This window comes from Scleropages formosus, chromosome 17 (genome assembly GCF_900964775.1).
Source record: "Scleropages formosus chromosome 17, fSclFor1.1, whole genome shotgun sequence".
In the NCBI taxonomy this organism is placed as follows: Eukaryota; Metazoa; Chordata; class Actinopteri; order Osteoglossiformes; family Osteoglossidae; genus Scleropages; species Scleropages formosus.
The window spans coordinates 8,553,550-8,605,035 of record NC_041822.1 but is presented as its reverse complement, the minus strand read 5'-3'; the positions used below and the strand labels follow the sequence as shown (position 1 = coordinate 8,605,035).

Below are 51,486 nucleotides of genomic sequence, written 5' to 3'. Positions count from 1 at the left end.
AACAGGCACAGGCCAAATCCACTGTACCACCACTGACACAATATGTTTTAATCCATCCATTCATTTTAAATTTTGTGCTTCTTTTGCTCTTATTATACTTGCATTTAGGTACATACTGTACTTTACAGCTGCTCATCAGAAATTGTTTTTCCAAACTGATGTATTATTTCCACATAACTTGTAACTTTGTTCCAGGTGCATAAATAGATCAGGAGCTTGTTTTTCTACAGCTGAGGTCCTACAGGACATGTTTTGTAGGCTGGCTGTCATGTGGCCTGTTTGGATGGCGCTCAAGAGTATTTCACCTGTCACTGTTCGAATGCTGTGCGTGAGCTTATTTTCCCACTTTCTGTTGTCAGGAATCCAGAGAATTCATGCAGTATGTTACTGTGACTGGCTTCAGTGGTGAATATTCAGCTCTCAGTTTTTTTTATTTTCTAAAATAATTTGAAAAGCTTGTAAACCTGGTTCTGTTACGGTGAACTTTTGTTTTTAAGTATGCTGTTTTGATGGGGGCTTTTGAGTACTTTCCACCTACACAGTGAGCAGTAAAACTGACACTCACTTTGTATGAGCAGAGGCATAATGACCCCTGTGCAGGCTGTGATCTCAATGAGTGTCCATGAGTCACCGCCGTGTGCTCATTTGGGGACCCTCTGCTTTTGGCGCTGCTCGCCGATCGCTGCTCGGAAGATACAGTGGGAGGTATTTTTGCGGTGCATAATGAACAGGAAAAAAAATCAGTACAGCAATATAAGAATTGAATAACTGGATGTGTGGCAGATGGGGTATTGACACTGGCAAGCTCGAAAACGGCAGGAAGTGCTCTTCACTCTGAACGACAAGAAGAGGGTTTGTGCATTGTTAAGCATGTGCACTACATGTCTGTCATGTTAAAATCATGAAATTTGCATTGACATTGTACATTTTTCAATGAATGATTTTAGGGAAATATCAGAACTCTTGACTCAATATGGAAAAAAATCCTGTAAGATGCAGAGCTGATTATTCCTCACCTTGGTCAGTAACGAAAGTCCTCTCTAGTCTACGACTGTCCTTAATCTGTGTCCAGAAATCAATCTTTTAAATTAAATAGCTACTGTAAATAAAATCAATATGAAAATTCTGAAATTCTTGAAACTGATGGTGCAGATGGGGAGCTGCAGTGGCGCAGTGGGTTGGACCACGATCCTTCTCTCCGGTGGGTCTGGGGTTCAAGTCCCGCTTGGGGTGCCTTGCGATGGACTGGCGTCCTGTCCTGGGTGTGTCCCCTCCCCCTCTGGCCTTACGCCCTGTGTTGCCGGGTAGGCTCCGGTTCCCCGCGACCCCGTATGGGACAAGCGGTTCTGAAAATGTGTGTGTGTGTGTGTGATGGCGCAGATTATCAAATGTGTCCATGATACCGTCATCGTTTGTTTCTTTTCCATATTGATCCTTGGTATATAACCGAATTTTGACCTTCACCCTTAGCGCAGAACAACTGATTATTGCAGACCTGTACATTTAGCAAAGACCTGTAATCTGTCCTGAGCAAGAGCTTGGTTAATTTTTAAAAACTATTTTATAGATAATAAAAACAATCAATAAAAGGAGAACGGTAAACAATGATAGATGGTTGATTGCCAGATGTTTGTAGCTCTCAGAAACTGTTCAGGACAACCATAAACAGCTTATCTACGGGTCTATGAAGCTGAAACACGGGAACAGCCACCACACCCTGTACACCAGCATTACCCCGACCCCATGCATGCCTTGAGTACAGCACTCTCATTCTGTCTGAAGCCATCTGACAAGCAGTGTTTGCCCTTGGACTGAGGCCCTCAAGGTAGCAGAAGCACAGGCATCAGCAGTATAGCCCTGTCACAGTGTGGCATTGCTGCTGCCACCTGGTCTCAAAGTACTGGGACAGCTGTTCCAAAAGCTGACCTGAGCAAGACACACTCAGTGTCTCTGTTTGCGCAGTTGGTATTTACCTCTCTTTGTCACATCGCACTGGCTGTTGCTGCTGCTCCAGCAGAGGCTGCATGTACAGTTTCATGCCAATGCACTGCAGCAATGATGCAAATGCAGCTCACTTGTTTCTGGCAGACGCTGCAGCTACGTGGGCCGGTTCCTTGCAAAATACAAGGGCTACCATCGGCAACATCGGGCAAAGGACGGCATACGTGTTTGCAAAATGATCTCATTAGTCATAATATTAATAGGAATAAATATGTACAGATTTTTAATGATATCTGTTAAATCTGGCAAGGTATTTTCTGTGGTTATACATTAACAAATGATCTACTGGCGGTATAGAAATTCTTATTTATGCACGGGTACTGGCGAGGCACGATGGAAACAATGTCAGTCAGACTTCACACATCCAGTTTATGAGATGCAACACCTGCGATGAATCGAAGTGCCATTCTCACTCATTGTTGCCAGTTACTGTGAGGACTGTCACCAGTTGTATTTGCATAGTTATAAAACTCCGTGCAGACAGTTAGTGTTTGTATTGTTATAAAACGGTCTTTTCTGGATGCAGATTAAGCCTGGTTACAGAATAAAAACAATTCTAATTGTACCGCTTCTATGGACTGTGCAACTTAAATTTAAACATTTTGAATCTTTGGTGTTTAAAAAAAAATGCTTTGTGATCAGTCATTTGTACATTTCTCTGTGTAGGAAAGCAGGCTGTGGAATGTCTTTCCCTGAAGCTTTACAATGTAATAATTATAAATATACAGTATATTACGCTTGTCAGCTGCTAAGATGGGCTCCAGTTTAATTAGGACTGGAGCATTAAATTTGTACGTCCCTGTAACAAGGTGGTGGTGCAGTGGGTTTGGCCTCTGCCTGCTCTGTGGTAGGTTTGGTGGTTCGAGTCCCGCTTGGGGTGCCTTGCGATGGACTGGCGTCCCGCTCTGGGTGTGTCCTCTCCCCCTCCAGGCTTACTCCCTGTGTTGCCATGACCCCACTTAGACCAAGTGGTTTCAGGCAATGTGCGTGTGAGAGATTGCTGTAACGCTACTATTATGTGTAATTCTACAAACTATTAAACAGTATTATACAATGTTCTGTTGCCCACATGCCCACAGCCCACACTGTTTGGTGTAGCTCTTCTCTGTGTCCTGAGGACTTTGTTAGCTGCTGTACACATGACAAGTACTGAAATATGTCTCTAATCCAGCGCTGCTTTTTGAGTAAGTGGTAGGGTGGATTGATAAGTGAGAGGAGGAGTAGGGGAATGTCAGAAAAGAGAGAGAGCTGAAAATAAACCATGATGGAGACCCTGAGCGTAGGGAGACCGTCACATCTCTCTGCCTCTCTCTGTTGCCAGGCAGCCTCCCAGTGCTCCTGGCCCATTCCAGGCACACAGAGATGTTCTTCTGCCTCCAACAGTGTGTCAGTTTGACAGACCCTGATGGGCGGTTGTATCCAGAACAGCTGATCTCATCCAAGTCTGGCACTGCATTCCTGGAGAGTACAATGCTGGTCAAATGTGCTTTTGTGCGAGCCAAACAATACACTACCAAACGTTTACCTAAAAAGACCTTTACAGACCTTCCGGAGCAAATGGCTAACTTTAATTAAAACTGGATTAATACAAATGCAGAATATTTGTTAGATGATGACATGACATGTGTAATGCTGCACTTTACTGAATTATGCTTTTCACGCCAGTCTCCAAGAGCTTTTCAAAGTGACTCGCTGGATTTTTCTATGATTGCATGCTGGGAAATTTGAAAGCTTGGAATTGTCATTTTCTGATTTAATCTGGTAGTAATCTTCAGATTCTGGGTCACATGGGCTGGCTGGAGCCCAGATCCTGTCCTGTGACTCCCTCCTACTCGCTCCTCATGCATCCTGACAGCTTGTTTGTTATCAGCATGTCTGGCTCACCAAACAGCAGGTTCCCACATAGCCTGAACACACTGACAAACAGGGATTTTTTTCGAACAAGGTCTTCAGACTCCTGCTGTATGAGACTTCAGATTAGAGGACAATCTCCTGTTTTAGTTTGTGCTCTATCTAATGCCATGCCTTGAAATAAAATTGTGTGAACATCTCTGGAATGTCGCTGTTATTAACCAATGTCCTTCAGTGTGAATAACCTAGCTCTATTAAATATTTAATTTAGAAGTACCTTTGGCAGCAGGCAGCATAGTGGTTAGAGTTGTTGGCTTAGAGTCTGGAAGTTGCTGGCTTGAATCCCTTTGAGGAAGGTACTTGCTGTTATAATTGCTCTCATAGAAGTTATTTAGCTGAATAAATGTCCAAATCATTGTAGGCACCTCAATATTGCAAGATGCTTCGGAGAAAAACATCATCTAAATGTTGAAGTTCCAGACACCAGTAATGCAGATACCCCCCTTAGATCACCAGCTGCAGCACAGCCCCCACTGCTTTCGTTTGCCTGGAATGAGAACTGTTTATCAGACGTACGGTGTAGATGCTGTTGGGAATAAGAATGTAAAATGGTTATTGTTCAAGAAATGAATTCTTGTAATGTCGGAACGAACAATTTTTCATTACATCCAAATATTCAAAATCTTGCATTACAAATTTGTGTCTATAACACTAAAAATGGTGTGCTGAAACATTAAGTCACAAAGGAATCTGAACAAGACTGGTTTGTCTATTTATATTACCTCTTAAAAATGTACATGTTTGTTTTTCTCCACCACTGGCAAGCTCCTGTATAAAAAATTATAATTGAATAAGGACAGGAGGGAGGTAAGGGGTTAAAAAAGATTTTATGGTAAAATATTAGCAGTTAAATCCCATAAACAGCTATTTAATTACACTCATTAACAAGACTATTCATATAGCTTGTACCGATAAAATGTACAGCTGAATGGACTGATACAATGTGAGCTATTTTTAAGTCACAGCTGTAGGTATGTTTCAGTAAAAGACTGTGCTGAGCATATACATCCTTTTGAGCAATTAAGTAGAGCATTAGAGGTGTAGTGGTTAGGTAATTGGATTTCTGACCAGAGGATTACAAGTTCACTGGAGGGAACTCAGTTGAAGATGCATGAATTGCTTCAGTGAAATGTCCATCATTGTTGTCTGGGCTAGGGGGTGCGGTGGCGCAGTGGGTTGAACCACAGTCCTGCTCTCCGGTGGGTCTGGGGTTCGAGTCCCGCTTGGGGTGCCTTGCGACGGACTGGCGTCCCGTCCTGGGTGTGTCCCCTCCCCCTCCGGCCTTATGCCCTGTGTTGCCGGGTAGGCTCCGGTTCCCCGTGACCCCGTGTGGGACGAGCGGTTCTGAAAATGTGTGTGTGTGTGTGTGTTGTCTGGGCTCTTAAGGTAAAGTTCTAAGTAGTTGAAATAACTGTATCCACTAATAAATTAAGCACCGATTCACTGTCTTATTTGTTATTCTCACTTTATTCTTGCATTGTCCCCTGGTGCAAAGAAACACAAGGTGTCTCTGGCTCTTAATTCTTAATGTTGATTTGTGCTGATATTTACTGGAACAGGAGAATATGCACAGTAAAGTGCTGTATCTAGCGTACAAAAACTGTGCGCTGTTCAAAGTGTCTCACTTGAAAAGAAAGGGAACAAAGCCAGACTTACACTACTGAGACAAAGGATCTCAGAATACATGTTTAATTGAAATAGACTGGAACCTTACTCTCATTTAGGAAATTCCCAAACTAAAACATGAATGTTGCTCAGTTCCCAGTATAAATAATAAGTATCATGTGTTGGATTTCATCATGAAATACCCCGGTCTGTTTAGCAAAGCTGATTTTTCAGTCGATTGTATTAGACCGTGACTATGTTTCCTTTATCTTTTTGCCACATATTTCTTGTGTTTAGGATTGTATATGGTTTGATACTGGTCATTTAATAAGACTGGAGTGATCAAATACGAGCGAGGGGTGCGGTGGCGCAGTGGGTGGGACCACAGTCCTGCTGTCCGGTGGGTCTGGGGTTCGAATCCTGCTTGGAGTACCTTGCGACGGACTGGCGTCCCGTCCTGGGTGTGTCCCCTCCCCCTCTGGCCTTACGCCCTGTGTTGCCGGGTAGGCTCCGGTTCCCCGTGACCCCGTATGGGACAAGCGGCTCTGAAGATGTGTGTGTGTGTGTGTGTGTGTGTGTGTGTGTGATCAAATATGAGAGTGGTTTATATTTGCATTAAGTTGTGCTCTTATCAGGGTACCTCTTGTGACAAAAGCAATTAAAAATCAGAATAGAAAGTTAGGTAAACAGGACAAATGTTTATTGTGCATTACATTTTCATATGTTCATTACTACAGCATACAGTAACACATACACAGAGCATTGCAAATGATTTCTGTCATCAACTTTTTCGAAGTTTCTATTTTTTCCATTGAGGAAGTCTGGTGGGACAGCGGGCTTGGCCAGGACCTGCTCTCTGGTAGGTCTGGGGTTCGAGTCCTGCTTGGGGTGCTTTGCAATGGACTGGCGTCCTGTCCGGGGTGTGTCCCCTCCCCCCTCAGCCTGGTGCCCTGTGTTGCTGGGTTAGGCTCTGGTTAACTGCAACCCTGCTTGGGACAAGCGGATGTAGACGTGTGTGTGTTTTTTAATTTGTCAACACAATTTCATTGCCAAAACTGCATGATTAAATTTCATTAACTTTTGAAATGTAGCGTTATTGTTACTCTTTATTTGCTTGTATTTTATTATTATTTTAATACTATGTTTAAATTGTGATGAAATTCTATTAGAAAAGAATCACCTGAATGCCAAAATGAAAAATCTTAATGAGGATTTTTTCTCTTAATACAGTGTATGTCCATCTTTCTAATGGAACAAAGCTTTTGTTAGTAACAACGTTTTTAGGACATAATGAATTTAATTCTAAATAACCTGCTGGAGACATGGAAGACGTGGAATTCTTAAGTGTTCGTCTTCATTCATGACATAGTCACCTGTAACACCTTTACTTTCAATAAACCATTGAGTATCTCAAAGTAAAAAAGTTCTGAAATATGTTTAGATTATATATGTTTCACTGGTTGTATCTGGATATTATACCTTATTATTTCTCAGCCCACTAAAGCAATTTGTCGTACCCACAACCCCCAATCACAGCACACATGCTATAAAAATTTTCTTGTTACTGTTTTATGCACTATTACTATGTACTAGCATTTCATTTCATAAGCTGTAAATACTTATCATTGCAAGATAATGTTATATAACACAACACTGTGGTGACTGCAATCCAGTTTTAGATTGATTTACCATCATTATTTATAGAAGCCTGGAGCACTTTTGTATTGTAGTAGTTAAACTGGTTTTATCTGCATGGTTTCACATCTTAGTGCACTTTACATCAACTGACTTCGGCTTTCCAGTGAATCCAGTTGCTTAATTGAGCTGTTCAGTGAATAGAATTACCCCCAATGGAGATATCCAAAGGTCTAAACATCTAATGGAGATCTACGCAGTAGTATAATGATGGAAAAACATTAGTGATCGTGATTAGCTATCTTTGGTTTCTTTTCAGTGTTTTGCCATGCTCCTTCTTCGGTGAAATCAGTCACTGAGGTAAGGAAACCATTCTGCAAATTTGTAAAATACAAAAGGTGTTCTTGGAAACAACTTGGCTGTCTATGTAGAGAATTGTGAGTTTTCCATTCAATCTACACACACACACACACACACACACACACACACTGTCTGAAACTGCTTGTCCCAAGCAGGGTTGCAGCGAACTGGAGTCCAACCCAGCAACACAGGGTGGAGGGCAAGGGGACACACCCAGGGTGGGATGCCAGTCCGCCACAAGGCACCCCAAGCAGGACTCGAACCCCAGAGCCATCACAGAGCAGGCTCTGGCCAAACCCACTGCACCACCGCACTCCCCCTCCATTCAATCTACTCAAATAACAAAACATCTTGAATTTCAAATTGTTTCAAGACATTGTGAACCTGTGTTCCCTCGTATTTTTTGACGTGGGGTTTCTGTAAAACTGAACATGTAATGTTGCCCCTCAGCAGGGACCAGAGGTATTAAACAGTGGCCACAATACTGATGACTGCTGTCCTACTGATGTACATAAGTCATTGGAGAGGGAGTGGGGGATGGGCTGGAAATACAACCATTGGGCACCATGGCAGGTCTTTAACCGTGAGCCTCTCAGCAGGCGGGAATCCGGGCCATTGCTGGACCGGCCAGCATGACTGCACATGCCATCTGTGGCAGTGCTGGTGTGTGAATGTGTTCTTTATAAATAAACTGGAAGCTGCACTGACGGATTTGCCAGCATACATTAAAACCTCTGCTGGATTTTATGTTACATAATGAATCTTTACCAAAAAAAATCATATATTGCTTTGGGCACAACGCTTGTTTATTCCATTAATGTAATCATTTGAACTTTTTTTCTTTCAGCCTTTTATGCTTCTTTTCTTCTGTAGGACTACAGACAATGTTTTTCTTTAATTGTTTAGGAGAGAGTGATTATGCCTACAAAGCTTTATTTTTCAGTTTATTGATTGCTTAGAGGCTTTAAAAATCCAAGGTTCGGTATTAAAATCGTTTTTTAAAAACCCATCTTAATCTTGGAGCCATGGATGCTTGTTTCCTTGGTAACCAGGGTCTAGTTGTGCTCCCTCTTATACCCCGGGCTCGATCATTGTGAAAACGTGGATCCCTGGAACTGAGCCCTCTATTTGTTTGCTCGGCGCTTTTGATGAACAGACCAACAGTTAAATATCGTTTTGCCTGAGATTTTGTACAATAAAAATATCATTTAGATTTACAATTCTCTAAATTCAACATAAAATAATTGCATCTTTATTTGTAAAACGTTAATTCATATACGGAACAAATAGCTGGTAAACGTCGATATCATAGACTAGAGTGTGTTTTTTGGCACTGGGATCTGCAGTTTGATTCAAACGAAAAAGTGCCGAGAACAATCGTAATAAATATTACTGCAGATTTATATATCTGATCTCTGCCATGATTTTTAGTAACGCCTCTTATTCAAAATTATGACAGCGATTCAGTCACACCGACAAGTGTCAAAATCACCTGTCTCACCTGAAACTGACCTTTTTAAAAACGAACGCTCGACGCGTCTCGCAACATCTGCGAGAGCGACATTCTGCGTTGTGACAGTAATGCGTCCGTTTCATTTCCATAGTCGCACTCTCATTCTCGCGAAACAGGGAAGCAATGCTGCGCGGAGTCGCGGGGGCACGAGCATCACTGCGCAGGTTGGGCTCTCAGCACCCTGGACAGCGGCTGTGAGCGAGCGGCAGGTCGGCCGGCGGCGCGCATCCCGACCGAGGACCGCAAAGACAGGGAGCGGAGCGGAGCGGAGCGCCGGCGACATGCTTTTCTCTAAGCACGCTATAAAAGTACGACGGGATCCACGGTGATCTGACTGCTACCACAAGGAGGACCTCTGCCCGCTCGTAACGGAAACAAGATGATAACGAAGGAGAAAATCTGAAAGGTATTAAAGGGTCACATCATGGTAATGTGTCACAGGCGACCCGGCACTTTTGTAAGAAAAGTGTAAGCATTCCTTCGCAGGTTTTTTTTTTCAAATCGATTTAAGCAAATTCCAGCAATAGCGCTGCTGAGGAGGTTGGGGAGGGAGGGGGGGGGGGGGCGGCTGGAAGGTGGTCAATGAGGATCAGGTGAAGCGCGCCCTCTAACACGGCAAGAAACGGAGCGACAGAAGCCGAGAGCACCGTGCCGTCTGGAGCTCTTCGAGATGCGTCTCTGTCTGCTGGCGGTGTTTCTGTGCTGCTCCTGCGCACGGGGCGGTTGTGAGCCCAAGGTAGTGAACATCGGCGCCGTCCTGAGTCAGAAGAGGTACGAGCAGGTGTTCAAGGACGCGGTCACTCAAGCCAACCACCTCTACGGGAAAGATAAGTTCAAGCTGAACGCCATCTCTGTCACCCACAAACCCAACGCCATCCAGATGGCTCTGTCGGTCTGCGAAGACCTCATCTCCAACCAGGTACCTCATCCCGACACTCTGGCGTCTGCTTTATCCTTCCAGCCAAAAAAGACTTTCTTAAAACCACATTCGCATCTTTCACACAGTAACCTGTTGTACGTCTTGTGAAAATACCTAACGACGCGATTTAAAAATGCTACGCTAAACTTGCCAGCAGAAATCGTTCATCCCACATTCATATAACAGTTTATTGCCAAAACTCTCGTTGTGTTTAATTACAACGGAGCGAGTTTCCCAGCAATTTTACAAGTGGGCTGCATGTGAAATTTTTGCCGGTTCACACGTGTTTCAGTAGTACTTGTACATTTACATTATTATAAAGAAGTAACGGTTAAATTAATACCACTGCACTGATGCTTAAACGACGGAAATTTCAAGAATCGAATGTCACTCCATCCAAGCATCTTATTATTCTGCCGATTAGTTATTTAGAGATGACACATCGGTCTATCTGTGAACCCCATTCATTTTCTGCCATAAATATTTTACTTGCATGAATTCGGCCCCCGGTGCCTGAAATCCATGTTGGTTATAAAAGCACTCATCTGTGCGCAGAGTTGTTAAAAATAAATGCACATTTAACATTTATATTTTCAGTATATGCCCAGCATTGGCGCAATCCAAGTTCTCATAATCTTATTTTAAATTGTTTTCTGCCTTTACACCAGACCAAATTTCTAATATTGATATTGCTCAGTTCTTTAGATTTTACTGTAATTTTCTGATGCTCTAATTTGATAAAACTGGAAGATGCGCGAGAGCATCATTATTTCAAAGCCCCCCGAAAACATATGTTTATAGAGTCATTATAACCATTCGCACACAGACAGTCCCCCCTGTCTGAATGCTCAGCCCAGGTTTTCTTCCACACTTTTCCTTCGCGCAAATTTTTATGCAACCAGTTGTAAAATACATCCTGCGGTCCCCATACATTTACTTAAAAATGAGCCATGATGCAGGAACTTTGTTGCTCTTACATAACGCGAGCTTTACCTTCTTCATGAACTGTAGTGCTGCTGAAAATGATGATGATGATGATGATGATGATGATAATGATGATGATGAGCAAATGATGACGCCTACCGCTTACACTAACACTCATCCTCAACATTTGGTCACTCAACTGTCCTGTCAACTTATTCCGCTGAATTCTTGCGTTATTAAAAATCGATGAAATAAAAATGTCAGTCAATCGTAGCATAAGATAAGTTACTGATGCTGGGCAGAAAGATGAACAGTTCTCTCTGTTCAGTGTTTGGGCGGGCATTTTTTTCTCTAATACGCGGTTTGGGTAATGACAGTCTGTTATCATTCAGTCACAACACTGAATGATAGGAGAAATTACGAAAACGAGCTGCAGTAAGCTCGTGAATACGGTACGTGCTCGATTTTCACCACGGTGAAACAAAGTAAATGCCGACGAAGCCACCAGGACGCGATGACGACGGAGCTTCGGCGCTGGAGCCTCTGGGTTCAACGAGACCGGAGAGTTCAGCGCTTGACGAGCTGCCTTAAACATCATGCCAAACCAACGAGATTACGGGCAGAAGACAATTAAAAGATCAATTCGACGTGTTTGTTTTAAAACACCGTGTGGGTGACGAGGGTTAGTGTAGGAATAAATATTGGAAAAGTGTTTATGGGCTGTGCCGGAGGGCTTTCTCACTTTGGTAAATTGAGGCCAAAATGGCGGCAAGAACCACGAACACCCGTTTTTTGGTGAATGGAGAGCAGTAGGAGCGCTTTTTTCAGCTTCATCCACCGTGATTAAAATAACCACGGCGGCACGGTGAATTATAGCACCTGTGCATTCGCGAGAATCACATTTTACGAATCAATAGTTAGACCTCGCTGTTGCTCTGTCAACCAGTGATCTAGTTCTTCCAGAACAAAAATGTTAGTTGCCAAGTTCCGACGAGATTAGTTCACAACTGACGTTGAAACCATTTTTATGTGCATTTAAAATGATTTTTTTTTCCCTCCACATCATCTAACAGGGACATTAAAGGAATGATATGAAAGAAAAACTTGCTTAATCATTATCGCATCAAGTTTTAGATTTAAAATTGCTGGAACTAGGGCTGTGTAAATGCAGTTTTCAATGGGAATCAAGGAACAAATGGGAATTTGTTGTCAGCTTTCCCTCTGTAATTACAGCTATGAGGAAAAAGGTAAGAGTTTTGCAGTTTGTCTTTTTTCTTGTGGAGCACCCAGGAATCTATGGCTGCCTACTCCAGTTAGAGGCAAGTCGGAGTTCTAAAGCGAACATTTGCCTCCGCAGGTGTACGCAATCCTCGTAAGTCACCCGCCCCAGTCCAACGACCACCTGACTCCCACACCCGTGTCCTACACAGCTGGGTTTTACCGCATTCCCGTGGTGGGGCTCACAACTCGCATGTCCATCTACTCAGACAAGGTGAGTCAAAACAGACTGCTGTGATTGAAAAACACATTTCTGGCAGCTCTCCAGGCATTGTCACAAGTCAAGATCTTTATTCCTTCAGTCATTCAATTTGTTGGACCGCAGAGGGAAGTAACTTCATCCTCTTGTCTTCTCTGCCTGAGAGCTTTTGTCCTGGACGGTTCATGGAAGTTACCGATGCTAGAAATGTAACTGACTGATAATGTGTATTAAAGAACTGCGCAGCGGTGACTGTGTGTTACAATGATGCGAGTAAACCACGGCAGGAAACTGTTTCCAAGACAAAATACAACTATCAAAATCTGTCAATTTTAAAACCTGGCACTTCAGGAAGAAGCATAATAATACAGTACATTCACAAGCCAGTTGGCTCATGTCATGCTGTATGGCTTAACTGTAGCGTTTACTCTTTTCTGCAGTGTAAAGAAAATGGTTCCTTTAACGCCATTTCTGCATAGCAACACAAGGCTATGGTATACCACCCTCCAAGGCTCACGTCCATCTGTTAATGCTGCATTATGATCTTCCGTCTGTACAACCTCTGAACAAAAGTTTGCGAATTTCTAAATAATGTCCCTTACTCTCTCCTTTTCAGACTAACTTTACCTCCATTAACAACATAAGACATTCTTTGCCTTTTGTCTTTGATGCATTGGCTAAATGTGCAAGAACAATTACAACCCGCCACCCCCAGCCTCTAACCAGAGGCCCAGCCTATTTAAATATACATGATGAGGAGACTGCCAAGAGGAGATTATGCATGTTTCACATGTATTAGCTTATGTCACATACCCAAGGATGCTGGAAGATTCTCCTCTTTATGGGCCCCAAGTAGCATCATATGTATGTGAATGTATCAGTATCTTAAAAGACAAGTACTTCTCAAGTCTGTTTTCTTTCTGTTTTAAAGAATTTATAGCCTGCCTTGTGTGGCCGTTTAGCACAACAGAGTTTTGCATTAGATCTTAAAAGATAAAAGGAAAATTTAGGTTGTTTCTCGCCCCGCAAATTACTTCATAATATTTCATGATGACGAAATGATTTTCAGCACAGGTCATCTCATTAAAAATATACATATTAAATAAACTAGATTTAAGTGAAAATTGGGAGCTTTAGATTTCTGATTAAACCCCTAAGGTTTGTGGTGTGAAAGACTTTGTTGACATGTCAACTTTCTTTACTTTAAGTCCTAAGTGTAAAAAATGTGTAGTAAAGCCTGCATTAATTTACAATGCAAAGTGCAATTATGCATTTACTTTACTAGTCTTACATTAACAATATTTATGTGTGTAATACCTGTCTATTCATTTAGCTGATGCTTTTCTCCAAAGCAACTTGAAATGTTATTCTACTTTCAATTATTTACCCATTTATACAACTGTGTAATTTTACCGGAGCAATTTTAGGGTAAGTACCCTGCTCAAGGGTACTACAGCTGGAAGTGAGATTCACACCTGCAATCTTTAGGTTCGAAGGAAGCAGCTGTAATCACTACGTGACCAGCTGCCCCATGGGAAGATTTACAGTATTAGTTTTTTGTATAGTCCAGTAGATATTTATGAAGCAATGTCATCTTGTTAGATCTTAGAGTAAATATTTGCTTTAACAAAGAGGAAGAAGATGAAATTCAAATTCTCTTTTCAAAATGTGATATGAATAACTTGCTGTGATTGACTGTTGCTTTTTAATGTGCTTTTAAGTCTATTTCTCTCAACTGCTGTGTCCTGATAATTGATCATTTCATGTAGGTAGTAGTTCCTATAGTAGGCATTTTTAAGTATGCTGTTGCTTGTGCGTAAGTGAAGAAGTGAGAAGATTTTCACGGCCCTAGCGTTTAATTGTTTTGTTGTAAATGTATATGTGAGGAAACTGTCTGAGGAGCCACATAATTCTGAGTCTCCACAGCTGTGCTACTTGAGGTATTTGCTGTGGGAACGTCTGTAATTAGCCGCTTTATGTCTTTCATGAGAGTTGCTACAGAAATGAAAAGGCACCAGTACTGCGGTTCTCTCCAAGATCTCTGCATGGCTTCGGTTTTGCAGCTGCTATTTCAAATATCCCATGACCAGAGTTGTAGCAATGGAGACATGGGGTACAAAGAATCTGAGGACTATTTTTTTCCAAACTGAAGCAAAACCTCCCATACCTGCACCTCCCTGAGATATATGCCGACATTAATCCTTGGACATTTTCCCTGGTTTCAGAGTATCCACCTGTCCTTCTTGCGAACAGTGCCACCCTACTCCCACCAAGCACACGTGTGGTTTGACTTGATGCGTGAGTTTCGATGGAACCATATCATCTTGATTGTGAGTGATGACCACGAGGGCCGTGCTGCGCAGAAGAGGCTGGAGACACTGCTGGAGGAGAGGGAGACCAAGGTGAGACACCTGGGGTCTGGATGCATGCCTGAATGTGTGTGAGTGTATGTGTGTGAGTGTATGTATGCATGTCTGTATGCGTTTATATGTAATTCGTATTTTAAAATCTTTTGTGTATATAACTGTTTTCTTTTATGTTATGTTAACACATCCCTCTTCATTTGTAACACTGGCAGACATTTCCTATGCTAAAGGCATCAACGGCATCATAAGTGGCTATCTTACAAGACTTTGTACTCTCTACCCATCTCACGTTCCGTTAGCCATTGTCAAATTCTCCTATGTGTCAATCCACAACGGGAGCAAAATGAAGGACTTAACCTGGGGCTGTGCAAAAAATCAATGAAATCATAATCAGACACATTTTTTACCCTCCTTTTACCTGGTGGTTTCTGTGCTTTTCAGTTATAATTGTCTGTTTAAAACATTATGGCTGGTTCTAGATTTGATCACGTTAACTTTTAAAGGATGCCTGTTTTGCTTTCAAAGTTACTTTTAAACTTACTGCATAAGTAAGGAAGATGGATGAAGATTTTCTGATCTTAAAGTTAATTCCTTGTTTTTTAAGTGCTTCAGTATTTTAATCAATTTCGAGTTACTTTGTGAACTGTTGCGGAGAAGGACCGTCAAGGATCTTATTAGATTTTATGCCTATAATTAATCATATATGCACAGCTTGGATATTAAATGTGAATGTAAATTAGTTTGTCATATAGCTTGGTTGCTATCTGCTTTAACAAAGAACATTAACTTGACAAGAATTAGCAGCACATTTACTACGTTATTTTTTTATACAAAGGAAGACCAGCTGAAAAACAATATATAAAGGAAAAGCATTGCTATTTTAAATATATATATTCTGGATCTTATTTCTGGTCACAAAATTAGCATAGAAACTGGGCAAGCTTCAGGAAAAAGTAAGAAATCCATAGCTTTGTTGTTTCATATATGTCAAATTATCATGGATTTGAGCATGCTCAGTGATTGTTTTCTGTATACATATTCTTATGCTGTGATTTGACAACATCTGTGCGGGGGAATGAAGGAAGATTCAAATGGGTCAGTATTATGCAATGAACTGTAAACAAATATAACGCTAATTGTGTGTCACATTTGCGGTAACTGTCGGTGGCATTTGTGTATTGGCGGTTAAGTTATGCTAAAGGTGACATGTTTTTCATTATTTTGTGGGTGGTAAATCATTAAACATTGCAACATAGTTATACCTGCAGATCGCAGTGGATGTGCAGAATTTACATTTGTATGAAACTGAGAACATTTACAAGGTATTTAAAAGTAATAACTTGTGTGTTTGATAAATGCAAGGACAGCAGAGGAAAGTATACAAACCTTCTACCATTAAACATGCTTTGGGTGTTCAGAAACACCTTCATATGTTTTTCATGCAGCTGTACCTCAAGCAATTCAAGCAGCTGCAATTAGAAACACTGATAACAGTAATATAATTTCCTGAGGTTCTTCTGAAGACAGCGACTAGGTTTAATGACTTATTGTACAATTGAACATCATTTTAAACCCTTACACGCACCATGTAAATACACACTTTTGCAATAGCCCCTTGCTTTGGATTTATACTCAAATCCATCTCAGTCTGTGTGTAATCTGCATGTTCTCCCCGTGTTCAATGTGGGTTTCCTAATGGTGGTCCTGTTTCCTCATAAAGTCCAAAGACATGTGTTTCAGGTGAACCGGTGACTCTAAATTGCCCATAGTGTGTGTATGTGTGAGTGAATGAGTGTGTGTAATTGCCCTGGAAAGCACTGGAGTCCTGCCCAGGGTGTATTCTGTCTCATGTCCTATGCTTCTGGGGTAGGCCCCGGACCACTGCAGCCCTGCACTGGACAAGCGGTTGTTGATAATGGTGGGGACGGATAATGGTGGGGACGGCTGAAATGATAGAAGAATGTAATGGAGGGTCAAAAGTATCATGCAAAAAAACTTTTTAACACTTGGAGTTTTTAAACGGCTGATTTTTTTTTTGTCCTGTTGTCTGTCTCATTTCTTGCTTGTGAACTGGTCCAAAACTGAGGATATGTTTATAAACACCGTAAACCATAAATGCAGGCAGTTTGCTGTGGGACATGTTCTGCTTCACAGTCCTTCAATGTCTGAGGTCCTTTAGCCTGTATGACATTGTCTCACACACTCTCTGCTTCCTTTACATGGAAATGGGATGTTTTATACCTACAAGTGATATTTGTTCTGTTGTGCCTTGTGCCGTCTGCTTACTGAAATGCTCTGCTTTTGAGTAAGAGCATTAGTGATCACCTGCACATGGCGCTCTCAGTGCAGTGTTCCAGGCTTGAGGGGAACTTCTCTCAGCATGTCAAGACAACCGCTTTGACATTGTTTCCTGTGCTGGAAGAACTCAGAGAAAATGCACAGCAAATGACGAGGTCTTTTGCCAGCTTGTTTTGCCAGCCTTTTGTAGATAACATTTCTGTTCCATTGTGCCTCTTTTTGACATCTTTTGCACGGGACATGATCTATGTCGTGCCCTCAACTTTAGAAGATTTTGTGTATGTAGAATTCAGCTTTTCAATCTCTGCCTTCACCTCTGCCTCCAGTTTGGAATTACTCAAAGCATCTATCATTTTAACATGTTATTTAAAAGTGGGCATGGTTTAACTGAGTGCACCCAGTTGAATTACCTGATGTCTCGTTGCAGGTGTTTCTCTTATTTTCCCTGTTTTTGATACTTAATATTATTTTAGCTTAAGGATTACATTTTTTTGTTTTGCATTCCCATTTACTGTGTATTCAGATGTTCCTTTAACAAGGTGAAGATCCACTGACAACACTTTTCTCTGTCCAAATTATTTTTATCAACTTTTCAGTGCAGAAAACCTTCCCTCTCTGTTGCCTAGCAACATGGAGCTCCCTCCCAGTTCTCAAGGTCACACACTCAGTCTGCTTCCTATGAGCCTTTCGGCTTCAACTAAATTACGTTTAGCTAAGTACCTCTCTTAAATTATTTCAGACACAGTGTGTTCCTGGACTGCTCTCCTCATCTTATGTTCTGGCTCACCAAGCTAAATTTTATTTATTAAGATAGATATCTTGAACAGCTTTTTCTCAGTGAAAGGATGCTTTTTTTTGGGAAGTATAAAGCGATACCTTATTGATGGCTTGCAGTCTGTCACCCTACGGCAAGAACATGTCCCTGATTTCTGGCTTGGGTTGTGGTTTATTGAGCTAAGGGCTGAAGGTAGATTAAGAAATGTGCTTTATCTTTCATAGTCTGCAAGAACATATCTTTGGGACTAGATATTGCTGTTTTTAAAATATTATCTATCTATACTATCTATTTCAAGTAGAGTCTTTGTCACTGAAAATGTCAAATGTACCAAAAAGAAGAAACACTGGGTTTGTTACCTGCCACTGATACAGTATGTGGGATGTGCTCTGTTAGAAAGGAATGGAAATCTGGTGGTCTACAGACTGCAGCTAGCCTTGTCAAAATCATTTATAGCCTCTATAAATTATAAAGACTTTCTAGATACAGACTTATGACATGTTGTTGATATATTTTTTTCTGTGGCTTGCTGGTTCTTCTGAAGAGTATTTTTGATGATCTTTGCCAGGAAAAATTCCAGTCTTTGGATGTTTTTCTTCTGGTTCATTATTAAATTATTTAATAATTCCAAAAGTGAATCAAAAATTGTGTCTCTTGGTGTGTCAGCTTCAAATTTAAAAATATTCGGATATTGCCATCTTTCAGCCCTGAAGTATTGGAATTGCAAGCACTTTCTGCTTTTACACTATGTTAGACTTAGATTTTCACGTTTTCAGTGATATTTAGATCCTGTGTCTGTTCTTGTCCTCTTTTTAGCTACTGTAAATATTCAGAGGTAAACTGGAGTTGAGAAATGTGTGAAACAAGAAGAGTTTGGAAAAAAACCAACCTGAAAGTGAAAAATTGCTTCACTTTCTGACAATTGCAATAAACTCAATTATAGCTTTTCAAGGAAGACTCGAAAAAGAATAAATTTTGTTACTCTAGTACTCATATAGTATATACATTTGTTGAAAATTAAAGTTTCATGTTGTTAACAGTAATTATCTGACATTGCCTCTCTACCTGAAATAAAAACACTTTCTCATGTATTTGGAAAAAATGATTACATGAAAAAAGTATAATGTTATTATCAGGAGCATGATACATTGTGTAATGGTGTGAAGTACTACAATATTTCTGGCCGCATGCAGCAACACTTCTACAGAGTGTGGGACACTTCTACATTAAGACTGTACAGCTCTACTGCAATGTGTGAGTTTCCAGGCCACAATTGTGACAGCTGGTGAAACTCACTTTATAACCTGATGGTATGCGACTCCACAAGGAGCAGACTGCCCGTCTTCGTGGAACATAGTGCCAATTTGGTCTTGTGGATCATTTTCAAGCTGCTCCAGCTGAAGAGGCAAAAGAGTGTTCTGCTGTTTGATAACCGTGAAGAGGAAAATGAAACAGTGCCTGTGTGAGTTAGTTTCTGAGTGCAGGCGTGCCATGCGGCAAGTCGAGGCCCTCTTTGATGTTTTTGCAAGCCCCAGTGTTAGGGATTCAAATTTGAAGCAGGGAAGTGGAGATTTGTTGGAATGCTTTACTGCACACCATTTTCAACTGTTTATAATATTCTTCTGTGTCTGCATATTTTCTCTGTGCACATTATTCATCAGAATAAAAACAGGAACTATGAAAACCTCGACCAACTGTCCTATGACAACAAGCGAGGACCCAAGGTATATTTTGCATGGTCAATGCACGCCGCCCACCAATTCTCTGAACGTAGAAATTAGAACCAGACAAACGGTCAGCAAAACGACCCCGAAATTCTTATCCTGATGGCACGTCTTTTTTATGTTCAAATTTTTTTTTTATGGTTTGAATCGAGAATGTTTTTAATGTTGAAAAATACATGATTTCAATAAAGAAATGCCCCACCTTTTTGTTTTTGTGAAGGAATGCATGCGATCAGAACAACAAGTTTGCAAGTCTATTCCTATGTGGAGATCTGGCCGTGTGGGGCAGGTACCACCCAGATACTACCTCCTACCTTTCTGCCGCATTTCTTACTTTGAAGTATTTTTCCTTTGGAAAAAAGCTACCCCTTCACCTGTTTTTGATTTCCGATTGCATCGATCTTCTTCTCCCTTCTACCTCTAACATGCACGCCCTTCTTTGGAGTCTTGATAACCTTCAGTTTGCATGAGAAAATGCAGAACTTTTTCCCCTGCCGAGCTTAAATTTTTTTGCTAAAGAGACCCTTCTGGAGCTCTTTCCGTTTTTCTACCCAAAAGCATAAAGATCCATGCCAAGCCAAAGCTAATCAGAGCATGGTGTGAGAAGGGTGTAAGCAGTGAACGTGACTGGTTTTTGTGCTCCACTCGCAGGCAGAGAAAGTCCTACTCTTCAACCAAGATACGAATCTTACGGCATTGCTAAAGGAGGCCAGGGAGCTGGAGGCCCGTGTCATCATCCTCTCTGCAAGGTGAGGAGCCTTCTATCACCTCACCAGCCCAGGTTAGTGAGAGTAAAGACAGGTCAGTGAGTCCCATGATTCACATTGCGCTTTCACGTTTGAAGATCTTCTTTTTATAACTTATATTTTTTTCTTTCATCCTTTATGTAGGCTCAGTAACCATGCGTACGCCGTAAGGAGAACCTCTTACCCAAAGTCATATTTCACTTCTCAGGCAAATGTGTTCATTGAAAATGGATGCTGAGATCCATCAGGCAGTGAAGGCCCAATGCAGGACTAAAACGATTTTTTTTTGCCTCCAGCGAGGAGGATGCAGCTGCAGTGTACAAGGCTGCACGGCAGCTCAACATGACTGGTTCTGGTTATGTGTGGCTGGTTGGAGAGAGGGAGATGTCAGGGAAGGCCCTGAGTGAAGCTCCAGATGGTATGTGCCCTCCAGTGCCCTGTGCTACTTCATAACTGGCTACAGAGAGCTTAACAAGTTGGCTTTCAGAGCTTTCGGGAAACGCAGTTACGCATTTGAACAATTAGGTGTTTCAGTATTAACTTTTGGATGGATCTAAGAAGTGATATTGCATATCATGAAGCAAAAAGTTAAGAGATTTTGACTGCTAATGAAACTCAGTTGTATCAGTTGTAATATTTCTTTCTTGCCTGACCATAAGGAATTAAAAAATTTTATTTAATGTGATCTCAGACAAAATTTTCTTGATTCTTGCTTACAGTCACTCTGTTTTTATCTATACATACTCAATTGAAGTTTGGTTATGGTTATCATATAACTGAAACACAGTTGAGAGCATAGTACTTGGACAATGTCGTCTTTGTAGGACTGATTGGCCTCCAGCTGATCAATGGCAAGAACGAGTCAGCACATATCAACGATGCAGTTGCTGTTGTGGCGCAGTCCATCCAGGAGCTCTTCGAGAAAGAGAATATCACAGAGCCACCACGAGGCTGTGTGGGCAACACCAATATTTGGAAGACGGGGCCTCTTTTCAAGCGGTCGGTTCACAGCAGAAGCATGACTGCTACATCATATAAGCACTTGTCAGAAGTCGCCATAACTGTAAAGAAAGGGCCTAAACTCATGCAGTATGTTTTTCGGGGAGACCTTGACATATCCTTACCAGACTAATGAATCATACAGACAGGAATGCATAGAAACATACACAAATACACTTATTGGTTTCTGTTGCATGGTGTAAAAAGTGAAATGTAGTTTCCAGATCTAATACATAAAGTGTTGTTGCATTGTTAGCACTTTTTGATGCAATACAAACCTGATATAATTAAAATGCTAAAACTATATTCATTTTTACTGTTTCTTACCCTTTAACAAAATATTTCAACATACCAATACTTGCTCCACTTCGACCTTCAGGGTACTGATGTCTTCCAAGTTTCCTGAGGGTCTCACAGGTCGTGTGGAATTCAATGATGATGGGGACAGGAAGTTTGCACACTACAGCATTCTGAACTACCAGAAGAGCAGACTTGTTCAAGTTGGAGTTTTCAATGGCACCCAGGTACAAGAGTCAGTAAATGGCCTTGTTTCTTCCAATGAAATCCATAGGCCGCTTTCTTTCAGCAAGTATTTCTTTATTTGGGGGGTGTCTCAGGTGCACTGGAAAACCTGGTCCATTGTTTTATACATAGAACTGAAGAAACAGGACAAAAAAACAGTCCTGAATAAAGTGTTCTATTGAAATGCCACCATGGTTTCAAAAGTGGCCTCAAGCTTTGAATTATGCAGCAAAATTTAATTATACAGCAAAATTATTTTTTTTGAGACTGATGTGGGAAAAGAAAATTCAAACATTGATGTTTTCACTGATAAATACTACTTGTGAAACATAATGACCTGTGTTGGGTACAGCACACCTCATGCATTTGAAGTCTGCTTAGTAGGCTAGAAGATAATGTGTGCCCACAGTGTTTTCAATTAATTAAGTAGGAAAAAATGAGCCAACCATGAGTCCTTGTTCCTAATTATTGTTTATGTTTCAAAGACAGTACTGGACTGTTAGCCATATGAGTACATTGTTCTGATTTTAGGTTGTATTAAACACTCAAAGAAAGATCATCTGGCCTGGAGGAGAGACAGAAAAGCCCAGAGGCTATCAGATGTCCACACGACTGAAGGTAAAACTTCACTCAAAGCCTAACATGATGTGCTTTGATCCTTATTTTCTTGGACTTGTTCTTCACCTTCCTATCTGAATTTGTTCTGTCATTCCAGCTGCTGTAATTCAGCTGACCAGCTTTGCTTAGAAGCAAGGGTCAGGCAAGCAACATAACCACTGCAGAGTAAACATCTTTTTCCTACTTTTTCTCCAGATTGTCACCATTCATCAGGAGCCCTTTGTGTATGTTAAACCCACTTTACCAGATGGTACCTGCAAAGAAGAATATACTGTCAATGGGGTCTTGATCAAGAAAGTGATCTGCACAGGCCCCAATGAAACCATCCCAGGTAACTGGACCAAATGGTTGAAGATGTCCCAGAGTGTTTAGTTACTTATTGCTAGATAGGCAGTAATTTATACCCAAAGGTATGTAGGTGCCTATACATGGGTACAGTGTATTGTGTATTTGAGTATATACGTACATTAAGTGTTTGTAATGGATGTCTTTAACACACACTTTTGAGCTTCCGTTGAACTTCTGTTTATGTCGATTGGATTTCAGGACGCCCAATTGTACCACAGTGTTGCTATGGCTTCTGCATTGACTTGCTAATCAAGCTGGCTATGACCATGAACTTCACGTATGAGGTGCATTTAGTGGGTGATGGGAAATTTGGGACACAAGAGCGGGTGAGTTCCTCTAGGCTACACAGGGCAGAGAGACTGGGTCTTTTAAACACAGCTCCATTAACCAAATATTGGCTTTTGTATTCTGTTGTTCTCCATTGTTGTTGTGCTGCATTTTCTATGTTTTTAAAGGAAAACAGGACAGCATGTCACTGCAGAGGAACAGAAAAGCAGCCTAATTTAAAAATGAAAATGATTAAGATACAGTTTTATTTAACAAAAATGCATTGAAGTCTAATATGCACTTTTCAAAAATGTATGACTCGGTGGGTTTGTGGCTTTATTTTTTTTCAGATAATTTACAGTAACTGTTCATAAGTGATAGGTTATTTGTTTGTTAAATTGTTGGTAATTCTTACTGCAATGCCGGTAAAGAAAGAATGTCATGTTCCACCTAAGACTGCCTAAACTGGAAAAATTAAAAGGCTTAAAAAAGGAGACATTAAATCATTCAATTAAGAATTACAATAAGGAACAATTTCCTCAACAAAATGGAACAAATTATTTAATTCACTCAGAAAATTCTGACTGTAGATATTTAATATAAGGAACTGATTTGTAGCTGTACTCATATCTTCAAGTTAAAATATACCGTGTACCAATACTGTATTTTAATACCCATTATGAAAATGTACATAAATTGGTTCCTGTTGGAACTCTTCCTTGGCCCAGGTGAACAACAGCAACAAGAAAGAGTGGAATGGCATGATGGGAGAGCTACTTGGGGGTCTGGCGGATATGATTGTGGCACCACTCACTATAAACAATGAGCGAGCCCAATACATAGAGTTCTCCAAGCCATTCAAATACCAAGGGCTCACCATCCTTGTGAAGAAGGTGATTGTCTTTCTCTAAGACATATTGATCTTCATCAGTATTGAGGAGTTTGTTTCAGAGAGACATGTGAACCAAACATCCCCTCATTCCCTCAGCTGTGTGAGACTGCTTTTAAATAGTGCATAACACAAGGATTTTACCTGACTAAACATTATATATTTATGGCTTGTGTCACAGGAAATCCCCCGGAGCACACTGGACTCATTCATGCAGCCTTTCCAGAGCACTCTGTGGCTCCTGGTGGGACTTTCAGTGCACGTGGTAGCAGTGATGCTCTACCTGCTGGATCGGTTCAGGTATGGAGGGATGATAGGAGTGGCACGTCAACTACTGCCTTAACAGTTTGCTCAGGCTTGTACTATTAGGTTGCTTTTCTGTGAAACACTGTATTTGTACTATAATTGTAGTGGGAAACCATAAACGAAGTCATTATGTGCATACAACTAATGCAATTACGCAACGACATTTAAGAACTGTAAAGTTGTTACAGCTGAACCATTGAAATGAGGTGGAGCATAACATTTGAAACATTGTTCGCTGTACTTAAACTGTCACAGCTGGCTTTTTGCTTTAATTCCTTTAAATTTTCTGTTTGGGTCTTGACCTTGATCTCCTATTGACATGATTTTGGTGTTGGTAAGGTGCTGATGTGTCAGTCTTTGCCTTATTCGGTTTCAGCACATCACAAGATTGTCTAAAATTGGTGTATAGTACTAGAGGTAGAAGGCTGAGGTGATGAACTCAAAGCCCAACAGAAGAAGACATATGTAACTTTCCAATGGGCTTAAATAAGAACTAAAAGAGGCAGCAGGTAACGTAGTGGTTAGAGCTGCTGCCTCTGGACTTGGTGGTCCCAGATTTAGATCACATATCCTGCTGTAGTACCCAAGCAACCAAGATTGCCTCAGTAAAAATTGCCCCACTGTATAAATGAGCAAATTGCTGTGACTAGCTTAACATTTTAAATTGCTTTTGAGAAGGGCATCAGCTAAGTGGATAAAGGTAAATGGAATGCTAGGGCTACATAGCTTGGGATGGCATTTTTTAAACCATGTCATAGAAATATCTGTTTGCCTTGCAGCCCTTTTGGAAGGTTCAAAGTGAATAGTGAAGAAGAAGAAGAAGATGCCCTCACCTTATCTTCAGCAATGTGGTTCTCCTGGGGAGTACTTCTGAACTCTGGAATTGGGGAGGGTAACCAGTTAGCTATGCATTTCTATTTCCCTTGCTGAGAGTGTATCATCTGCCTCTGCAGGGAGGCATTGTCACTGCAACAGACCATTGTGCATGACAAATCAGATGCAAGCAAGCACATAATCTGGTTCTGCTATGTTCCTTTGTGCGATTTTGTGCATATTTGTATCTCTGGGTTTAAATTCACTTGATGCTATGTGCTTAAGCCTGCACGTGCCATATCACTGACTTTCATGTGTACTTTTCAGTGCCTGTTTATCAGTCCACAGTTTACCTTTGTGGGGTGTGTGTGCTTCTAGGTGCACCACGCAGCTTCTCGGCAAGGATCTTGGGGATGGTGTGGGCTGGTTTTGCCATGATCATTGTGGCATCTTACACTGCCAACCTGGCTGCTTTCCTGGTCTTGGACCGACCTGAAGAGCGCATTACTGGGATCAATGACCCACGGGTAAGGCCCTTTACTACCATCATGTAAATAGGTTTATAGATCCACAAAGGACTCTTAAGTTAGAAAGTTACAGTATCTGTGAACTGTGCTATCCCAAAAGACATGCTAACTGCTACATCTAAATTATTGCAGAGCCTTCCAAAGATAAATGATAATTACAAAATTCTAAAATATTTGTATTTTGACATTTAATAACACAACTGAAAATGGTAGAGAATGAATCAGTGTTGGACGGGGATAGTGTACATGTGCAACTACAAAGCTGATTAATAAAAAAATCTCTGCGTTTTGTTTTCTGTCAGTTGCGGAACCCATCAGACAAGTTCATCTATGCCACAGTGAAGCAGAGCTCAGTTGACATCTACTTCCGGCGGCAGGTGGAACTGAGCACCATGTACCGTCACATGGAGAAGCACAACTATGAGAGTGCGGCTGAGGCCATCCAGGCCGTGCGTGACAAGTGAGTCAGTAGATGCCATTTAGCAGCTGATGTGTAAAACGATGGCCAGACAGATGGTTCCAGATCTGTGATCACAGGGAAGCTGAACTTCTGCCACATTTACGATGAATTTCATTTCACCAAAGCAAGAAACGAAACCTGATTTGATTTTCACTCTAAAACTGCAAAAAAATGAAGTGAGGAAGCCTTCAGTTTCTGATGTATATGACTGTAATGTCAGTGTCAAAGGTGATGATCCCACTGGGATGACTGTTCATTTATATAGCTGTGCAATCCACTCTACTTCACAGCAAGCTCCATGCTTTCATCTGGGACTCGGCAGTACTGGAGTTTGAAGCCTCACAGAAGTGTGACCTGGTGACAACAGGAGAGCTTTTCTTCCGCTCAGGTTTTGGCATAGGCATGCGGAAGGATAGCCCCTGGAAGCAGAATGTGTCCCTGGCTATTCTCAGGTCAGTCCCCACCAAAGTGGCACAGTCTTTTCTTAGGTTTTCCAGTCTGGTTCTCAATTTGCCTCCTACCCTACTGTGACTCTCCACATCATGAAAATGAACGATTCTTTTACATGGACTAAACTGCAGCTCTTTCACCTTTTGCAGCTCCCATGAAAATGGCTTCATGGAGGATCTCGATAAAACTTGGGTGAGGTACCAGGAGTGTGACTCAAGGAGCAATGCCCCTGCCACACTCACCTTTGAGAATATGGCAGGTATGTTCTACTGTGTTATAAACTAAGAAAGAACACACTACATACAACCAGAAGTCTTTTGCTCGATTAACAATCTGAATAAATTACTATCAATAATGCAAAGAATCCATACTGTACATTCAGGTAAGTTTTATATTTATTGAAAATGTTCACTTTTCTCTACTGCAAAAAATGTTACTCCCTTTGGTGAAAAAAAGCAGCAAAAAAGCAAGATTTCTTTCAAACATATGGACTTTAAATTACAAAACATGCTGAGATGGAATTATTTATCTCAGTGTGATGCTATGTAGGTAAGACTGGATTCCTGATTACTGTGTCTACCTGGACAGTGAAGAAGTGGCTATCTGACTACCCTTTTCATCACAGGTGTATTTATGCTGGTTGCTGGGGGCATAGTGGCAGGTATCTTCCTCATCTTCATTGAAATTGCTTACAAACGTCACAAAGATGCCCGCAGGAAGCAGATGCAACTGGCCTTCGCAGCAGTCAATGTGTGGAGGAAGAACCTGCAGGTATGATTACTCCCTGCTCTTCACAAAGAACGGCAAAGCAGAGTGGATGGGAATGGTCTGTCAAGGCTCATCTTGTCTGAGAACAGACCATAGGTTTAGGACTTCACTGATTCTTCCTGTCCCTCTGAGTTTGCACACTGATTGAGTTCCCAAGTCAAGAGGAAGACATATATATTCCTGGAATTTGTCAGTTTGAATCTGCAAGCACAACTACTGTACACTAGAATCAGCTTCTACACAAAGCTTTCAGCTCTTTAGCCCTACCAGTATGCACTGTCCCAGACAAGGGTCCTGCCAATCTAAGAACACTGAAGTAGCAGTATAAAATGAAGTTGTGGACTATGTTTTGGTCAGAGTGCACATATCAGTCATCTTATTCCATACACCTTGTGAGGACTAAAGTAACTAAAATGATGATCATAGGTAGAAGTTTATTCCAATGTGTTTTCATGACCATTACAGTCCACTTGTGGTTGTGTTGCTTGTGATGAGTTTAATGAAAAAAGGTTAAATAAATATAAACACATGAACAAAAACCAAAATAACCTTTAATAGGTTACTCCTATTTTTGCTATACTTTCCAGTATGTCATTTTCATACTCATGCATATTATAATAATGAATTACTGAAATACACATACATGTATGTACATGAACATGGCAACAATGCAGAAATATTTGCTCAGTTTTCTTTTCATGTCTTTTGGGCATGGAACCATTTTGTTTAATATATGGAGATTAGTAGTCAATAATATGCTTCAGCACAGTCAGTTTCATTCCGCTGAAGGATGCTAAGAAGCTTGAATCACCTGAAGGATCTGATACCGTTGTCTTTTTATTCCTCCTTCCTTTTACTGCTGTGGTGATATGTGTAATGCATATTCCTTTTAGGCAAAGGCCCATGACTCAGCTTTTATTGATTTCCAAGAATCATGTATAATCCATCTTTGCTCCTCATGTTTAGATGGCACAATTAAATATAAAAATATAAACAATGGCAACTTAAGTGCTTTTTAATTACATACGAAGATAAACTGAAGAGTAATAGATTGGTTAGATTAATTTCTTTTTCTTTTGAACTGTGCCTTATTTCTCAATTTATCACACACTTTCTGGATGGAATACTGTACTAGTTGCATTCTTAAGAAGGCATTTTGCTGCCCATAGTATTCCCCTCCTCAAGCATTCCAGCTTATCGTGCTGTTGAGCCCCTGCAGCAGGGTGGAGGACAGAAGGCTGTCTCTAAAGGACAATCTATGAATGAGGGACAGTAAAGCTGATGTTGTTGTGGTGCTGGCTGTATGCCTGTTGGGCCACGCAATCTCCAAAGACCATGGGCAGTGTGTAGCACCACTCTGCTGGTGAGAAGAGATCAGTGTCTCCTGTCTGTGTTGCTGACAAGTGTCCTTTTGATACCGTGCTTGACATTCTCCTTTCTGTTTCAAAGATGTGTGTGGCAAGTAGAGAACACAGCAGTTACTGGTTACATTTTTCTTAAAATTTTATTTATAGCTTTTTTCGTTTCACTTTTTTCTCAGCTTGACAGGCAGTTTTGTGTATTTGGACAATGTTGCTTTCTGTTTGCATTTTGATAATATGAGAAGAAAAAGTACAGTCACTGATTAAAGAGGATGAACTCCTTGCTGTTTACTATGGGCGTTTTGTATAACACGTGTAGCCAAATAATAAGGTAGAGAAAATACATATTAAAACGATTAGATTTATATTAATATAATGTGACAGTATAAAAATACATATATGTGTTTGCTAATTGTGTCCTTTGTTTCTGTGAGAGATGGATAGTCATTGTACTACTGTATTTTATCAAATCATAGATCAATAGTGAGCACTCAATTGAAATGTATATAATGTGGTGGCTTGGGTGAAGGACTGATGTTTCAAACAAGGAAATTTGTATTGGTTACAACTGCTGCAAAAATATTTGTTAAAAAAAATACAAAAAACAATGGTAAAGAATAGGTCAGTGGGTTAGTAAGTGCGAACCCTTGCATTTTAAGTAAAATTGGTCACAAAGTGCATGTACACGTAACTAACTGCTACATAGAAAGTGCAGTAATGAATTCAACTGAAAAGAATGTTTTTTGTTTAAATTCTAGCAAACTTTCAGATGAAAAACTATTTATTTCCTGATTTATTCTTTAACAGAAACAAATTATATATCAGGATATGACAGCAGCTCCAATTTGCATAAAGCCCCACCTACGTATTCCAGAGAGCAGAGTCTGTGTATTGGATACACCTACATACTGCCCACTGCTAGGTAAAAGGCCAGGGTGATGCAAATAGCTGTAACAACACTGTGTATATTGCTTACAATCTGGAAATTTTAATTTTTTAACCTTCAGGTTTAATATTGAATGAAAACAACGAAACAGAAGCAGTTAATATCACAATATTTGGGCAATAGTTGGCAATTACTCTTCAGTGACTGATGCTGCAAATGTTTATTATTATATTTATTTGTATTCTTTATTAAGCTGACGTCTTTGTCCAGGGTTCCTGACAACATTAAATTTGTACAACACAAAAGTGTTTACAAGTTTAAAGGCGAGCATTAAGATGACATCCCAGCTACTTAAATGAAACAATATATAACAGTATAAGCCACCTGAAACAAAAGCACTGGGTAAATAAAGAATAATAATAATAAGGACAAAATAAAATGAGATACTGTGCTAAAGCTAAACTTAACATACAACTAGACACAATTAATAGAATTGACCAAAGTCAAACAATTATAAAAATTCAAGGACCAACAAAAGTCAAAATATTATAAAATGAAACAGTTTGTGATGGACTGGTACCCTGTCCAGGATGTCCTCTTACTGGCCTGAGGCCCTATGTTCTGGCAAGGACTCCAGATCATCGCAACCCTCACATAGACAACAGTTACATTTATTCATTTAGCAGATGTTTTTTCCAAAGAAACTATCATGGCGAACAGAGGACACGGAGGATTCTGGACCCAAGTGCAGGATCGTTTATTCAGAAGCAAAGGATTAGACGTGTTCTCGTGGTCGGGGATGGGCGAATCGTTGGTCGATCAGCAAACTGAACAGGGGCGAAGATCCAAAGTTGTGGTCGGGGGACAAGGAGGGCGGTCGTTACCAAAGAGACATGGAACAGGACTTGGGAAAAGCAAAGTGAGGTAGGTTTGACACTGCAGAGGGGCCAGTTGTCTCGGGTGAGATACACAACTGGGAAGAAGTTGAGTGGTGCCTTTAATAGCCAAGCTCCGAGTAAAGCCAGGTGATTAATTGGAGCCAGGTGATTAATTGGAGCCAGGTGCTGCTGGTTAAGGTGTGGGCGTGGTCATGACAGTGTGGGTGAGAAGTCAAGAGTCAAGTCAAGACTTGAGAAGTTAAGAAGGTGATGTTAGGAAAAATCTCTGTGTGGTTTATAGAGAGGTTAGTAGAAGGCGAGTAAAGGATATCAGATGCTCAAAGATTTAATTTCAAGTGATGCTGAGCCGTTCAGGATGAGATGCCTTGGAGGATTTTCACAATATAGAATGAAAATATACTATAACAGTTGGAAGAAAGAAATTAGAAGTACACCTGTGTGTTGTAGGTATGAATGTGATAAAGAAACGCATTAGATAATATGAGGGAAGTCAAGGACCAAAGGTATAAGAAGAAGAGGTCATCCTTCTGTAGCAGCAATCCCTGAGGTATTGCTGTTATTACTCTAACAGGTTGCCAAGTTGCACTAATTTTCCTCTGTTTGCATATCTACTTCATACAGATGCTCAACATATACCAGTTGTACTATAAATCAGGATACATATTGTATAATGAGACCATATCATTTCATATCAGATTACAAGGTAAGCAGAGTTTTGTCTTTACAAAAACATTTTCGCTTTTACTTCAGGGGATATATTAACATTTATAACAGAGCTTTTCCCAGACAAATAAGAATCATGTTGAGCTGCCAAAATAACCTAGTCTATTGAAGGAAAAAACATAAGACAGCCAAGCGATGATCAGAAAAACCTGATGAGTCAGTGACAGGAATGCTGTTGTCTTTATTACTTGCTCTATTGTCCTGTTGCATTAGTGCACCAGACAGAATAGGGCACTCAAAACATACCTTGTAGCAGCAATGATTTTCAAAACATTTACTAGGTGTACAATATATGATAGATTTGTATTGTTTCCTTAAACAGAAAAACATTTCTTGTTATACAAAGTTGTAGTCATCACTTTTTTATATATACTCTTAAGTATATTTTGTGTTTTATAAAACTTTTGTAAAAACTAAGGAATGTGTATCCAGACATTCAGAGAGACCCCAAAAACATTATAGCAATAGCAGGGCATTAAGTTTTTAATTTTCCTGTTTTGGTAATACGTGCTCACTCTGTATAGGTCTGACTGGTATTCTGTATCTTAGGAATTCATTATTAATACTGTTTGTTTTCCTGATGGGGGCGCAGTGGGTTGGACCGGGTCCTGCTCTCTGGTGGGTCTGGGGTTAGAGTCCCGCTTGGGGTGCCTTATGATGGACTGGTATTCCATCCAGGGTGTGTCCCCTCCCACTCTGGCTTTATGCCCTGTGTTGTTGGGTTAGGCTCTGGCTCCCCGTGACCCTGTATGGTACGGTTCAGACTGTGTGCGTGCGTGCGTGTGTGTGTGTTTTCCTGATATACAGCTTGAGTTGGTTTCTGGAAATAGAGGGAATAAATTAGCCTGTTGTTCAGGCTAGGCTTGCAAAAGATTAAAGTACTCAATTGCTGCACTGTCTTTCACATCAGAGCAAAGCGTTTGGGCAGTAAACATGCAGAAGATTATGGCAGTGGGATTGGCATGGAACCTCTGGCAAGCTTTCACAATGTAATTGTTGAACACAGCTTGCAATGGGGACAAAAGAAGGACACAAGTGAGTATCCAAGACAACAAAGGAGAGTAAAGAAGCTGCACAGGGGATTTGCAAATTGGAATAATGTGCTCATATTCCACTGGCATGTATTTTTGTAAAATCAGCATTGCAACAGTGAAATGCTCACTCACTTTGTATACTACATATGTAATAAGATCTTTGCATCCTGGCACAAACCAAAATGCTGAACAGAGGGATGACCTACCTGTGATGCAAGGTGCAGCTGCCCCTTTTATGTGATATAAGCACTGTAAGCCCAGAGGGATGATGGTAACCTGAATTAACGCTCATGCCATTCATTCTGCTTTTCCTTTGTTGCATGTCTTCTGATGGAGTCCACTCTGTTGCTCCCCTTTCAAAAGTCCATTTTCTACACATGCACCCCTCCCCTACCCACTCCTACCATTTATGGGAGGCATTTCTATGAACCAATAATTCCTACAGAGTGTGTCTTTCTTGTTTCTTTTCTTATCCCCCTAAACATCTTTATTTTGGCCCATTGGTTCATTTAGTCTTTCTTTGAATACTTTTTATTTTACTCATTTCTTCTCATTTTCTCATTTTGACTAGCCTCTTATTTTTAAGGGAACCAACCTTGTAGCAGAGGATGCGTATGTATTTCCTATTTCCTACTTTTCTATTTTCCTGTCCCTTTTACTGTAGGACTCCTCTTTCGGAGAGACTCAGGATTTATGGATGTTGGTGTCAACATGGTATTGTTTCCTTTCAAAGCCCTAAGTTTTTCTACAAGGGGGTATCTTAATGCAAGTTTACCATTGTTGTGAAAAGCATACTAAGGTTAAGAAAGGAAGGAGAATGATTGCATGCCTTTGGTGTACCATGAACAATAATTTTGCAACAAATGTGAAATTTAGTTATATGACTAGACCTTTTGAAGGGACACACAAGGACCAGATTGGAGACTGCCAAGAATGCCAAGGTCATTGTGTATACATTGTAGTCCTGTGTCTTATGCAGTAGTGCAGGCTTATATGAACTGAGAAATGTGAACAAGTTAGAAAGGCAGAAACCAGAAACAAATGGATTTCAGTTTGTAACTTAGGTGAAGTGTGTGGTGGTGCAGGGGACGAAGGGGCACAGGTATTCTGTCTAAATGACTTCCAGATATACAGCCCCTCATTCATTCATCAGAGAAATGAGGAGCAATTCAAAGGGCTCCTGATGCATGAATGCGTGAGCCTCTTTCTCATCGTCCACACTTGCAGTCCTGGGGATGGTATAAAAAAGACAGGCAGCAGTCAGAGTCACATTGTTGTTAGTTCAGACAATCATGTGACAAGTTGCATTCTGCTGTCCCTTTCTTGCCTTGAGAACTGGTAGCTGTGAGATGACATTCAAAGACAAAACAAGTGAAACCCTTTAGATGTCCTTGGTGGAAGATAAACTGACAATTTTCTGTGTCCCTTCTGGGAACAAGCTCTCCTGGAGCAAAGTAGTTAGAGAGGTGTTGCTCTTTCCAGCCCCTGATCCAGCAGGGGGAGGTAATGAGGGGTGCGAGACTGACACCAAAATACACTCCACAGGAGAACGTAAATAATTCTTCTACATATATATTTATTTTAGGATAGGAAAAGTGGTAGAGCAGAACCCGACCCCAAAAAGAAAGCCTCTTTTAGGTCCATCAGTTCCACCCTGGCCTCCAGCATCAAGAGACGTAGGTCCTCGAAAGACACGGTAAGGAGATGAAGAAATTACACCCTGTCTCCCTGTTTTCTCTCCCTCCTCTCTTTTTCTATTCTTTCATCCCATCTTTAACGCCAAAAACATCCCATTTCAGAGCTTTTTCACCTTCACACATGGAGCTATAGTCACAGCCACATGTCTGTCACTCAGCCACGTATAAACCACACACAAACTAAAAGGCCGCTAAGAACCTGCAGGCCTGGACAGGGGTAGTGGGTGTGGTCTCTTGGAGGGAGGAGGAGTTGGGAGACGGAAGTGAAGTAGTTTGCCTCAATGTATTTGCCGTGGTTAACCTGGTTGTGGTTGACGTTCTTGCTGTTTTTTGTTCCTTTTTTGTGTACATGTGGGTGCCATCCACTTTGTTTTTACTGCTTGTTTCTGTTCAGTCACAAGGATGTTTGTTATTATGAGTACCTTTTTTGTTTTTCTCTTCCTCCATGGTTTATGTAATGATACATGCTGAATTTGTAGGAAAGAGTGTACACCTTAAGTGTGATGGTCAAAGACAAAGACAAGCATCATCAGTCATTCAAGCAATCTAACTTCAGTCCTTTTCCCTAGCTGACTTTTTCAGGTAGTCCATGTGAGGATGGGGCACTGCCATATTTTACCACCATTCTGCTGTTTTGCAGTCACATTTTTGTCTTACAGTGCTGTAATTGGGCTGTTTCTTGTGACATCACACATTTTGAAAAGTTGTTGCATGACAATATGTTTATGGTTGTAATGGGAGACTCATTTTTTCATTCACGCTGGATGTTGAGAAGAACTAGAAAGTGTTCATTTTCTTGTAAATGTTATACCCACCAGCATTCCAGGTATTCAATTGTGTAAGAAATAATTTTATTTTGTAAGAATATCTAAGCTTCCACAAATGGTTGATGTTAAGTGCTGTGTAATTTGGAAAGTGTACTGTGAAATATGACAAATTTCAAAGGAGAGGTGTGCTGTGAGATATGTCACAGGAGAGGTGTGCTACAGTGGTGTATGATAAATTTGATCAAAAACCTGGAATGACAGTTTACTCCCAGGACCATAAACATGAGATGGCATATATTACTGTTTATCAAGTTAATTTTGCATGTCTAGTTTTCTTTTGCAGATAAAGTGCCTTCTGACTGCAACATGGGAATCACTTCAAATGCATTGAGTTTTGGTTCTGCTTTCTCTGGCATCAGCGTTACTGTTACCTGAGAAGAATTTTTATAATTTCATACAGCACGGACAATAACTAGTAAGAAGCACACCGGAAACCTATTACAGTGTCCTCTTTTAAAAAGCAAAGAGATGACAAACCCTGACTGTAACTGGACAAGTTAACAAGGCTTCATCCTTGAAGATGAGACAGGGAGAAGACATAGGGTTTATATTTGTCACTGTTCCATCAGTCCCGAAATTAATGCACAGAGCTTAAGGTCCAGATGTGGAATAGGTGGAGACCAGGACTAATTTGTTTTTAACAGTGATTCTGTGCAATTGTTATATGTGATATATTTGTCAGTCCTGGGTGATACTGTAGTAGATCCTGAAAGGGAAAATACAAGCTGAAGTTCTGTTACTTAGGCTTTTTACAGTAAGATTAGACATATTGGGTGGCAAAAATACCCCTCAAATAGAACCTAACCATCTTCAGTTGAAGTCATTGTTTTATTTTATATCAGTGTTTATTTTTATAAATGGATTTCAATGGATTTTGAGTGTTGCTGTCCCCACTACATGCCACACTACTTCTGTCATCCTCTGCCGGCATGATGGTTGGGTTTTATTAGAATACACTTCTGTGTTTCTGCTCACTTGTTTTTCAGCAGGTGGCACTGTGGGCTGTGACTCCAGACCAAACCCCACTATCAACAAGCTTAACAGGGCATAGAAGTGCTGTGGAGTCGCATATTACATGCATTTAACTTATTTGGCCTCAGCTTTAAACGGGTGAACATCTATTTATTTGTTTGTTTGTTTGGTTTTAAAAATATACAAAGAATGGCTTTCCATGTGAATAACGCTTGTGGACACACTACAGGCAAGCTGAGTTTGGCTCTCTTGGGTCACTTGTGATATTCGTAGATATCCCTTCATGTGTCTTGCTCTTTCTCAGTTTGCACATTTTTTTTCTTGTCCATTAACATCTCAAAACTGCACAGTGTTGCGTAATTTCTTGCAGTTGTTATATAGATATTTATTATAATATAATTTATTAAATGTATTGCTTTGTGTTAGTCCAAGCTTATGGTGCCATATTCTGTAAAGTCATCATGGTCAACTGGTTACATGCAATTTTCAGTCCCCAAAATAACAGTGACTCCACTGTACTGAAATGCAGCTGATATTCTATGACAAAGGAATTATTCATTTATACTTCTATGTGATGACCTAAAGACATATATAACTCTGATGTGAGGGAGCCGTTAAGAGATATATTAGTAAGTGACATAATACTTGAAAATACCTGTTATAAAATAATAATAAGAAAAAACCATATAGGTACTTTTAACTGAGTATAGAGCCTTAAGTAGGGTGTAGTAGTTAGTGCCACTGTCTTAACCATGGCAGCCCCAGGCCACAAGAATGAATCCCCACCCTTGCCATAGTTCCTTTGAGCAAGGCATTTACCCTAATTTGTCTTAAAAAAGGAAAATTAACCAGCTCCATAAATGGGTAAATAATGGTAACTAGCTTAACATTAAGTTGCTTTGGATCAACTGATTTTAACTGATTTTGCATCAGTTGAATGAATAAATAATAATTATTGGTTGTTGGGCTGTTCTTATTGTTCAGCCTTATTTGAAAAAGAATTATTCTATAATGTAATAGACAATTAAAAAAAATTGTTTGTATTTTGCTCCATTTTCATTTCAGTTTGCTTAAGCATAACATAAATAAGATTTTTACTCCAGTTCATAAACAGTTAAAGCCAAGATGCAATGGGTTCTGGTAATAATGAATATGAAACAGATATTGCCTGCCTTCATTTAAGTAAACATTGGTAATAAATACAACCAACTTCATCACGCGTAAACTTTACATTTAATAAAAGATTTTGTTTGAACAGTAATTCTCCCTCAAGACTCCTGCTGTTACAAACACCACCAATACAAACACACAAAAACAGCGTTCCACCCGGGTAAGGATTTATTTGCAATCTACACTGATAAAGACTAAATGAGTAGTGGAAAAATGGCAGATGTCAAATAAATATTTTCAGTGTTTGAAAACATTGTTATAATAATAATAGTGAAACCAGGGATTATTTTTACCCTTAATTTAAGCAAAAAAACTACTAAAGTGAATCTTGAACTGCCTTGAGAGATTATAAAATGTGCATATTAAATGAAATGCCCCTTTACAGAATAATATCCCTGAGGTAAGTAAGCACAAAGCCTCCAGTGTTCCAGCAGATTCAAAAGCAGGTGAGGAAGCAAAAGGCTTGGTGCAGCTCTACAGAAAGTCACATCCATCTTCAGGTGATTAGGAGGCATGATGCTCTGCTCAGCTGTGACCTACATGGCCTGGCTTAGCCTTCTGATGGCTCCACTGGCCGTATGTCACAGGCTGGTGCGGTGCTTTCCTTTAGTCACGCATTTTAAATCGGGTCTTTTCCACCACTTTCTGTGCGTGGAGTTGGAGGATAGGTAAAATTCTGATACAAATCTGCATTTATGCAATGCCAAGTAATAGTGCCAGGAGTAACATATCTCCCACATGTTATGTGTGTGTCTTCACTTTTACAGCCATATCCAACAGACATCACAGGACAGCTGAACCTCTCGGACCCGTCCGTCAGTACTGTGGTGTGAGAGCAAGCCAGTAGGACCCAAGTGTTCTCCACTTGTGGTACTGAGCCATCGGAAGCATTAACCCCTGGGAGTCCCTGTCCATCACCCCATCTCGGCCTCTCCCGCCTATCGATCCATTTGAGACCAGCATGCAGAACATCACATCAAGACTAAAACCACAGACAGAGGGTGACTACTTTTTCTACACTGAGGCCACACCATCAGAGAAACTTTCTTTATTTTATCCAATGCCATGCCTACCATTGAGGCCATGCCTAGTACAACTATCAGTGCGTGTCCCACACTGAAACCCTTGTTGGAATAAGTCTTGGAAAACAGCACTTATATGTATCTCCATTTACACCTTTCGCAGATATTAAAATAATGTACACATTGTGTATGAGTTGTTGCATTGCACTGATTTACTGAGTTTGGCTTGATTAAGGAAGTGAAGAAAGTTCTGTATAAATTATTTAAATGAAACAACACTTCACTGCTAGTTATAATATAGCTGTATTATGTTCTTGCTACCTATGTATTCTTGCCATGTCGTTTAATGTATATGTATCACTACCTCCATATTTAAATAAAGTTTATTTTAGATATGTAGCCTATTTGATACACTATAATAGTGATAATACTTTAAAGTGTCCCATATGTTAATTTTGAAAGGTTTTTTTGTAATGAAGGTATTACGTAGTGCAATAAGTCATCATGTAGAGATCTACTATGGTAAAATGGTAAAACTGGTAGCATAGAACAGTGTATATTTTTTGAAGTACATATGAAAGTAGATCGGCTTTTTCATTACCATAGTTGCTCCTTGACTCATTTTCCAGATTGGTCCTGTTTTCCCTGGCTCCCTTCCTTCACTTAGTGTGATTATAATGTTTTCACTGAACCTGTCTGGCTTTGTGGATTTTTATTATGCTAATATTTATTATTTTTCTGGATCCAAAGTGATTGGCAGGTTATGAATATTAAACACATATTTATATTCTTGAATGCATATGTTTGTCTCCAAAGGAACAAGTACAAGAACTATTATACGTACAGATTTATACACTGTTAATTCCCGTTTTGTCTTTTCAGTGTTTTTTTCTAAATACGGTTTTTGCTTAATTGTATCACTGAGCTGTTAATACTTTCTTTGCTCACAATGTTTGTTTTTCCATCTCTAAATGCTAGTCTGCATAAAGGAACAGGAAAGTAATGTGTTCTAGTCTTTCATGAGTCCAGAAGGCATTTCAATATCTAAGGAGCCATAAATGAATGCAGGTGAATTTAAAACCTAGTGCACAGTATAATTTCCCTACTGTACCTTAATTTACTACACTAGCTGCTTTAAAAACTGCCAGTTTCTTAAACTCCTATCACTGCCACTTGATGTATATTGTCCACTATTCCAGGACAATAACACTAAGCCACCTTTGTCTTACACAGTCAGCACGAGAACTTGGTTAAATAAATATGAAATAAATACATATGAAGAGTACAAACATCTGCATATGTTTTCTAAAACTAAAGTGATTATGTAGTTATTGTTTTTGCAAGCAGATCAGAAATACATGTATGCAATATCTGTAAGTCATACATGTCTGTCATGTATGCAGTATCCATTCCTATAATGTTGTTTCCTGCCAAGCGATAAATAATGAATAAATTGCTATTTCATTTCTTTCCGATATTAAATCATACAATGAAACAGTTAAACTTACTTTCCAGTGTCAATTTCTTTATTGCTTGCAAAAAAGATTTTTTTTCATGGAATCTATTATGAATGCTTTGTCAGTTCAGGAAAAATGTATGTGCCCTTGTATATCCATATTAGAAATGGTCATGTCTTGAGAGAGCATTTCAAGTTACCAAGCAACATGGTCATAAGTAATGATGGCACAGTGTCAAGATGCTTCCATTGAAATACAACCCATTGGAGGAACTGATATTGAGACACTTGACATTACTATTTAGAGCTGCAGAAATATTGCTAAGATAGCCTTGCCTGTTTACTGTTCAACATTATGTACAGTGCCATCACTGTGCTTTTGACGAATTTTCCTTTTCTGCATAACAGCTAAGACAATGTTTGTAAATGAAACTCTTTATTTGTCTGTAAAAGAAATTGCACATCAACTGTATTTCTATGTGCCAATAAAATGTCTTGCTTATTAAACACATGCTAATAATACCATTTTAGTTGGGATGGTGATTTTTTTCCTCCACACTCATATGACTTCAAATTCACATATCAAGAATATGAAGTTAGAGTAACATTGGGAAATAATGACAACACTTTTAAATCTGTATGTTTTTTAGGAATTCAGCATCACCCACTTTGGATAGCTAGTGTTCTGGTTAGAGGCATGACCTTATAACCTAAAGGGTTAAACCCTTCTTCCTGCTAATGCTATAATACTCCTGATCAAGATACGTGCACTGATTTACTGCAGTAAAATTGGCCAGCTGTAGATGTAGGTCAAATACTGTAAATCTCTTTGGACTTTCTTTTGGATCTTGGGTGAAATCTCCAGCTATGCAATGAAGTAAAAGTAACTGTCATTTTAAAACATTCTCTTTTAAAACTTTTCTTTTCACTGCATCTTCTATTTTGTTGTGAATTTTGTTTTTACAGGACCTAACCCATTCAAGAAACAGTGAGAAATTAAGCAAGCAATGTTAGTAATGTTGGTTTGTTCACAACAGATTCTGCAGCAAAGAACAATTACATGTGTGAATATTCTATAGCTTTGCATGTACAGCAAAAATTGTGCAGTTTGTTGGCTTTTTTTCCTCTGGGTTTTATTTTGCTGTATTATATAACCAAAAGAAAAAGTAAATACACATAAAAGTAATGTCTATCCATTTTTGGAAGTTACTAAAATAATGTTAAGAAATTAAAACTTCACGTTTCTGGATATACAAGTGGTCTGCGAAGGTCTTGATTTTTGTAACTCTGCTAAAATCATAAAGCAAACACAGCAGAAGCCAAAAGAGGGCAAGGACCTCTAATATCTATCAAGGGTCATGGTTTTGTTTGGATAAAAAGGCACTGAACCATTAGCTAAGTCGGGGTAGAATGAAACTTCAGCTCAGTTATAGATAAGGTTACTACTGATGGATTGTAATGCTTTTGTACAGGATTACTCCACTTAGTCAGCGCTCTTCAGCTTGTGTTCAAGTTTTAGTATGGGGAAGGTAAAATAAAGAAATAATATGTAATTTACATGTTTTCCATACCTTCATGCAAAATTAACAGTTTAATGTCAATACAAAGCTATAAATGCTATGTCTTCAAAATTATAATTTCTTTGAAAGTGATTTCCTACCTGGATTGATCCACAAAATACCATGTATGCAACTTGAATCATGGTACATATTTGCTAAAATGTACCAAAAGGTTCCAGAATGAAATCCCAAGTAGAGCCTTTTCAAGCATAACCTTCAACGGAATCATCAAATGAAAACTGAATTTTTTCAGTAAACTGAAATGCATGTTGCTTTGAATATGTTGAACAATTGAAACTGTATCCTAAATTCTTGAAACTGACTCAATTTCATATATATGGTACACTTTTTGTTATTATCAATGTGATCTGAATACCAGACTAGAAGGAAACACAAATGCGAGGTCTTCACAGCGGTTCTAATGATGAACGTGTTGAAATATCCAGCAAAGGTTTTCTTCCATTATGAAGAGTAATTCATTCCTGAAAATCTGTTAAAAAGTACATTTTTACTGGATCCCTTCCAGTTTGCCTACAGAAGAAACAGGTCAGTGGATGATGCAATCAACAGAGGACTGCATTTCATCCTGCAACACATTGACAGACCAGGGACTGATGCAAAGGTCCTACTCGTAGACTTCAGTTCAGCATTTAACACCATCATCCCAGACCTCCTTCAGATCAAACTAATGCAGTTTTCTGTGCCCACCACCATCCGTCAGTGGATCAACTTCCTGACAGGCAGACAGCAACTGGTGAGGCTGGGAAATCCACTTCCAGCACCTGCACAGTCAGCACTGGTGCTCCTCAGGGATGTGTGCTCTCCCCACTACTCTTCTTCTGGTACACAAATGACTGCAACTCCAAGGACCCCTTTGTGAAGCTCCTGAAGTTTGCAGATGACACTACAGTTATCAGCCTCATCCAGGACAGCGATGAGTCTGCATACAGGAGGGAGGTTGAACAGTGGAGATGACTGTGGACTTTAGGAGGAACTCCCCAGCACCGCAACCCCATTACAACCCCAATTACTACCCTCTCAACAGCACCGTGTCAGCCATGGAGTCCTTCAGGTTCCTGGGTCTTACCATCTCCCAGGACCTAAAGTGGGACACCTATATTGACTCCATCCTGAAAAAGGCCCAACAGCAGATGTACTTCCTTTGCCAACTGAAGAAATTCAACCTGCCCCAGGAACCGCTGATCCTGTTCTACTCTGGCTGCTGTCTTCACGGACATATTTAACATCTCCTTAAAAAGCTCAGCTGTACCCACCTGTTTCAAAAACACCACCATTATCCCCGTTCCTAAGAAAAATAAAGTGAGCTGCCTTGATGACTATTGCCCAGTGGCACTGACCCCCATTGCAATGGAATGCTTTGAGAGGCTGGTGCTGGGACACATTAAGGACACCATTCCAGACACTCTGGACCCACTGCAGTTTGCCTACCACCACAACAGATCCACTGAAGATGCGATATCACACACACTTCACACCATTCTGTCTCACCTGGATAATAAAAACTGCTATGCAAGGCTATTATTTGTGAACTATAGCTCGGCATTCAACACTGTCATCCCAACCAAGGTGATCCAGAAACTACTAGGGCTGGGACTGAGTGCCGCATTGTGCAATTGGATCCTGGATTTCCTCACCAACAGACCCCAGCGTGTGTGGATTGGCAGTAATATCTCCTCCCAACTGATCCTTAACACTGGCACTCCACAGGGAAGCGTCCTGAGCCCAGTGCTATACTCCCTGTTCACACATGACTGTGTGGCCAGTCACAGCTCCAACACCATCAAAAAGTTTGCTGACGATACCACCATTGTGGGTCTGATCACCAACAACGATGAGACGGCCTACAGAGAGGAGGCGAGGCTCCTGGCAGAGTGGTGCCAGGACAACAAGATGTCTCTCAAAGTCAGTAAAACTAAGGAGTTGGCGATTGACTTCAGGAAACAGGATACCGTTCAGGCACCCATCTACATAGGAGGGGACGTTGTAGAGAGGGTCAACAGCTTCAGATTCCTAGGGGTCACCCTCGCTGCCAAACTCACATGGACTGAGCACACAGCATCAACCATCAAAAAGGCTCATCAACACCTCCACTTCCTCAGGCGTCTGAAGAAAGCCAGGATGCCCACTACAGTCCTCACCACTTTCTACAGGTGTGCTGTGGAGTCCGTCCTCACAGGGTGTATTACATCCTGGGGTGGCAGCTGCTCCATACAGGACGAGAAAGCCCTACAGAGGGTGGTCAGAACAGCTCAGGAAATGATCGGCACACAACTACCAGCAGTCCGGGACACCTACACCACACGCTGCCTCAGAAAGACGATGTGCATCATGAAAGATCACAGTCACCCCACACGGGCACTTTTCTCTTCTCTGCCATCTGCAAAGCGGCTCAGGTCTATTCGAACCCGCACAGATAGGTACAGGAACAGCTTTTACCCCAGTGCTATAAGAATATACAACAATCACCAATGTGCCACCTTTACTAAATACAGTTGGACTGCTTCTTCCAAGCACATTGGTAAATTACACTATCACTTTAAGCATTCACATTCTCGCTCTCACGTTCTGAGTTCTCTGGCTGTCAACTGGTATTATTACTACTGTTACCATTATTTAGGGGGGCGCGGTGGCGCAGTGGGTTGGACTGGGTCCTGCTCTCTGGTGGGTCTGGGGTTCGACTCCTGCTGGGGGTGCCTTGCGGCAGACTGGCGTCCCGTCCTGGGTGTGTCCCCTCCCCCTCCAGCCTTACGCCCTGTGTTGCCGGGTAGGCTCTGGTTCCCCTCGACCCCGTATGGATCAAGTGGTTCAGAAAGTGTGTGTGTGTGTGTGTGTGTGTGTGTGTGTGTGTGTGTGTGTGTGTGTGTTACCATTATTTATTGCTGTTGCACTACTCATTGTCATTGTCACTGTTTTGTTTGTGCAGTATCTCTATTGTCTTTGTCCATAGTCTGTGGAGAAGCATTCAGGAAGAATTTCATAATACTTGTACATGGTACTTGTACCTATGACAATAAACTTGAACTTGAACTTGAACTCAGCTGTCATTGAGTCTGTCCTGTGCGTTGCCATAACTGTCCGGTTTGGCTCGGCTACCAAATCGGACAGAAACAGGCTACAAAGGACAGTGAAGACGGCTGAGAGGATCACTGGCGCACCCCTGCCTACCCGTCAGGTCCGGTACAAGTCCACAATGAGGAAGCAGGCGAGCAAATTGTCGATGATCCCACACACCCCGGGCACAAACTCTTTACACTTCTCCCCTCTGGCAGGTGTTACACAGCACTGTCCACCACAACGACCAGATATAAGAACAGTTTTTTCTCTCAGGCCATCACTCTCATAAACAGTTAACACTCCTCTATAGGTCTCCTGTCAGTGCAACAAAATCTCATCACTTTTGTAATTTACTTGTTATTCATTTACATTTGTTGTATTTATACTACTATGTATACTCTCCTGTTTGTATGCTCTGTAAATAGGCTATTTATTTATTTATTCTGTAATTATGTGTCAGCTGTTTGTTTCTCTGTAAATATTGGAGGCACCTAGAACCACAGCAAATTCCTTCTGTGCATCAGCACACTGGCCAGTAAAGCTCATTCTGATTCTGATTTATTCTGTACAATTATTCTCTACTTTAGCCACTGCACTCTAACCACTACACCACCAGTTGCCTGGTTTCAGGGTGATGGAAGCTTTCCTTTCCCTTTTCAACTTTCTGCATCTTAAAAGTTTTTCTTTCTTTAGAGTTCAAGATTATTATCCGTGCTAAAGAGTCACAAGATTTCTGGGAGATGCTCGTGAACTAGCACATGATTAGCAGGTGGATGGGAGGCTGCTTCCACTGTATGGTGCTGGCCATCATAAGTGCTTGTGTTTTAAACTGAAATTAAACTGTGCTCATAGTAACTGTGAGTTCACGTTACGCTGATTTTATGATGCAAACTACATTTGATTGTAAGTACAAATATTTGTAAAAAGAGTTTGCAATAGAGGGAGGTGTGGTGGTGCAGCAGGTTTGGCTAGGTCCCCATCTCTGGTGGGTCAGGGGTTCGAGTCCCACTTGGGGTGCCTTGCAGTGGACTGGCATCCCATCCTGGGTGTGTCCTCTCCCCCTCCAGCCTCGTGCCCTGTGTTGCTGGGTTAGGCTCCAGCTCGCCATGACCCCGCTTGGGACAAGCAGTTTCGGCCAGTGTGTTTGCAATACAAGGAAAATGTGTACTTAACTTTCTTTAATTTCTTCAATTACACATCCGCTGATTAAAAGCCGATATCAGCTGTGTGGGCTGATAACACTACATAAGAGTTCATTGTAAGTCGCGTTGGAGAAAAGTGTCTGCTAAATAAATAAATAAATGTAATACAAATGTTAAAAGTGTTTCCTATTCCTAATAAAATTACTTGATTTCTTGTCTATACCATCATGCACCAATCACTTATATTAGTTGTTAGGTTATAACTGCACTGAATGTATATCTGAAGTTTTCTGAATACCACTGAAAAGACTTAATTTAATTTAGCCACAAAAACATGGCCTTCATTTGTTTAATAAAATTTGCTTGCTCCTGGTAATAATAGTTTTTTTTAAATGAAACCGCATACTGAAAAACGTGAGATGTACGTCGCTTTGAAGAAAAGCCTCGGCTAAATGAATAAAGGTAACTTTAAAAATTATCCTGACATTATTTGCAGGGACATTCTCTGTGCTTTACAACTGTCCTAAGCATATTAGCTTTTTTTTTTCCTCTGCTCTTTCTGTCCTTCTGTCTTGTTTTTTTTTTTCCCCACTGAAGTGAATGATTTATTTTAGTACTTCTCAGAATTTTTAATGCAACACCAAACATGGAGCAATCTGCCCTGTACTCATTTAACCTCAGAGTAACATCGAAACAACCGTTAACCTCTTTTCTTTCCAGTGGCCAGTGGGATATTCCAGTTGACGAAAAATGTATTTACAATTTCACCACTGACCTCAGCAATTGACGCAGTCTGAAAATGTATACCGAAAGGCTTAAAATTACACGTAGTTTTAGAAAAGGTGACTGTTACAGTATTTCACTAAAAAGGTGGATGTTGTTGACCTTCCTATAGCCAGATGGCAGATCCCGGCTTGCTTTGAATATTTTTATAGAAGTTATTTAATATAAGTTGCTTTATTATGTCTCGTGTTTTCTATGTGTGAAACATAAGATGTAATTTCGTACCAAGTTTCTGACTTGCGGTAGAAGTTTGGGCTAAAGTCTGTGACTATTTAAACCTCGGAACGTGACATAATTGAGCCATTGGAGCTGAAGCGTTTTTCAATATTAGCTCATCCCGACACAAGGTCAAGGACACTTATTACCCCATAGTAGCTTAGGTGCCTGGAATAAAAGTCAAATTTTTTTTCCATCCAAACTTTATTTAATAATGTTATCAGCAATACACACAACCAAAACAATACATTAAAAATCCACAATCAAACAAACCCAACACCATTTTCCTACAGTTGGAATAAAAGTCAAATACCTCTGTTTTACCTCACACCACCAACCTTGGCTCCCAGATATGGAGCATGCCCATCTCACTTCCATCTTACCCAGTGCCAGCCAACGCACTCACGGGTATATATCATTCACACGCATTCTCTACTTTAGAGACGTAGTAAAATGACTTTAGACGGTTAATTTTTTGGAGCACTGAGCTTGCAACCCATTAGAATATTTTGTCCGAGTGCGAAGAGAAAGGCGGCCATCTTTACGCGACACCCGGTCGGTGTAGAACAGGACAAGCCTTCGGAAAAGGCGGTACATTTCAGCAGCCTGTTCAGATATATTATATGATTTCCGTGCTTGTTTAGCCAGGCCAAACTGCCTCACTTTATAATACTTTACTCTTTTCCAGCCACGCACCGCATGATTTATTTTCGGTTGCTAAGACCTGTGTCAAGCTGATCCGTGTTTTTGCTGCGTCTTCCTTTTTTTTTCTTGTAAACTCAAACTGAACGCAAACATTTACATTACGTGCGTATTGTATTCATTTAGCAGACGCTTTTCTCCAAAGCGACGTACATCTGAGAAAATACAATTTGTGCATTACATTAAGGAGACACAGCTGCAGATGTGTGGTTCTAGTAGTTTCCTTCACCGTATGAACCGACGTTCGTCACACAAGTAGCTGCATAAACTTCACCGGAATTCGTCGATTCTAGTAGTTTTCTTGAGATACCTAAACGTTTACATACACTCATAAAACCACTGTCATCGCACGCTAAAATTTGTAGCAGTGGTCATCTTCACTCGTACCCAGACCAGACCTAGTATTTTTGCTAATACTTCTCGTTACTATTTGTGGGGGGAGCGCGAGTGGCGCAGTAGTTCTTAAAACGGGACAGAGGGCAGCGGCCCTCCCTTCGTTCGTCTTCCTTCCATTTCAGTCCCGTTTCATTCTACACGTATGCGGGAAAGTTCTGCGGCGGTGTGTTTGTAGCAGGGTGGCGACGAGAGAAACCCCGCCTGCGGCAGCGGACACACACACACGCAGTGTCAGAACACCTGCACACGTACTGTACTTCACACACGCGGAGAAACCGCCCCCCCACCGCACTGTGACTGTGCTTGACGCGTTACTCGAAACGCACCTGACTTGCAGAAGCAGTTCCGTCCGCGGAAACGCTGCGTTACGGTAAGTGCGGTGCACTCAATGTTGTACCCCTGCAGTGAGTCGAGGCTTGTACGCTTCTAACTTTTAACTTTAGGCGGCCGCTACTGATTTTTTTTTCTATTTTTTTCTTTTTTCTTGAACAAGTGAAGTGTGGAGAAATGGGTTTCGGCAGGTGTGTGACTCGCCGCTGAACGCGGGGCCCCGAGCGGCTGCACCGCAGAACCGCCCTATAAATCAGTGCATATGATGGTGTTTATTACAAGACGGCGCGTTTTCCGTACACATCTTCATTATTATTATGGAATACTGTTTGTATAATGAGGAGGTGCGATGGCGCAGCAGGTTTGACCGGGTCATGCTCTCCGATGGGTCTGGCGTTCGAGTCCTACTTGGGTACCTTGCGATGGAGTGGCGTCCCGTCCTGGGTGTGTCCCCCTCCCCGTGCAGCTTTGCACCCTGTGTTGCTGGGTTAGGCTCCGGTCTGCGGTGATCTTGACTTGCTTGGTATAAGAGGTTTCAGCAAATGTGTGTGAGCTCATCTGTATGTAACATTTCTCATGGGGTGTGTACAGTACGGTGAATCTGCAGTTTACATATCATATGCTGAGACTTGATTGTACAAAAATTACCACCATGGTAAAAATGAGTGTGTGGAAGACTAGTGTCTAAATGGTGTGTGTGCATGTGCATGGGGTGGGTGGCACACCTTTGTGTAGAGTGTGTGGATCGGTGGTACCCGAACGGTGGAGGGGAGCGGTCCGAGACCCAGTGGCCTGAGAGGGAGACGCTCTCCGCATGTGGCGAGAGCCCTGTTGGCGCATGGGCCGCTCTCGAACCTCTGACGCTGACTGCTGGGAAGCTGATCTGTGAGCTGCAGGACCTCCTCAGCACTCACTGACCACCATGGTAATAATGTGTTTCTCTTTGAACAGTCCGGCCTTGTGACCCCATGAGGATGCGTCACCGCAGTAACTGACAAGAGGTGGAAGAGTTACCAAGACAACAGCTCATAACACTGGCATAATATGCTAGATAGAGTTGCACTGTGAACTTGGAAGTTTCCACAATTACAGTTTTTGCCCCCGGGGAGCACATTTTTGATTTTTTTACAGGAAAGGCTCTGCTTTGATCTAACGGCTAATGTGGAAAGGCACACACACACACACACACACACACACACACACACACACACACTGGCTGAGGTCACGTGTTCCAAACAGGGTCGCGGTGAACCGGAACCTAACCCAGCAACACAGGGTGCAAGGCTGGAGGGGGAGGGGATACACCCAGGACGGGACGCCAGTCCGTCACAAGGCACCCCAAGCAGGACTCGAATCGCAGACCCACCGGAGAGCAGGACCTGGCCAAGCCCGCTGCACCACCGTGCCCCCTAATGTGGAAAGTAAAAGACATAATTGGAAAATCAGTATGGCAAATTTTAGCATCTGTGATGTAAACGTGTAAGTTTCAACACATAGTATACACACCCATTTTTCACATTTACTTGGAGGTCAGGCATAAGCATTCTGGTATCAGGTGTTATCCTGGTTAGAGCCGTTCTGCTGTGATCAAAAGGTCCTGGGTTGGGATCCCCTGTTACCTATAGAACCCTTCATAAACGTGCTTATCCTGAATTAACTCAGTAAAAGCACCCTGCAGTTTTAATGGGTAAATCATAGTAAAGTTGCTTAACTGTGTGAGTTTCTTTGAACTAGTGTCACCTAAATAAAGGTTAACAATAGTATTAATTTGTTGATTCTTTCATTTTTTTTACCTTCGAACCTACATCAGATGGATCAGTGATATGTTTTCTGTGTCCATGCTGTAGGGTTACAGGTACAACCTGAGCAGCGGTCTGTCAGCAATCTGTTTACCGCTGCGATTCGGGATGAGTGGAGCTGAGCGGGGTGATCACACAGAGGACTGCGGAAGAAGAGGAGAACTCCTTTGTGCCCCTCCTGCGTCCTGGCTGAAGCGATGGCTGTGGCGTTACCAGAATCTACGAGTCTTGAAGGAGGAGTGTGAGGCAGTCCCTCCACTTTCAGCCCGGAGGTGGATAATTATGGGCTCTGTCATCATGTTAGCACTGATTTTCATGGTGCTGCTTCTGTTCTGGAATTATCAGTGTACCCTTGTTGATAAATTGTGCCAAGGCAAGGAGGAAAGCTCCATGTTCCCATTGTTTGGAGACTGGGATGAAAATCTTGCCAAAGAAAAGCAGGTCTGAGAGGGGGGAGTCAGTGGGCTGTGGCCGTTCTCCTGTATTTAACTATATTTATCTAGACTCGTAGAGTGTACTGCAGTGGAGGAATAGTGGGAATAGAAAACAGGAAACTCAAACCTGGTGCCCAATAAGCATATTAAGAAGTGGGCACACAAGGAAAAAATCTGGCTCTTATGACTTTAAACAATAACCATTCCCCTCATTTATTTTTATTGTTTCGCTGTTGTAGTTGTTGATCTGATAGTAACATATTGTATACAATTGCTTACTAATTCAAAATTTTACCACAAGAGGGAGGCATGTGGCAAAGATTATCCGATTACCATTTTTTGTAATATAAATTCTAAAGTTTATCGTTACCCCCAGGAAAACAAGTTTTGATTATTGTTTTGATTATCATTTGTCTTAATAATTTACATCACTATGTATAATGATTCTAGTTGAACCACTGTGTGCCTTGAGATCTCTGCTTAATGGATTGTAATATAATATTTTATTCGGTGTCTCCCGTATGGTTTCCCATTTTATATGGAATTTTAGGAGGCAATGAAAAGTTAACGCAGTGAGTCCTTTATGGAGACTAGAGAAGAGTTCTGCTGTTATGATGGTTAATTATGAAAGGTGAAAAGCAAAATCAAAATAAGGACTCCTGAAAGCACACCTTGTGTATGCATGTGCCACCATAGTAATGATGTTATGAAAGATTGATAGAAGGGCTGCAATGTAATGTTATTTTTACTCTTTTTAAAGTTGCCATTGATCTAAAATGTTGTTCTAAAAGGGGATCATACATGAAAGCATGATTGAACAGTTAACGGTCAGTGACCCAGCAAGACATCACAGTACTTTGTCTGGTAATTCACAACATTCTTGAGTAGAAGTATTTTACTTGCACACAGCTGATGCAGACAACATTACAAGAGCACTAGTGGCCTTGCCTAAAAGCAGGTAGAAAGCCCTTGAAAATGCTTAAGAAATTAAATTTCAGACTCACGTAATGTAGGAAATTCAGTTTAGTACTGCTGTAACATTGGTTGCAGATGCTGTGCTTGAAACAATTCACATATTTTAAACAATTATCTGTTTTACAATAAAATTAACAGTGAACAACCACGCACGCATTTTCTGAACCGCTTGTCCCCTGTGTTGCCCGGTAGTGAACAACCAATGAACAGCTAAATTTTTCCAAGTATAAGAATGTAAATGTAAGTATAACCAATGGCGCTCTAAATAAGTAAGAAAAACTAGTATATTCCACCAGAAGTCAGTTCTGAAGGACACATACAGTAGTTATTCTGAATCAATAGAAATGGGTATTAATTACAGATTATGTAATTATTAAGCAACCATCAGACATTTAAGTATTCGGTGGAAACAACACCCGGCTGAGCTTTACGTCAAAAGGATTAAAATCAGGTAAGACCTACAAAATATTAAGTTTCAATTTGTACCAGAAATTTCACTGGCACCCTGGCGTACGAGCACGCACATGGGCACACGCTTATCAAATGAACCCATTCATCATTTCCTGGTATTTCTCCCCATGCTTTCTATGTTGGGAGCGCTGTACAGTGAGTGACAAATGATCCATGTGGGTGGCTGTGCAATCCAGTCAAATTGCAGGAAACCCCACGAGACGGAACGATAGAGCTGCGGCCCGCGGGTCCTTCGTGCCTGCGTGCAGACAGGCTTCGCGCACAGCGGCTTCCTCGGCGCCGCATCTGCTCCGTGCTGGCTCTGAGCCACATTTCATGCCCCGGGGCCTATGAAAA

The 51,486-nt window shown here is 40.9% G+C and overlaps 1 protein-coding gene across 5 annotated transcripts; it reads left to right on the top strand.

The window, feature by feature from the left end:
* Positions 1 to 9,059: 9,059 nt before the first annotated feature.
* grin1b (glutamate receptor, ionotropic, N-methyl D-aspartate 1b) lies at positions 9,060 to 39,785 on the top strand. 5 transcript variants are annotated; one of them, XM_018759375.2, is made up of 21 exons: positions 9,060 to 9,944; positions 12,226 to 12,360; positions 14,571 to 14,747; positions 19,446 to 19,508; positions 20,160 to 20,257; positions 20,551 to 20,672; positions 21,079 to 21,253; positions 21,633 to 21,777; positions 22,307 to 22,393; positions 22,589 to 22,724; positions 22,940 to 23,067; positions 23,737 to 23,901; positions 24,079 to 24,197; positions 24,983 to 25,095; positions 25,395 to 25,543; positions 25,846 to 26,003; positions 26,294 to 26,455; positions 26,603 to 26,712; positions 27,079 to 27,224; positions 33,710 to 33,820; positions 37,558 to 39,785. In XM_018759375.2, the coding sequence occupies exons 1-21, from the start codon at positions 9,696 to 9,698 to the stop codon at positions 37,621 to 37,623; spliced, it is 2,814 nt and encodes a 937-aa protein (XP_018614891.2). In that variant the 5' UTR covers positions 9,060 to 9,695; the 3' UTR covers positions 37,624 to 39,785. The 5 variants fall into 5 exon arrangements, with proteins under 5 accessions (XP_018614891.2, XP_018614894.2, XP_018614888.1 ...); XM_018759372.2 differs by lacking the exon at positions 33,710 to 33,820 and having other exon boundaries at positions 9,061 to 9,944; XM_018759374.2 differs by lacking the exons at positions 9,060 to 9,944; positions 33,710 to 33,820 and adding an exon at positions 11,945 to 12,115.
* The last annotated feature ends 11,701 nt before the right edge of the window (positions 39,786 to 51,486 follow it).

What these genes read in the sequence shown, in the direction of transcription:
- grin1b (XM_018759375.2), top strand. Translation starts at nt 9,696, where the DNA reads ATGCGTCTCTGTCTGCTGGCGGTGTTTCTGTGCTGCTCCTGCGCACGG. An exon ending in AAGACCTCATCTCCAACCAG is followed by an intron (nt 9,945 to 12,225) that starts GTACCTCATCCC and finishes TTGCCTCCGCAG; the next exon opens with GTGTACGCAATCCTCGTAAG. An exon ending in GAGTTTTCAATGGCACCCAG is followed by an intron (nt 21,778 to 22,306) that starts GTACAAGAGTCA and finishes TTCTGATTTTAG; the next exon opens with GTTGTATTAAACACTCAAAG.